The 58034-nt window shown below is 58.7% G+C and overlaps 1 protein-coding gene and 1 long non-coding RNA gene across 2 annotated transcripts; one reads left to right on the top strand and one right to left on the bottom strand.

The window, feature by feature from the left end:
• Window positions 1-13615: 13615 nt before the first annotated feature.
• Foxp4 (forkhead box P4) lies at window positions 13616-40513 on the bottom strand. Its single transcript, XM_013516993.1, has 16 exons — window positions 40276-40513; window positions 30078-30179; window positions 25434-25556; window positions 24936-25022; window positions 23631-23778; window positions 23312-23525; window positions 22977-23081; window positions 22359-22446; window positions 20900-20983; window positions 20605-20773; window positions 20447-20523; window positions 19913-20014; window positions 17146-17267; window positions 16141-16207; window positions 15636-15805; window positions 13616-15137 (listed from the first exon to the last, which is right to left on the bottom strand). The coding sequence occupies exons 1-16, from the start codon at window positions 40495-40497 to the stop codon at window positions 14990-14992; spliced, it is 2028 nt and encodes a 675-aa protein (XP_013372447.1). The 5' UTR covers window positions 40498-40513; the 3' UTR covers window positions 13616-14989.
• On the top strand, window positions 29419-38738 carry LOC102012801. The gene is made up of 4 exons (XR_261867.2): window positions 29419-29839; window positions 33028-33171; window positions 37014-37118; window positions 38308-38738. It is a non-coding gene; the product is annotated as an uncharacterized LOC102012801 (long non-coding RNA).
• Window positions 40514-58034: the final 17521 nt, after the last annotated feature.

Genomic DNA, 58034 nt, shown 5'->3' with positions numbered 1-58034 from the left:
AGGGGCGCCGCTGGGCCCGGGCCCGGCGTGGCCCCCACGGCACGCGCAGCACTGTCGCCCCCGGCGCCCACGTCCCCGACGACCCAGCGAGGAGTCGGTGGCTGCGCCCGGAGGAGGCGGGGCAGGCGGAGAGGAGGGGTCCCGCCCTCCGGGCCGGCTGCGCACCGCGGGGGTCTGGCCTGTGCCCAAGAGCTCGCCCGGGACCAGGCCGAGGTCTGGGGACGCTGGGGGGCCGCGCTCGCACCCCTTCCCGGCCGGGCTGAGTCACCGGGACGCGTCTGCGCGGGCTTGGCGGCCGCCGCGTTCTCACCTGGGCCGGGGCAGGGCCTCTCGCCTCCGAGGGCGGGTTCTCTCCGTCCTCCCCGGCAAAGAGAGCCCTCGCTGGGTCACAGACCTCGGCTCCGCGCCCTCTCCCCTTAGCTTCTTAGTCTCACTTCGGGGCCCCTAAATTTACCGTCCCAAGTCGCCCCTGGAATCTCAAAAGCCCTCGGATCCAGTCCAGGAGTAAAGCCTGCTTGGTTGGCAACGTAAACAGGGCTTTCAGTTTAACTCCGGGTTACGTAGGTGCGCCCGTTTGTAAGGAGTCAGCTGCCAAACTACTAAGGTGTGTGCACGTTTTGGGGTACTGTCATACTCAGGTGAAAGTGTTTTTAAAACCAGCACTTTAAGTTAGAGTCCATATCTCAGGACAGGCACAGTAGGGCCGTGGTCCCTTGCGTGGAACCCGAGTCTGTGCTTCTTTGAAGAAGTCCCTGCTGCCTCAGCCTCAGGAGGGATGAGCACTGGGGCGCTCAGTGTGTACCCCAAAGGGTTCATTGAAGCACTTGACTGTATGATCACTCTAGAGGGTGCCCAGGTACATATTATTTTAAGACAAATTTTTTTTTTGAGGATTGAACCCAGGACCTCACACATGCTAGGCAAGTACTGTACCACTGAGCTACGTCCTTAGCCCTTGTTACTTACCACCATGCCCGGCTGGCGTGGAATTTGAAATCCTCCTACTTCAGCCTCCCAAGGAGCTGGCATTACAGGTGTGTGTCCCTGCACCTGGCTTAAGGCATTATTTTGAGAACCAAGTAAGCAAACTAGTTCTGTGGGCCAGCTGCCTGTTTTGTAAATAAAGTTTTATTTGGTGGCCAGGCATGGTGTCGCAGGCCTGTAATCCTAGCATTCGGGAGGCTGAGGCAGGAGGATCACCATGAGTTTGAGGCCAACCTGGGCTGCATAGTGAATTCAAAGCCAGCCTGGACTACATAGCGAGACCCTGTGTCAGTATGCCTCAAATAAATACATAAACTGCTGGTATTTTGTTTCTCATGCATTTTTTGGCATGAATTTTGATTTTAAATAGACTGCAGGGAAAATTCTTTTGTTTTTTTTTGGAGTGGGGAGGTTTCCGGTACTGGGAATTGAACTCAGGACCTTGCGCTTGCCAGGTAGGTGCTGTGCCGCTGAGCTAAATCCCCAGCCCCCCAAAATTGTTTTCTTAATGACTAAGGTTCCTGATGTTCCTTTGGAGTTTTGCAGCTAGGTCAAGGGCCTCACTCCTGTGCCTGGCTGCTGCTGGGTGAGGGGACATCCAGGGTGCAGCCCCGCCCCAGCACCAGGTGAGGAAGCTCCGCCCAGCTCCCTGGGTCCATGGCTCTGATCAGAGCTGAAGGGAGCTCCCAGTGATGTCAGCCTCCTGTGCCAGGCTCCATTGCCACGGGTCCCCTGCTTCATCCTTCCCACCCAGCCAGCTTCCTCCTTAGTATTATTTTTAACGTATCAATTGTGTTCTCACTTCAGGGCCTTTGCACTTGCTCTTCCTCTGCCCGGGGTGTGCTTCTAGAGTCCCCTCCCTCATTTCCTCTGCTGTGTCACCATCTGACTGAGGCCACGAGGGACCCTCGGGCTCCGCTCCACACCACTTTGTTGCTCTTTAGAGACCTTTCCACTTTCTGGCCTCCGTATCTGCCTGTTAACTGCTCCAGTGCATTGATGGGCCAGAACCGTGTCTGCACGGGGAATGCAGTGCATATTTCCGGGTTTCAGGCGGGGAAACACAGGCCGGAGACAGGGAGCAGCTAACATGGGTTGTGCAATGAGCAAGCGACAAATCCACCTGGACCCCATGTCCAGACCCCAGCTCAGAGCTGCCCCCTCCCCAGGGCTGGTTCCCCACGCCCTGCCCCAGCGCCCTCTGGGCAGCCAAGGTGACAGGACCCCCTTGCACAGGCTCCGCCCTGCATGCCGTGGTCCCCCAGTCACCCTGCACCCAATGTGCTCACAAGCCCAGCTCTGCTCCAGAGGATGCCTGGGACACCCTGGCTGCTGCCCCCACTGCGAACAGATCTCCCTCTCTTCCTGTCCCGGGCAGAGCCCAGCGGCTGGGCTGGGTGCCGCAGCTGGGCGGGTGTGATCACCCTGCAGAGGAGGGCAGCACGCTGTCTGGGAGGCAGAGTCCCTCCCTACGAGGAGTGTGAAAAGCAGCTGGGTTTTGTTTTGTGTTGGGTTTGTTTTCCTGAGACAGGGTCTCACTCCAGTGTCTAGGCTGGCCTCGAACTCTCACACTCTTTTTTTGTTTTTTTTTTTTTTTTTTTGGTTTTGGTTTTTCTCCGGTACCAGGAACCGAACTCACGACCTTGTGCTTGCCAGGCAGGCGCTTTGCTGCTGAGCTAAATCCCCAGCCCCGAACTCTCACACTCTTATCAGTTCTCCTGCCTCAGCCTCCTGCGTAGCTGGGACTACAGGCAAGTGCACAGGGCCAGGCGAGGGGATGGTTTGTGTGTGGCAGGGATTGGGAGTCACCCTCCTCCATTCCTAGGCCCCTCCCTGATGGCAGGAAGTGTGTTGCTGAGGAAGGAATTTGGGATGGGGAGGGGGCTCAGGGCCGGCACATGCCTGTAATCCTAGCACTCCGGAGGCTGAGGCAGGAGAACGGACAGGAGGATTGCCTCTAGTACAAAGTCAGCCTGGGATACATAGTGAGACCTTCTCTCAAACAAAACAAAAGGAGAAAAACATGTCACAAAGGTAAGCATAAATGCCTGCAATCTAAATAGCCCAAGTAAATAGAGACAGGAGTTTCTCCCTGCACTCCCTGTGGACATGATGACGTACTGCTCAGCCCGAGAAAGTTACAGCTTTTTCTGGATCCCATATTTCTCCGACAGTCTGCTAAAACTATGGGCCCCCTCTCCAACCCCCCACCCAAGGACACAGTGTTTCCAGTACGAATTTCCCGCAAGTGTTTCCAGGTTCCAGAAAGCCCTGCTTGGGTCCATTGCCTAATCAGAAGGACTGCCTAGGGCACAGTCTCCTATCTATGTGGCATTTGTGGCTAGAAGAGGGAACTGGATCCACATCTGCGATGCGTTCCCAAGTACGGGTCGGTTTTTAAAGCCATGTGAAGTTATGGATGAGGTTAAGCAAAGCAGAGCCGACAGGAAGTGAGGAAGGTGGGTTGAGCCCAGTGGTGAGAGAGCAGCTCCTTGTAGCCAAGCGAAGAGGACAGGGCTGGGGGTGCGGGGGGGGGGGCAGCTCTGCATCTGGGCTCGGAAGTTGCCTGTGGGCTCTTGTGGGGATGACAGACGTTCTGGGTGGTGGATGTTAGGTTCTCGCTAAGGGGGGAATCACTGACCATTTGGGTTGGGGGTTTCCTTTCTGCTTTGACCCTTGCTGTAATAAAGAGCAAAGCATTTTTATAGCTATCAGCTCCTTTATTGGCTTCTGTGTCCATTAACGCCCAGCTAGGACAGCAGGCACCAGCCTCAGTAACCCACAGGGAAGCTGCTTGCTGCAGGGAGTTGGTCGCAAGTGTTCTGGGAGGAAAAGGGAGTGAGAGGGAGCCGCATCGGACCCCCAGCCCCTGGAGAGCAGCTGGAGACGCTGCCGCCACTTCTGTTGCTGCTTCTGGGCCTGGACGTGGGCTACGGGGACACAAGCAAGGGGCCTGCACCCCGGCTGCCACCTCCAAACACCCGCCCCGGTGCCTCCGCTGCTGAGGGGCTTTAGAAGTCATCCCAGAAGCAGAGAACCCTGCTTCTCTTCCCTCACCCATCGCCCCGGGGCCTCCCATTGCAGAACCTAACCCGAGCGTGGGAAATGCAGTTTGGCGGCTTCTAGCCCCTGAGGACACAGAGGGAAAACAGACCACCCCAGGCCACACAGACTGGGCAGGTCCGGGTCTCTTTCTCTCCCTGCCCCCACTGTCCTGTTGGATGTGCCTGCTTCCCAGACTCGCTAGAAAGAATCCATTATCGGGGCTGGGGATTTAGCTCAGCGGCACAGCGCCTGTCTGGCAAGCATGAGGTCGTGAGTTCAATTCCTGGTACCGGAAAAAAAAAACAAAACGAAACAAACAAACAAAAAAATAGAAGGAATCCATTATTTCCAAGTGTGATTGTTTGGTGTGCCCTCACCTGAACACAGCCTCCGTGAGGACTGTCTGTGGCCACCACGCTTTCTCCTGTCCCTAGAATAGGTGCCTGAGTCAGCAGCCAGCGATAGTATCCCCCTCATTACTGATCCCCTCTCCAAAAGAGAGGGTGAGCACTCTCCACCTTCAACACCCAAAAATCCCAAGGTCCAGAGAGCTGCCACCCTGTGCCCGCCACGCCATCCTCGGGAGACTCTGGGCCAGGACAGGGCGCACTTGGCACTGTGTTCCCTGCCCCACCTCCCCCGCACCTCCCCAGCCAGTGCCATGGCTCTGAGCCACGACGAGGATGCCGCTGTCGTGTTTCCGTGAGCTCCGGGAGCCGAGGCCAAGAAGGGCTGACGCAACGGTGACCTCCGCGGGGCTGGCGACTTCCTGCTGCTCCAGCAAACCCGAGCATCCTGGTGGCTCGGCCGAAAGGACTGCGAAGAGCCTAGCAAGAGGCCAGGACGGGGAGACGGGGTGCGACACCGGGGGGCCCTGCCTCGTCTGTGTGAGTGTCCCTTATGAGGGACACGGAGCGAGCAGTGGACGTCCGCACGCAGCAAACACGCTTGGGACAGGCGAGATAGGGCTCCGCTAGGACCTGGCCCGTGAGCTTGTCCCAGATGCGGAGGAATGTGCCGCCTTACTCAGCAAGAAGGCCTTGGAGGTGTCATTAAGGGCAGGAGGGTTCAGGTGGAGACTGCTGCCCAGGTCTCAGGCACTCACAGGCGGCTTGTGGAGGAGGATGGGCCGTGGGGCCCACTGCTGACTCACTGTTCAGACGGCCTGGGGCGTGGGCAGCTCGCTGGGGGCGTGGCCTGGAAGGGTGGATTCCAAGCTGCTGGCGGCTGCCTCTGCTTCCTGTTCACCAGGCGGAGAGCAGCTTTCCTCCGCGCCGGCGCTTCTGCCAGGCTGCTTCTGATAAAACCCTTGGACTGAAATTCCTCCACTGTGAGCTACAACAAGCCTTTCTAGCTAGCCGCGGTGGCACGCACCTGCAACCCAGCATCTGCGAGGCTGAGGCAAGAGGATCACCACGAATTCGAGGCCAGCCTGGGCTCCATCATGAGTTCAAGGCCAGCATGACTACACAGGGAGACCCTGCCTCAAAAAAACAAAAACAAAAACAAAAACAAAACAAACAAACAAACAAAAAAACCCAACAACAAAGCAGACAAACAAAACCCAGAGGAAACCTCTCCTTTAAGTTGCAGACGTCAGGTATTTTGTCCCAGCAACAAGGAAAGCCACTAAGACAGCCTTGAAATGGGAAGGTTATGCTGCACTTTCCAGCTGGGCCAGTGTAATGGCATGAATTCGAAAAGCAGGGAGCCTAAGGCAGATGTGGTAGCGTATGTCAATAATTTTAGCGTTCTGAGAGGCTGAGGCAGGAGGATTGCAAGTTTGAGCCCAGTGTGGGCAACTCAGTGACTTACCAAGACCCTGTCTTAAAAATAATAACATAAAATAACAGGCTGGGGATGTAGGTGAGTATAAAGAGCCGTGTTCAACCCCCCAGTACTGGGGGGAAAAGTCCTTCCTTGCCACGGTCAGAGTCCCAACAAGGAGGCAGAGGGCAGAGCCACGGTCTCGAGAGGCGGACCCCACCGCAGAGGTGCACCGCCGGGCCCACCCCTGCAGGGGAGCCCCGTGCGGGCCCTGCGAGGTCCACGCTCGCACCACCGGAAGCCCCGACGCAGTGGTAATCACAGCGCAGAGGAGGCGCGCAGGTGTGGACAAGCCCGGGCGGGAAGGGGCAACGGAGTCCCCAAGCAGGAATCGCCACTCCCTGCTGCCGTGAGTCAGCAGCCCCGGGGGGTTCTGCCGTTTCTCAGGCCACCTTCTCTACGGGCACTGCCGGGCTGTCAGACCCGGCCCTTTCACCCCACACCACTCCGCCTACCCCTCCTGCAGTACAGAGGCTGAGGCATCTGTCCTGCCCAGGGCAACAGTTCCTCAGGGGTGCAGTCTCACACAACCAAAGCTTTAGTGTGGAGTGTTTGCAGTGTTGGGGCCCCCAGAACGGCTCTTGTAGATTTACCGGTAGATTTACTGGCTGGGGAGCCGCAGTATCCTGCTGTCACGCATTCGTTCATACATCTGTTCATTCTTTCTTTCATTCACCCACTCAGCATCTAGCAAGCACCAGTTACAGAGCCCTGGCTCTCAAGAAGCTCAAACTCGCTGTGTGTGGTGTTGCATACTCCCAGTACTCTGGGAGGCTGAGGCAGGAGGATCACAAACTCAACCCCAGCCCAGGCAATTTATCGACTTAGTGAGATCCTGTCTCAAAATAAAAAATAAAAAGGGCTGGATTGTAGCTCGGTGTAAAGACCCTGGGTTCAATCTGAAGTACTGCAAACAAAACAAAACGAAACAAGACAAAACTAAACAAAAGTTGAGGCCAGGTGTTGTGGTGCACACCTGGCATTCCAGCCCTCAGGAGGCTGAGGCAGGAGGGTTGCTAAGAGTTTGAGGCCCGTTTGGACTACATAGTGAGACCCTGTCTCAAAAAAACAAAAACAAAATTAAACTAAACTAAACTAAACTAAACTCAGACTTGCAGGTCATGGTAGTGAATGCCTAAAATCACGGCACCCCAGAGGCTGGACTCTGTGGAGAGAGTTCAGGGTGTGTAGGCGTGAGCATGACCCAGGCAGGCCAGGAACCGGGCCTTCATAAGCAAGTCCTGGTTGTTTGGTGGGGGAGGAAGTCTGAGCTGGGGAATCCAGGGAGGCTTCCTGGAAGTGGTGTCTGAATTGGGCCTAAGTACAGGCAAGCTCCCCTCGTAGGGGTGATACATCCGCCTTCCAGGCTGGACAAAGGGCCTTTCGCAGGCTGGGGAGAGGCAGCTGAGCAGGTGTCTCCTCACCAAGGCATCTCCCTGTGTGGGTCCTCTCATTACCTCACTCTGTGGAAGAGGTCCCGAGGGCCGAGCTGCTGGCTGCCCTGGCCGGGAGCACAGCACCCTGTGAGCAGGGCTGCCTCCTCCTCTTTGCCTTGTCTGCTGGGAAGGCCTGACAGGGTGCAGCCCTGGGGAGCCAGCTCTGTGCTGGGGGCCCCAAAGTGATCCAGGAGCTCTGGCCTGTGGGAGGAGGCTATGTGGGTGGTGACACGTCGCCCCAGAGATGGGGGCAGAGGGAGGGTGGGTGCTGGGCAACTCCTCCCAGTGTGAGAAGGTGGCCTGGCCAGGTCGGTGAGAGAGACCAGGCGCGCTGGGGGTGTCTGGGAGCCAGGCGTTGGGCAGGGAGGTGGAAGCAGCCTAGGGTCCCCAACACTTGCGGGGCCAGAGACTCCACGTGCACGGCTGCCTCTACATCAAATCCTGGGGCGTCTGATTCCGGCCTCAGATCCCAACCCCACCTACCCTCTCCACCTGCAAACAGCTGCCCGGTCTGACCGCCCAGGGGCCTGGGCAGGCCCTGCAGGTTGCTCAAAACAAACCAGGAGCCCCAAGAAGCTGTGGGAGGTAAAGACTTTTTGTTACCTTGACTGCGGTGGTAGTGTCCTGGGTACGGATTTACATCCAACCCATCAGACTGTACACACAAAATATGCAGTTCTTTTTTGTCTTTTTGAGACAGGGTCTCACTATGCAGTTCAAGCTGACCTTGAGCTCACTTTGTAGCCCAGACTGGTCTCGAACTCAAAATGATCCTCCTGCCTCAGCCTCCCGAATGCTGGGATTACAGGCGTGCACCACCACGCCTGGCTGCACAGTTTTTAAAATATCATGAGGAACAGAAGAAAAAGGAGAGAGATTCGTGGCTGTCAGGGCTGAGAGAGCAGAGGGGTGAGAAGGGAACCCTAAGGGGTACAGATTTCTTTGGGGGCTGTAAAAATGATCTCAGATGGATTATCACAGTGGTTGCACAACTGTGACTGTATTAAAATCCACTGAATTGCACAGTTTAAACGGGTGGATTGTAGGCTGTGTGGAGTGTATCTCAAGAAGCTGTTTCTAAAAAAAGCTCCATCTGTCTGGTCACATAAAAACTGCCACACCAGGAGGGCCTGGGGGTGTGGCCCAGAGGGAGAGCCCTCGCCCAGGATGTGTGAGGCCCTGAATTGATGCCCAGCCCCAACAAAAAAGAATAACGGCAACAAAGATAGGCCGGGCCTGGCGGCACGCATCTGTAACCCCAGCACTCTGGGAGGCTGAGGCAGGAGGACTGCAAATTTCAGCCCAGACTGGGCAACACAGCAACTAAATGAGACCCTCAAGACAAAGAGTAAAAGGGCTGAGGGGGCAGCTCAGTGTGAAGGTCCTGGCGTCCCTCTCCAAGGAGGCCATGTGGAGCAGGGTGCGTCCCCGCGGGTCCGAGAGGGTGGCTGGGCACAGTGGGCGGCAGGCGCAGGCCGCGGAGGCGGAGGAGGGTGGAGGGTGCCAGGCACAGAGGCTCTTTGAGGCCTTTGGCAGGAGAGGAAATGGGCAGAGGGAAGGAGCGCCGGGAAGGGAGAGGGAGTGTTTCTGCTTGTTTGTGTTTAGAAGGCAGGCGACAGAAGTTTTTAGTCTGAGGGAAAAAGAGACTGAAGAAGCAGGAAAGAAAAAAAAAAAGGGGAATGAAGCGAACGTATGACCTCAAAGAAGTTTTCTGTGTGTGTTTCTTAGTTTTCTGAGACAGGGTCTCACTATGTAATGCAGGCTGGCCTTGAACTTACTATGTAGCCAGAGGCTGGCCTTGAACTCACAGCCATCCTCCTGCCTCAGCCTCCTGAGTGCCGCGATTACAGGCACGCACCACACCTGGCCTTAAAACACTGTATTTTAAAGGTCTGTGGCTGCAGCCCAGTCGCAGAGCGCTTGTCTAGCATGCGTGAAAGCAGGCAGTGGCAGGTGGTGGGGTGCCGAGGGTGCAGGTGGGACCCCCAGGTGAACGCGGGGTGGCGGGGGGGCTGACGGCCGCCTCTCTCCTGCTGTGCACGTGGAGGAGCAGGTCCAGCCTCCCCCACTCCAGGTCATTCTCAGCTCTCCTAATTCCCTGCCAGCACAGTCCTTGTGGCTCCCCGGCCTCCTCGAGGGGCCTGCCCTCCCTCTGGGTCAAGGCTGGGGAGTCGTGAGGGGGACGGAGGGGAGGGAGGGCCGCTCCTGAGAACCTCATAACCCACCCTGTTCGGGACATTCCTCCTCCTGCTCTGCCCTTTGCCGCTAAGCTCACAGGACAAGGAGTGACACCCACCCTCCTCTGCCTAGATCTCTGGACATTGTTCTGTCCTGGGGGCCCGAATCCCCCAGCCGCACAGGCCCAGGCCCCGAGAGTTCCCAGCATTCCATGCTCTGTCCCTGCCTGGCCTGGGGACCACACAGTCTCCTGGTTCTCTACCTCCGTCTCTTATCACGGCCACACCTGTGCCTCATAACCAGCTGTGGGCCCAGATGTGCTCCTGCAGTGTCCAGGTCTCACCACCCCTGCAGGCCCCATCTAACAGTGTGCGTCCTTGTCCCAGCCGCCCCCAGGGAAGCCCCCGCCAGCCCCCCTGGATGCCAGCTCCTTGGTGACCTGGGCCAGGCCCGTCAGTCATTAACAGATCCTCCTGCCTCAGCCTCCCCTCCTGGGTGTGATCCTGTGGGCCAACTTCCTGTCTCTCCCCTGGCCTCCTGGGCAGTCAGAAATCCTCACTGCTACTCCCGCCCCAGACTGTAGATGTGGCTTGCAGACAAGGATGGAGAGCAGGTTGTAGTGGCTGTGATCACTGCCCCGGCCTGGCAGCCGGCTTGCCTGTATCTGTTCAGCTGGTTCTTTGTGGTACCAGGGTTCAAACCCAGGGTCTCCACCTTGACTTAAATTCCCAGCCTTTTTTTTTTTTTTGGCTTACTCCAAGGCTTTTCTTTGGAGTCTCCTGGTCACTTGGGCCTGTCTGTGGGACTTGCGCCCCCCTGTGGTGATGCACAGACTCACTCCTCTCTCTGTCCCTCCACCCCACAGCCCTGTCCTGTACCCGCGGTGACCCCACCCTGCCGCTTCTGATGCTCTGCAGCCCGAATTCCAGGTCCCCCGCCTGGCTGGCCACTCCCGGCTGTGATAGGTGGCCTTTCCACCCTGCTGCCACCAGGCCACTGTGTCGGGAACAGCTGTTTGTCTAAACTTTTGATCCCAAGATGACGCAGACCATGTGCGGGTGCGGGGCACCCGGGCCTGTGCGTCACTGTGACCCCAGTGAGGGTGGCCATGGGCAATAAAGCTGAAGGGGCGTCCTGGTGCGAAGGGGTAGCGGGCTGTGGGAATGTAGGGGTCCCGTGATCCCCACAGACAAGGGCCTCTTTGTCTCTACCGCCACCCAAAGTCCCAGGCCCTCAGCCGCTCCACATGATTATTTCCGTAGGCTTTTCCAAACCTTTCTCTTTTTGTGACAAGGTCTAGCTGTGTACCCCGGATGCCTTGAATTTGCAGCAATCCTCCTGCCTCAGCCTCCCTAGTGCTGGCATTACAGGATTGCAGGCCTGTGCCACCACAGCCGGATGGGTGTTCCAGGCTTTTCTGGGGTTCACTGTCCTGTTGCGGCTGTCCTGAGCCCCAGACCACTTCATCCTACCCAGAAGACAAGGCTGAGGCCAGTTCCTAAATCTCAGCTTGGGGCCGGGGATGTAGCTCAGCAGCTCGGTGCCTGTCTGGCAAGCGTGAGGGCCTGAGTTTGATTCCTGGTACCAAAATAAATACATAAGCCAGAAGAGGTGGCACACGCCTGTAATCCCAGCACTCAGGAGGCTGAGGCAGGAGGATCATTGGGAGTTTGAGGCCTGTCTGGGCTACAAAGTGAGCTCAAGTCCAGCCTGAACTGCTTAGTGAGACCCTGTCTCAAAAAAGACATAAATAAATAAATACATAAATAAGTAATCCCAACTTGGAGGCCCTCTGTACCTCAGTTTCCTTTCAGGAGCTGCCGAAGGAGCAGCAGGAGAGGGGAAAATGCCAGAGTGAGCAGTGTCACCAGGAAGCAGGGGTTACAGAGCACCTGCCTCTGTTCTCTGCCGCCAACCTCCGTTTCCTCACCTGTGACATGGGGTGTTGACAGAGGCCAAACCGGACTTGTGTGAGGAGTGAGTGGGATGTAGTTTCCGGGAGAACGGGGCATACATAATAAGAGCTCCTTAAATGCTATTAGTTATCATTACTATTTAAAATAGGCGAAGCCAGGAGCTATGGTACAGGCCCGTCATCCCAGCACTCTGGGAGGCTGATGCAGGAGGATCAAGAGTCTGAACCCGTGATTTAGCAAGACTCTGTAAAAAAAAATAGAAAAAGGTCCCGGATGTAGCTCAGTGTGGACGCCCTGATTTAATAACTGCGGACCGAGGGAGGGAGGCAGGGAGACCAAAGTTGAGCCCCTCATGGCTCCTGGCGCACCGGGCTCCAGCTCTCCTTCCTGCTTCTCTCTCACCTTCTCCTGTTTCTGCTTAAGATCTTTCGTAGCTGAGACAGGAGGACGAAAAAGTTCCAGAAGTCTGAGCAGCTTAGTGAGAAGTTGTCTCAAAAAATAAAAAGGGCTGGGGCTCAGTGGTAGAGCGCCCTGAGTTCAACAAAAGAAAAAGAAAAAACCCATCTCACAGATCCCAAGTCGGAAGGGCCTGGGCAGCCCGAACAGCATGTGATCCTGCTGCTCTGGCTAGGGCTGGGCCTGGGTCCGCCTGGTCTAAGGCGCCCTCTGCCGGCCATCGACGAAAGGCCTCACGCCAGGGTGGCAGGCAGCGGGAAGAGAGGGTGCTTCTGCCCCTGCAGGCAGGGCCCAGAGCCACCACAGCGCAATGCATTTCTCTTTCTGCCAGTCTGAGAACAGATTCCAAAGATAGCCCCCCCCAACAGGGAAGAAACACTAAATAATGACGCACTGGGTGGAGGCAGTGAACCTAAAAGCTCATTGTACAGCTGGGCATGGTGGCTCACGCCTGTAATTCCGGCACTTGGGAGGCCGAGGCAGGAGAATCGCAAGTTCAAGGCCATCCTGAACTACATAGCTGGACCCTGTCTCAAAAAAACCAAAATAAATAAAAGCTCATGGCATACAGGCAGTGGCGGTCCACGGCAGCCTCTGCTTCTATTTTGCAAGGGCCTCTGCCCGGGCATTGCCCAAGGGAGATCTTTGCCTCGCCCTCCAGGAAACTGAGTTGGCATTCGGAGTGGCCCACGGAGACGGGAGACGCTGCAGCAGGACTGCAGGAAGGACCAGGAAGGACCATGCTGCTGTCTTGAGCCGGCCGAGGGCGCCCCTGGGGCCGGCTTAAGAACAGACCCTCTTCTGCCAGGGGTAGGCCAAGGACCTGGCACCTGGCAGCCACCTCTAGGGTCCTGGATGGGAGGGGAGGAGGGGAGACGGAAGTGGGTACAGCATGACTGGAGGTGCTGTCGCCCAGCCAGGGTCTGCATGGGGCACAGGATCACAACACGGGTTCCTCACCGTGTCTGGGTGTTGAGACTCCAGGCAGAACATCTTCTTCCCCGCCCACCTGAGGAGGCGGTGGGGGCTCTGCAGGCCTGCAGCAGGCTGGGCAGAGGGCTGGGGGTACCGGGGGCCCAGACAGGAGTAGTTGTGGTGGCAGGGAAGGCAAGCACAGGCCAGGCACGAGAGCACACAAGACGGGACAGCGCCGCGTCCATCCCAACCCCCACCCGGCTTCCCGAGGGGTCTGGCTGCCCGGGAGACCCCTGGGCGGGGGGCGTGGTCCCGGGGCGGAGTTTCCCTCACCCCCGCCTGGGCGCTGCAGCCCTGGGGAAGGGTTGTCCGGAAGGTGAACAAGAGACCTGGTGGCCAGGACAGCAGGGCGGGGAGCCCGATCTGAGGGATCTGATGTGGGGGGCCAGGCCCTGCCTAATAGCTTAGCTTTCTCTTCTTCCCCCTCCAACTGTCGGGGTCTCCTGCATGGGTGTGAAGAGCCCTTCACACAACCCCAAGCCACCAGCATGGCGGCCGCCACATATATATTCTGGGGGTGTGCGAATGTTCGCAAAATGGCCTGCCGTGAGGGCTAGGATGCCACCCCAGGCGTGTGCTTGGGCACACACACAACTGCCAGTGTCCCCCCAAGACAGGGGTAACCAAATCCTGCAGCTGCCTGCCTCCCTGGTGGGAACGCTGGGTTTCAAACTTGGGAAGGAACAGGGCGACGGGGAGGCAGGAGCGGGAGAAGCAGAGTGCCTGGGACGCCCCGCAGAGCCAGGGTCCCACCCACCCCCTGCCCACAGCCACTCTTCCCTGGGTGACACACACGGGGCCGGTGAGTAGAGGACGTTTAATATTTCTGTGCTGGTCAAACGGACACAGGTGGGGGTACATGGGGAGCCCCGCCTCTGAGGGGCAGCTTGTGAAGGGGCATACGTGGGGTTCTCAGGAGATATCCAAGGGGTCTTCTCAGCAATGGGGCCTAGCAGGGTGCTCTGAGCATTTGCACCCCGTCCTTGGCCTCGGGTTGGGGTCCCCCATAGGGGGTCTTCAGAGTCTCACTTTTCCAGCTCTGCCGCCGGAATCCAGGAATCCACACTCCCAGCGTGCCAGGGACTTGGTCCTACAGAGGGGCTGGGGAGCCCCCAGGGCAGCCGGGCCTGGGGACCGTGGCTCCCGTGTGCCCACCTCCTCGTCCCCAGGCAAGGCCAGTCCCAGGGTCCTCGGGCAGAAAAGGGGTAGAGGGAGAGGGTCTTGCCACCAACAGACACTGTAAACTTTGGTTTAAAACAATAACTTAAGTGGAGGGGGGCTTCCAGCCTGGGGTTTGGGGCAGCTGGGAGTTCAGGAGGCGACAAAGGAAAAAGCCAACGAAAAGTTTTGGTTTTTGCTTCCGGCATAAGAAAGGTCTTTGGTCATCCGTTAAACTGGGGACGCGGGAACGGGGAGGGTGGGAGGACTTCAGTGGCCGGGGGTCGTGAGGAGGCCGGTTTCCAGCCTTGCCTCGCTCTTCTTCCGGCAGGTGGCATGGTCCCTCCCGCAGAGGGCTGTGTGGGTGGCGGGTACCAGCCTCATCCCGTGCTCTGTTGGGGACCCAGGAGGCCCCCGCCCCCCGCTCAGTTCAGCCTGGGCCCTGCTTGCGGGGACCCCCACAGGGCACAAAATGCTGTGTCCCACTTGTGACAGTGGAGGTGGTGGCAGCCGGCCGGCCTACCTCCATCCTACCTCCATCCCTGCCGCTGGCCGGGCCCGGCAGGGGAGGGCAGGGAAAGGGGCTAGGGCGGAGAGTACCTGCTTCACAGTACAGAAAAGGCGGGTCAGGATGTACAAATCGGGGCCGGGCATAGGCCCTGGGAGGGGGCGCCCCCCTCATGGGTCTCCATCCAAAGACGAGGGCCCTGTCTGCGGGAGAGCGGTGGGGGGCCTGCTGCTGGTGGTCGGGAGTCGGCGTTCGGATGAAGGGGCTCTGGGAGGGGTCTGGGCCCTCCGTGTCCTCTGCTGGTCCCAGACCAGGGGTTCCGTGTCCCCTCGGGGACGGGGACCGTGCCTGCCCCCGAGTGTGTGTCAGTCCGTGGTAGGGGAGCTGCCGGCCCAGGCCGCCCCACTCGAGTCCGGGAAGTGCCTTGAGGTTCACAGGGCTGGAGTGGGGGGTGGGGAGGCCTGGTTTGGGCCAGGGGGTCTCACCCCGCCCTCTTCCCAGGGCCCTTAGGACAGCTCCTCCCCGGGCAGCTCCTCCTCCAGCTCCCTGTCCTCTGGAGGCCCCACAGTGCCGGGGTTGGGGGGGCCCAGGGGGGCTCCTGGCCGCCGATCTTCTTCCGCCTCCGCAGGCTCCTCCTTCACCTGCACCTGGTGGCTGCGGCAGAAGGGATGATGTGGGCATCAGGGGGCTCTGCAGCCCCTGCCCCAGACTCCACACCGCGGGGAGCCCAGAGGCTCCTCCTCAGGACCCCATTATCCTGAGCTCTGACCTCCCCTGAGGCCTTCTGCAGAGGAGAGGATCTGGGAACAGAGTGCAGAGGGAAGGGAGGAGGAGAAAGGGATGGAGAGGGAAGGGAGAGGAAGCAGAGGAGGAGGAAGAACAAGCGTAGAAGCCCGGCATGGTGGTACATGCGCCTCTAATCCCAGCACTCTGGGAGGCTGAGGCAGGAGGGTGGCAAGTTAGAGTCCAGCCTGGGCAACCTAGGGAGACCCTGTCAAAATAAATTTAAAAGGGGATGCAGCTCAGAGTCAAGGCTCAGGCTTCAAGCCCCAGTATTACAGAGAAGAGGAACAGGAAGAGAAGAGGGGGGCACCAAGGACAGGGGCTGCTGTTCGGGGGATGTGTGGTGGGCTGGGGTGCACCTGTGCTCACCTGTACTGGGGTGGGGACAGCCGAGGGGGGCTGCTGCTGCCGTTACTGGGCAGGGGTTCCCCAGGGGCCCCCATGTCCTCGTGGCTGAGGGGCAGGAGGCTGCTGGCCGAGCCGGGGTTCAGCATGCCCGGGCTGTTGAGGAGGGGAAAGCTGCTCTCGGCCAGAGCGGCCTGGAGCACAGGTGTGGAGCCAGTCAGTGGGAGCCAGGTCTGTCCCCGCCCGGCACCTCTGCGCCCTGCTCAGTCCCTCTTGCAGGGGCAGGCCCAGACTCAGCACAAAAACCCGGGCCTAGGCCCCTGCCTGGCTTTCCATCCCCCAGCTTTCCTGGGAGCCCAGGCCTGGCTGAGCCTCTCCCCAGGGGACCCAGGGGATGCGGCCAGTTATACTGGGCCCCTTGCTCCCTGCCCACCCCACAAGCCACAAGCCAGCTGTGAAACCCAGGTGGAGGCCAGCCTGAGGTGGGCAGGCCTGGGTGCGGGCAGGATGGGCTTGGGTCACCGGTCACCTGGTAGCTGGCGTTAAGTGCTCCATAACTGAGACCCGAGATCATGTTCTTCACCAGGGTGGGGCTCCTGGGGGCAGAAGCAGGGGTTGGTTCACCACTTACTTCCTCCTGAGCCCCGGCAGGGGCCTGTGTGGAACCAGGCCCCATCCCCTTTGCCATCCTAGATGACAGGGCAGGGCCGGCCACCTGTGTGCAGCAGGCCCGTTCAGCCCCTGCGGGGCCCCTCCCACGTCCATCTGCACACCAGGCCACCCCAGGCTCTTCCCTCTCTGGTCTGGGTTATATGTTGTTTGGCAAAGCCCAAGCTCTAGCCTGGATAGCTCCACGTCTGCCAGGCCTGTGCTTTCATGCCACCCTGAATTGGGGGACATGTGATTAGCCCTGAGCTCAGCCAGCCTGTCCCCAGGTGTCCCAGACTAAAGGCTTTTCTGTAGCCAAAGGTGTTAGGGAGAGCCACAGCCCAGGGTTGTCTCTACCTCAGGGATGGTCCCTGGCCAGAGCCTCTCATAGAGGAGGACAAGGACCAGACCTGAGGCCATGTAGCTGGGGAAAAGCAGAGGTGCAAACTGAACTGAGTTGGCATGGAGCCTGGCACCCAGAGCTTGTCTTCCATTCCCTGACCCCTGCCCTGCCATGCTGTGCCCTGCCCTTCCCCTTGCCCTCTCTGGCCTGCTCCCCTGGACATGAATTGGGGGCCCAGGGACCTTAGGGGGCTGCTCCTCCTATCAGGAAGCAGGAGAGCACGGGTCCAGGGCCAGGCGCAGTGCCACGTACCCCATCATAAGCAGAGGTGCAAACTGAACTGAGTTGGCATGGAGCCTGGCACCCAGAGCTTGTCCTCCATTCCCTGACCCCTGCCCTGCCATGCTGTGCCCTGCCCTTCCCCTTGCCCTCTCTGGCCTGCTCCCCTGGACATGAATTGGGGGCCCAGGGACCTTAGGGGGCTGCTCCTCCTATCAGGAAGCAGGAGAGCACGGGTCCAGGGCCAGGCGCAGTGCCACGTACCCCGTCATCTTTGGCGGCCTGCGCTTCTGATACTCCCGCTCGTCCACCGTCCACACCGCGCCCTTGACGTTCTCCACACGCACGAAGCACTTGTGCAGGCTGAGGTTGTGGCGCACGGCATTCTGGGGGTGCGGAATGAGGGGCTCAAGGAACAGGCACGGCAGTGCCCTCGTCCTGTCCCATGTCCCCAGGCCAGAGTCGGCAGGGAGCCAGGGCCCCTTCCCTGCTGGTCTCCCCATATAATGGTAGCCCTGGGTAGGGATCACACGCTTCCTGCTGGCTCTGGTCAAAGATGCAGGGAGCTTCCTCCTGGACTCTGGGCAGCAAGAGGTTGGATCTGGGCCCGGGTACCTTATCTTGGGCGCACACAGAATGTCCCCCAGCTGCCTTGAGTGCTGGGGACAAATAAAGTACCCTCACTGCTCCTTCCCCGGCCCCTGGGAACCTAGGCCCGGAGCAGATGGCTTCTGCACAGAGGCACGAGGGATGCAGCAGGGCTCTAACACACACTCGTGGAAATCAACCGTGGAAGGGGATGTAACGGTACAGCCGTAAGGCAGGCAGGCAGGAGGCTAAGTCACCTTGTCACTCTCTCCTCCACCTGGCAGGGTAACTCAGGAGCTGGGGTCACCTGGTTTGCAGGACACACGGGTGATAGCCTTCACCCACCCATGACCCTTTTCATGTCCCTCTGTCCTGCCCTTTACTCTGCTCTGTTTTTCTGTTCCCTGCCCGCCCGCGTGTGTCCCTGTCCCCGTTACCTGTCCTCCCTCGGCCTGCCCGATCCTTGTCTCCTCTTTACATTTCTAAACGGGGAAGGAAGCAGGCAGGGCGGGCGGCCTGTGCCCCTGGGGACCCCCTCTCCCTCTCTGCCTTCCAACTCTTGCCACTTGCAACTGGCCCGATTTCATTACCAATTTTAATTTGCCTCTAATTAAATCCTGTGTATTTTTCCGACTCGCCTGCTAATCCACGAGGGAGGCGGGCGGCTGGAGTGGAATCTCTCGGAGCGATAATTACAAAGGGCCTAATCACGCCGGGGCTCCTGCCTCGGAATAAATTTGCCCGCATTACGGGGCTCCGATCCTCCGCTTTGCAAATGAGAATGACCCCAATTTCCGAGGATGGCCTCACCGGGGCTTTTCTCCCTCATTTCGAAGCCTGATTCGTGATGAGAGACTAATTCGTTACGCTGAAACATTACCGGCAATTTGAGGGGTCTGACGGGGCCTGCGTAAACAAAGGACGGGCCCAGGGAGGGGACGGACGCGAGCAGGCCAGTGAGGACCTGCAGCTCGGCAGATGGCCACTCTGTCCCCCCTGAACAGCAGCTGGCCTGGCCCACACCAAACCTCGGTCCAAAGGACAGAGCATCTCAGGGTGGGGCCCAGAAGGGGCGAAGGAAACGAGAAAGAAGGCAGCCAACATAATTTAGCGGAAGAGGAGGAAGATAAATGGGTAGAGGCCGCCAGCGCCAGGGGCTTCTCACTGTGAGAAAGAAGGAACAGGACACTGCAGTGGGGGTGCAGGGGCGACAGGAGGAACGCAGGGCAGGTGGGCGGGTGCTCAGCCTCCAAGCGGAGGCTATCTCACGGAAACGGGGCTCCCCGCTGCTACCCCTGGGGCCAAGGATAAACGCACAATATTAGAGCGAAGAGCGGACAGTCATTGCAACGATCCCCTACATCTGTATTGGACTCCCCGTTTCTAACACCTGGTATCTGGCCTGGCCTGGAGGCTGCAGACCGGCGCAGGCGGCCCCACGAAGGCCATGCTGGCTCGGGAGGAGGGCAGGATTGTGGTTGGCAGGAAATGACATCACTCACAGCCAAACATGGCAGGCGCCTCGGCCTCACAGCCTGTCTCCAGGTGCTGGGAGTTAGGCTCAGCAACGTGGAGGTCATGGGCAGTCCCTCCCGGGCGGCCAGAGCACACCCAGGGCGGAGAAGGCCAGTCCCGGAAGTTCCTGGCAGTCCAGGGTGGCAGGCCTCGGGGACACTTGTTGAAACCAGGTGGCACCGGGGGCGGGGCCTGTCTAGCTGCAGTTTCTACTCTGGCCAGCAGGGGGACTCAAGACCCAGGGATCCACCTCCCCTACAGGACCAGCCTCCTTCCTCCTCCTCCCTCGTGGCCTGGCATGGTTTAGATGCCACCTTCCCACCCCAGGAGAGTGTGGCATACACACACACACACACACACACACACACACACACACACACACACACAGACAGGCTATGGAAAAATAAACGGCTCAGTGCCCTGGCCCACATCTCCATGTCCTATTTTTCGAGGGTCCCCCCTCTCCCCTTCCTTTGGTCCCCCAGGAAAACGCTGTGAAATGACTAATTGCACGAGACAATTATCTTCCTACCCCTGGGGAGACGTGAGTGCCTTGTACCCCAGCACGTGGGCCATGGCTTCAGGGCACTCGTGTCCAAGCCCACGCGCCTCCTCACAGGCCTTGAGCCCAGGCCTTCCTACCAAGCGTGGGCCTGGCCGCCTCCTGAGGCCCTGCCTCGGGGAGCGGGAGCCTTTGAGGCGCATGGGAGAGCACCCCAGAAAGAAGATCTCTTCCCCTGCAGGAGCAGCACAGGGCTGCACGCAGGAGTGACGAAAGGCAATTACGGGGCCAGCATGGGGCACACGCCTGTCCCCCCGCACTCCGGGAGCTGGGCCCAATGGGGACTGACTGACGGTCAGGCAGCCCTGGCCTCCAGGGGAGGTGGAGGTGCCCAGGGTGTGCAGGCCCTGGGCACACGCGGCTCACCTTCCAGGTGGCGGTGTTCCTGCGAAAGTAGGCGAACATCCTGGTGAACCAATTGTAGATCTCATTCAGGGTCAGCTGCCGGTCGGGGGTTTCCAGGATGGCCTGGGGTGAAGACGGGGTAAAGGGACCCTCAGGCTGGGCCTCCCAGGGTCCCCACCTGTGGACTTGGTCTCCACCAGGCCCCACCTCACCCACGAGCAGAGGAGACCGCTGCTGCCCCCCACAGCAATTCGTGGATAAGGGGTGGGTGGATAGGGGGTCCTCAACAGGATTAGGAGGGGAGGATTAAGGGCACCAGGGAGCAGATGGGCGTGGGGCGCAGGGAGGACCGTGTGCTCGGTTGCCGGTCAAGGCGTACATACAGGCAAGGGGCACACGTGTATGAGTGCAACGGCGAGCGGGAGCCCCGGCACACCCCTGTGAGTGGCAGGCCCACCAGGTCACAGTCCGGGGGCACAGCACACCAAGAAGGGCGAAGTCAAGGGATGTCACCTTCCAGGAGAGGGCACCGAGCAGCTGTGTCCCCCAGCTCACCTGGCGGATGAGGGAGGCGTAGGTGAAAGGGGGCCGGACGTCTGCGTTCTTGTAGAACTCGTGGTTCTGGGCCAGCTCTGTGGGGAGGGGTGGCGGGTGAGGCGGCCTGGGGCGTGACCTGGGACAAGGCCTCTGTGGTGGCCCCGGCCCCACCTCACCTGAGGAGATGGGGGAGCAGAATTTGTCACTGCTTCTCCGTCGGGCAGGGCCCCCACCGTGCAGCGACGCAGAGCCCAGGCCAGGGGGCCGCAGGGGGGTGACAGGGGCAGCGGCCGAGGTCGGGGGGTGCACAAGGCCATCGGGAAACGGGTCTGCAGAGACGGTCACCTTGGGGAAGGAGCAGGGGCCGGGCCCGGGTTCCGCTGTGAGCCATGGCGGAGGTGCTGGGGCCGGCACCTCGGGACCCCAGGGCCCGGCGGCGGGGGAGAGGCGGCAGGGCTGGGTGTCACTCACAGGCTGGCTGAAGGGCTTGGGCTCCGAGGGCCGCATGTGCAGGTGGGCCATCATGGCCTGCAGCCGCTCACTCTCCTTGGCCAGCTGCAGGGGCGGGCGGAGATGAGCTGGGCAGGGGCTCTATCAGGCTTGGCAGGCTGCCCTCCCCCAGACTCCCCACGAGCCCCCAGCCCCGCCAGGTCCCCTCTCCTTGCTGCCCTCACTGGAGCTCACCCCCAACCACCCCTACACGCAGGATCAGGGGCTGTGACTACCCCGGGGGCACTGGTGAGGGCTGGCCCCGGGGGATGATGAGTCGCGCGTCCACTCACCAACTCAAGGGATCTTTCGTGACCACCCCTGCGTGCAGGGCACGCTGCGAGGAGCCCGAGGGAAATGGGCAAATATCGACTGGCTGAGGGATGGACTCGCCTGAGTCGCCTCCAAAGCTCTGCACGCTTCTGATCCCAGCTCTGCCACTTGCCAGCTGAGTGGCCGCCAGCAGGTCACCGGGGCAGGCTGTGCCTCCGTAAAGCGGGGCTGTGGCAGCACCTGGCTCCCAGGGGCACTGAGAGGCCTCCTCGAGCTATTCAGGTAAAGGCAGGCACTCCAAGTGCTACCTGCCCATGTGTTTTGGCTTGTTTTTGCTTTTGCATTGCTGGGGATTGAACCCAGGGCCCTCGGACTGAGCTCCATCCCCAGAACTTTATTTTTTTCTTTTGAGACAGGGTCTTTCTAAGTGGCTAAGTGGTCCAGGTTGGTCTATAATTTTTCCTTCCTTCCTTCTTTCTTTCTCACTTTTCTTTTCTTTTTTTTTTTTTTTTTTTGAGACAGGGTCTTGCTATGCAGTTCAGGCTGGCCTTGAGCTCACTTTGTAGCCCAGGCTGGTCTCAAACTTGCAACGATCCTCCTGCCTCAGCTTCCTGAGTGCTGGGATTACAGGCATGTGCCATCAGGCCCGGCTCTCTCGCTCGCTCGCTTCCTTCCTATTTTTTTTTTTTTTAGCAGTGGCTACATTTATTAGTAAAAGTGAACAGCTGCAGAGAAACTGGCTCTGCAGAGTGAGCTTGGTTGAGTAAAAGAGGAAAAAGGAAGATAAAAGAACACCCTGGAGAAAGCAGGGCAGGCTGTCATGAGGAAAAGCCATGATAGTTGGTCTGTGACTTTTTCTTTTTTTGCGGTACCGGGGATCGAACTGACGACCTTGCACTTGCCAGGCAGGCGCTTATGCCACTGAGCTATATCCCCAGCCCTGGTCTGTGACTTCTGATGCCCCTGCCTCAGCCTTCCAGCGGGCTGGGGTGACAGGCCTGTGCCACCACGCCTGGTTTATTTTTGTTTTTCAGTAGCATGAGGCTCTTCTGCGGCTACCAGCAGAGATGCCCCAACACGGGTGCACCCCTCAGAGGCCCAGCCTTCCTCACCTACCACAGGGTCATCAGGACCCTCCCACGGGGCAGCCCATCCCTGCCCCGTGCACCTGAATCTCCAGCTGCTGGACCACCTGCATCTGCACCCGGCACTGCGCCGTGCTGCGGTCATCCAGGGCGTGCTCTGTGTTGAGGTGCCTGCGAAGCAGACAGACCAGAGATGCAAAGGGGAGAAAGGGGTGGAAAGGGGGCAAGGGAAGGCACCTCCTCTCGGCAGCCTCCTTTGATGTCTTTGCTAAAACCCCTTCTACGGAGAGATCTAATTGCAAATGAACTAATTAAGTAAACCTCTGACGAAGCGTGAAAACAATTTGTTTGACCCCTGATGCTGCCCGGGTCTGGGAGACAGCGGAGTTAATCAGTCAGTGACAGAGCCTGGTATGGCGGTGGCAGCCGGCCGCCTGCTGCCAGCCGCCCAGCCGCCTCCTGTCCTGCCTGTCCACTGGCTCAGGCTGTCACACTCCAGGCTGCGGAGGACATGCTGTGCCTCACACCCCTCCTCATGCTGAAAGGGGGCAGTGGGGTGCAAGCCTGGGAATGTGGGGTAGGGGTGACCAGGGTGCTGAGGGGGCAGAGGTGCAACTCAGTCTCCCTGGAGCAAGGAGCCAGGACTGCTGGTGACCACAGGCCACAGAAAGGGTGAGCTGGGGGCAGGGAGTGGCACCTACTTGATGAACTGGCCCAGGTCTTCACACAGGGTCTCGCAGCCCGGCCACTTGCACTCTCCATGTCCATACAGGGGGTGGGAGCCGGGGGTCTCCTCATGGGAGGAGCTGGGAAGGCAGGGATTGGTCAGAGACCTCCGAGGGCCCCAGCAGCCCAGGCCCAGCCTGGCGGCTTTGCTGCTTCTGGCTTCCCGAGGCCTAGCACCACGCTATATGGCTGCAGCCCAGAGCCCCCCCTGCCGCTCTGCCACGGTGCCATGCACAGGCATCCGGGTCAGCCCCGCACGTTTCTGCTGCTTCCAAGCCCGCCACGACGGCCCGCCCGCCCGCCACTGTACCTGTCTCTGCGAGCTGTGTGCACAGTGGGCTGTCCGTTGGGCAGGGGGTGGTGGGACAGTGGGGGGGAGACCTTCGGGGGGGCGGCGAACGAGGTAGCGGTGGCGGCCGTGCCGGTGAGGTCCAGCCCCTCCTGCTTGACGCTGTCCTCAGCAGGCTGCCCGGGGGCACCCTCACCCTTCCACAGCTGGGGCAGGTCCGTGGGGCACACGGCCGCTAGGGGAAGACGGGAGGCTGGCTGGGCTGGGCTGAGGGTCTGCGAGGCCTGTCTCTCGCCTCCCGGGCCTCGGGGCATAGGGAACACGGTGGGGCGGAGCTCACCTTGGGGGAGGGTCTGCAGGGGCCCCGAGGCCTGGCTGGGCTGCAGGCTGACCAGCCCCTGCCGCTGCAGGCTGAGCAGGTGCTGCTGCTGCAATTGTTGCATCTGCAGGAGCTGCTGCTGGAAGGCCAGCTGCTTGTTCCCCAGAGCCTGTGGGGTGGCCCGAGGGGGCGGGCAGAGAGGGGCGCCGTCGGCCTCAGGCGTGCCATCTGGCCCCCACCCCGCAGCCACCCCCTCCCAGGCCCTGTCAGCGCCGGGAGCTGTCGTGGCGGCGTCCGCGGCTGCAGCCTCTCTGCTCCCGGCCCAGCTTCCATAGGGCTGCATGCCTCCTCGCAGTAAACACACGCATGCACGCACGCGCGCGCGTACAAACACACGCAGCCAGACCCAGACGCGCAGCACGACGCCAGCCCTCCCCCCTCCGCCGCGCCGGCTCCCGCAAGGAAGCTGTGCGCTTGGGGGGCCTCTCGTCACCGTGATCGATGAGCCTGTCAGAGCTGGGGGCCACCCCCCTACAGGGTACCTTTCCCACATGCCTGGGGGCCCCGCTGCCCCGGGGGAGGAGGCGCTTTCTCCCTCCTCCCAGATCCTGCACGCTGCTTTCTAGACAGAGAACCAATGGGTGGGACGGGAGCAGGGCAGGGAAGGGGGACTGCAGGCTGCTCGGCGGCACCCTGCCTCGCCTCCCGCCTGCCCCTCAGCTCCTCACACAGGCACTGACAAGCCGGCTGTCAGCAGGGCTCTGAGCGGGGAACCAAGCCTGTCCACGGAATGGGGGAGGCAGTGCCCCCCGCCTGCAGGAGGTGGTGGGGGCGGGGCTGCTGGCTACTCAGTGCAGAGACCAGAGGACTGAGGGCTGGGTTAGAACGCCCGGAGGTGCTCAGGGCGGCCCCTGGAAGAGGTCACTTAGAACAGGGACTTTGGTTTAGCCAGCAGGAGGGAGGCACACGGCTGTGGTGTGGGGGCGGGGCACGCTGGGGATGGACGGCTGAGGGGCTGCGTCCCTGACAGCCACAGAGGCAGGGGGACGGCACAACCGTGAGGCAGCTGGACCCGACATCCCCGTGCCAGTGATGGGCACAGGGTTGAGACGCCACCACTGGGGCGAGGAGGGAAGGACTCCTCCACAGCCCCCTTGGCCCTGGCGCCCAACTCTGCCCTGTGTTTTCCTGTTCCCATGGGGCAGTTCTCTCCCCAGCACTTCCAGGCTGATGGCCCCTGGCCAGGGGAAGGCTGGCGCTGCAGGTGTTGGGGTGGGGTCCCAGGGGACATCCGGTGCCTCGGGCCAGGCCGCTGCAGCCTCTTACCTCTGTGGGCTGCTGTTTCCCAGCCTGCTGCTGGGTGAGGAGCTGCAGGTGCAGCTGTTCTTGTTGTTTCTTGTAATACTCCTGAAGCTGTGGGGGGATAAGGTGGGGGACAGTTAGCAGGCAGGGGTGGCCGCCTCCAGCTCCAGCTGTGTCCAGCTGGGGCGCCCACCAGCCTGAGCAGGACCTGGAGGTGGGTAGCGAGGAGGGGAGCACGCCCCACAGCCCTGACCCTCCTGCCTTTGGAGGAGCTCCTACGCACGGCCCAGGGATGGGGTCAGGTGTCCCAGTACTTTGCCCTACCCTGGAGTTCCAGAGATGGAAGTGGGGCCAGCGCAGGGGAATATGGGGACTGGGGGCTGCCGAGCAGGACCTTTGGCCTCCCAGCAGCCCTGCAGGAATGCAGATCGGCCGGGCCTGAGCCGTTGCACTGGTTTCTGCCACAGCCCTGTGGTAAACAGGGAGGGAGGTGGGGACACCACCGCCGGAGGCCAGACCCACCTGCTGCAGCATGAGAGCCTGCTGCTGCTGGAGCAGGGCCTGCAGCTGGGACGGCGACAGGATCTGCTGCATCTGCTGCGGGGTGAGCATCTGCGGTGACATCATGGCCACGGACACTGGCACCTGCGGGGTTTGCCCCGTTAGCGAGGGGCAGTGCCCTGGGCCCGCCACAGTATGATCGAGCGGCTCTGAGTGGGGCTGCCAGGGCACTGCTGCCTCCTGGCTGTGTCTTTTTAGACAAGGGACAGATCCCTATTCTGTTTTTCTTGTCTGTAAACGAGAACAGCAGCCGGGCATCGTGGTGCACATTTGCAATCCCAGCACGCAGGAGGCTGAGGCAGGAGGACTGCCCCAAGTTTGAGGCCAGCCTGGACTTCATAGTGAGTTTCAGGCCTGCCTGGACTAGAGAATGAGACCCAAATGAATCGGTTCATGGGAACAGCAATGGTGCCTGCCCCGTAAGGCGCAGCGAGGCTTGGGAAGGTGACTCCGGGACAGAGCCGCCAGCAGCAAGTGCTTATAAGGTTGGCTATTACTGGCATGCAGTACTGGCAGGGCGGAAATCAGACCCGAGTGACAGGGACTGGAACCTGGGAACGGACGGGTCTCCCCCAGTAACCAGGAGGGGCAGAGCTTCAGGCCATTCCCAGCTCTCGCTCGGCCAGAGACTGCCGGCTGAAGGCATCCGCGGCGACGGGCAGGGCTGAGAAGTGGCCCACCTGGCGTGGGGACTGGAGTCTGGCCCCGCTCACACGCAAGTCACACCGTCCCCCACCGGGGTCTGGCGCACACAGTGGCCCAGACCGGAGGCCCAGGGGTCCTGCAGGCACTGTCCTGATGAGTGTGCAGAAGTGTTGCTGTGTCTTCAGTGGGGTAGGAGGGACAGTGGGCAGGGAGTTAGGACAGCAGGCTTCTCCTAGCTCTGCATACAGCTTGCTGTGCAACCTTGACCAAGTCGCTTGCCCTCTCTGGGCTGTCACATTGCTCAACATAAAGTACAGTGTTGGACCAACCGGAGCATTCTGGATTCTCAAAGCAGAGTGGCTCCCTGTCTCCTACAGGGCTGGGCCTCTCTGGAATGCCCAGAGGGTCCAGCTACCAGGAAAAGGCCCAGTGAAAAGCAGTGGCATCGTCTTTCCCAGCCCCACCTTCCCAGCACCCCCAGGCCTGTGCAGTCCTGAGCAGGCAGGGCCCAGCCGTCTCTTAGCAGGAAGGGTGCTCAGTGGGGCCCAAGTCTCTCCCTCCGCTCCACAGAGGGCTGGGTGCACCTTAGGCGCTGTTAGCTGACACAGCTGTGGCCTTCCCAGCAAGCAGAGCCCCGCTGCAGGCCCTGGGTGGGGAGAGGTGTCCTGCAGGGACTTGTCCCTCCCCTCGTCCCAGCCGCAGCCCTACCCGTGGGGCAGGACTCAGCGTGGAGGGCTGTGAGCCTTGGATTAGGAAATCCCCGGGATAGGCGGAAGCAGGGAGGAGCAGGGATGCGGGGAAGTCCCAGAGCGCCGGGTCTGCTGGCACCCCGGCACTGGTGGCTGAGCCCCGCTTCTGGCTCTCCTTCTGCTTGCCAGCGGTCTCCGTGCCAGCGTCCCCAGGAGGGGTGGTGACTGAGCTTCCTAGGCGTGGACATGCCATGCGAGTGAAGGCTCCCAGGGACCCCCAAGGCCCGTGGCAATGGGACACAACACAGCCAGCTCCTGTGTCGGCAGCTGGGGTGGCCGCTCAGGGGACCTGGGTTAGCAAAACCCCTGGCTGGGAGCCCCCAGCGCTGAGCCTAACTGCCCTTCCCGCCCTCCTCCTGTAGGAGCACCAAGCAAGGCGGACATCACCGTACTGGTGGCCAGGGGGTGTCTTGGTAATCACCGGGCCTCAGTTTCCCCGTCTGCTGACCGGGCTGAGGGACACCGGCCCTCTCGGCTCCCCATGCACACACACTGGAGGAGGCCGGAGATTGAGCAGGTGCTGGGCACTCGAGGGTCTCATCCCAGGGGTCCACATCCCCGCCTCACCCCCAAAAGCACAAGAGGCGGACGGGGACGAAGGGCACAGCATGGCCAGGGCCACTCGGGCGCAGGGCACGGGCACGCGTTCTCCCCCCAGAGCTGGGTTAGCAGGGCAGCACGTCCCACAGCAGGAGACGGAGCTGACACCCGAGTCACGGACAGCGGCCCGCAGGGAAGGACACGGTCTCCCCTACCTGGAGGCAAGAGGGTGGGGGTGACCGTGGGTGGCCTCTGTGGCCCTGGGCTCCCTGCCCCGCCCCACGTGCACTTGTCCAAGGTGGCTGAGGCCATCATCCCCCCACCACGCCCCCTGGGGTGCTGCGGGCCGAGGTGACTCCCCTGGTCTCCCCGTGGCCTGGATCCACAGCAGGCTGGGCTGTACCAGCCAGGCCTGGGATCCCCACGGGGACAGCAGCAGGGGCTGGGCTGGAGGGTCAGGGACAGTGTCAGACGCAGAGGAAGCTTGTTTGAAGATGGCATGGATGTGATGTGGCACCACAGGACTCAAACTGCAGCCCTTAGGTACGGGGCCTGGGATCCCTGGGGGCGTGGGGAGCAGACGGGGCAATGAGGCTGCAGCTTTGCATTAATCCCCTGTCCAGGGACCAGGAGAGCCTCAGACTGAGTCTGCGCTAAACTCAAAACAGGCAAGAGAGTGGCGGGACATCAAGAACTTCTGGGCAGCAGGCACACGCACGGGGCCAGGCCCAGCTACCTGCGCTGCCTTCTGCCACCGAGCTGCCCTGCCCAGGCCCAGGTGTGGCCACAGCAGACCATCTCGCGAGCCTCCCGACTCCCCTTCACCACCTCGGGCCAGCCCAGCCCTCGCTCTGCACTCTCCCCTCTGCCCCACGGCCTGGAGCTCTCGGCAAAGCTGTTTCCAGGCTCTGGATCTAACCTGGGCAGAGACCCCACCTCCTCGGAGACCCAGAACTTCTCGGGGAAGGGAAGCATGGAAGGGACACGAGGCAGGAAGAGAAAGTGGCCAACAGCCAAGCCCCAGGCTCCAGGGACGCAGGGCACGGGCAGGCCTGACCGCCGTGTGGACCTGACAGGGATTCCTAAGCCACTTGCTCGGGTTCAGGTCTGGGCTCTGCCCCTTATCTGTAGGGTGACTCACTCAACCCCAGCTTCCGCATCTGCAAGATGGGCCGAAGCCTAGCACCCGTCCCACGGGATGCAGGATAGAACAGAGGCCTGACTGTGACCGGCCGGGGGCCTGCCGCACGGCAAGCTGTCCGTCAACTTGCCAGTCAACGTCAGCTGTGGCCAGGCAGAGCTCCGAATCTGCTGCCGGATGGACAGATGACAGGGAGGTCAGGAGGTAAGGAGAGAGAGGCGCTGGGACAAGGGCCACTTCTGTCTTTCTGACCCCAAACTTCGAGAGTGCTCTCATTCCGGAGGGGCTTTTCCGCATGCCCAGCTGGGAGGTCCTCTCTCATGCCTGCCCGGGGCACTGAAGCTCTGTGAGCTCCTTTTCCATGGCTGTGGGTCAGGGACACCAGAGTCAGAAGCCTAGCACCTCGGTTTGTGCAGCATGGGGTCCCCGACTCGGAGGCCCAGTCCTGACTGCCCTGGGCAGGCCTCCTCCTCCCGCTGCCGGCTACGCCCCTTTGCTAGCTCCCCCTCTGGGGCCTCACTGGGCTCCAGGTTGCTCAAAGGCTACTGACAGTTGGGGCCCCACAGCTGCCCGGCACCTTGAACCGTTTCAAAGCGCTTTCCAAACATGTGCGTGTTTTTTATAAAACCCAGATACTCTGTCGGAGCGCTGGAATCTCCCCAGGAGAACCCCGTGCAGGTCTCCCCCCACTTCCCTCGCCCCTCCCCGGCCCCCGGAGCCCCCAGACTCCACAGCAGGCCAGCTCAGGATCAGCTCTGCTAGATAAACTTCCTTTCAAAGCCCCCTTAATCCTCTCCCCGTCCCCAGCCACCCCTGCCGCTGGAGGTGGGGGCGGGGAGGGCTCGGCCCGGCAAGGAGGGGGGAGGGGAGGGAGGGAGGGGGCGCCGCTGCCCCAGTTGTGACCCAGGCAGGACTCAGACTGCAATTCTCCCAAGTTCTTTGTGACACAAAAGGTAAACAGAAGGCCCGGCTTCTCCCCACCTCCCACTGATCCCCCTCCCCCAGCCAGCCAGATGGGCCAGGAGCTGGGGGGAGGCAGGAGGCGGAAAAAAGGGCAGATTGTGCAAAGGAAAACAAAAGAGACCTAGAGACACCCAGAGACAGGAAACCAGGAGAGACGTGAGAGGAGATGGAGAGACTTGTGGGGGAGGCGGGGGAGGGGACAGCTGGGGACCCCTCCGCCCTGGGGGCCGCCGCCTCTCCCAGGCCTTGGGAACAGGGGGACGATGACAGAGTGACCCGCAGGGACGAGGCCCAGAAACCTGAGAGGTGACCGCGGGAGACCCTCACAGGTAGGAGCCAGGGCTGCAGGCGGACGCTGCGTTTGAGTGACAGAGACAGAGGCGGAGCCAGAGCTCGGCCTGGCAGATGGGGAGACGGAGAAAGTGGAAGTTTCTAGCCGCACCCTGCTTCCTGCTGGACGGGCGCCCGCTCTTGGGGGTGGGGGCACACTGGGAGCGGCAGACGGGGTTCTCCCCAGGGTCCCCGACCTCCCTGTGGGCCAGCTCCCCTCAGCCCCGCCATCCTCACCTGCACGGCCGAGGCAGAGGCGGTCTGCTTGCTGTCATTGTTCCCGGGGGAGCTCAGGCCCGAGGCCTGCTGCAGCAGGAACTGGCGGGCCACCTGGAGAGCCTGCAAGACACGAGCTGAGTCAGTGTGGCCAGCGGCGGGCGGCCCTGGCCCTGGGCGAGGAGGGTTTCAGCAGTAACAGAGGAGTGCAGTGGAAGGCAGGGTGAGGAGCGAGGCAGGAGTCACTGTGGGATTGCCACCTGGAGAACCACCCTTGGGCCAGTGAGACTCTGGATTCTGTGGGGGGAGCAAATGGTGAGCTCAGGGTCCAAGAGCATTCCAGGCCAACTTAGCAGGAGCCTGACTCAAAGTAAAACATTTTTAAAAAGGGGTTGACGATGTAGTTCAGCATAAAGGCCTTGGGCCTCAATCTATCATACTCACACACAAAAAAGTATTTCTTAATTGAGCATCTGTCAGGCACTTGAGGGGCAAGATCTCCATCTTCCCTGAACAGCTATGAGGTAGGGATGTACCAGCCCGATTTTACAGATGAATAAACTAAGTCTCTGGGTTAGTAACTTGTTCAGGATCAACAGCGAGGATTTGAGCCCAGAACGCCTCGCTCCTAGGTCTTTCTGCTTCACCGGGGGTTCAGTGTGCGGGAGGGGAGTACGCAGGAAGGATCCACCGGGGACCTCAGGGTCTGAGGAGCACCTGGCTGTCCAAGCTCAAGGAGTGTGGGTTCAAGGTCTCCTGGCCCTGGGAGAACCAGATTGGAAAAGTAGATCAGGACCTGCAGGCTAATCTGAATCCATCTCCAGGGATTCCTGGGCTGTGGTGGGGGCTGGGGGCTCTGAGGCAGGGGCTCCTAGCACTGGGAAGTGTGTGGGATTGGTGTGGGACTGGGCGTGTGAGCTGGGTTGCCAGGCGGTGAGACTGTAACACCCCTCTGCCTCTAGGGTCCTCAAAGACTCCCGGGGAGCCCCAGACATATGGCCTGGCATGAGGCAGGCCCGGGCTGGGGTCGCTGGCGACAGCCTCCCAGCTGTGACCTTGGGTAGGACGCTGTCTCTCCGCACTGTCTTGACCCTACAACTAGGTGTTCAAGGCCCAGTGCCCGGCACCTCCCCTTGTCACACTGCCTCTTCTCCCCAAAGCCCTACTCACACAGCTTGAGTGACATCTGCCACCTGTAGCTCCTCCTGAGTCTGTCCCCGCCCTTACATGAGCTCACCTCAAACGCTTTCAGTGAGAAGCCCTTCCAGGGGGGTCTGCAGACCCAAAGCTCCTGCCCATCCCCCAGACCCCACGCAGGGATGGGTCCTGGGCTCCCAGAGGGATGTGGGTGCTACTGCCCTCAAGGGTCACTTGGGAAAGCAGGAAGCCAACCTTTCCGAGTCTCAGGGCTGGGCAGAGGCTGGGAGTGGCCGGGTGGTCACAGGAGGGAGCCTAGCCTCCGTGCCTCCATGGCATGGCTTTTCCTGACTTCTTCCAGGTCTAAGGACAAATACTCGGTATTCCCCCCAAGGTGAGGACAGCGAGGAGGAGCACAGGGCTCGGTGAGAGCCCAGGGGCGAGGCTGAGGTGGAGGTGGGGAGAGGATGTCACCCAAGGCGGACGGGCAGATGAAGGACCCTGGATCCTGGCAGGCAGAAGGGACGAGGTCCTGGGGTGGCTGGGGCCTGGGTAGCCAGGGGGCTGTATTCTCTTACTTTTCGGTCCCCTGGAGCATGAAATTACAAGATTTACAGGGAAAACGACAGGGCCTTGCAATCTCATTCTGGGAAGATGGTGACAGGCCCTCTGCAGGCCCCAGTCCCCTCCTGCCCTCCTGAGCTACCTGCCTGGGGCCTGCCCTGACTACCCATAACCCTCTCCTCCCTGGGGCACACTGCCCTGCAGGTACTGGGATGCAGGGACGGAGGGTGATGCCTGCGTCCTCTCTGCTGGGGAGGTCCCGGCGGGCTTCTCAGAGGGACGGCGGTAGGAGGGGCCTGGAAGCTGGAAGGTCGTCTCAGCCCAGCCCTGACCCGCAGGACCGCAGCTCATGCTCTGCGGTGTGTGCCACCGGCCGGGACACTGGTGGATCCTGGGATCCGGACGCCACCCCAGCCCGGTGCCGGGAGCCCGGGGTCCCTGTGGGCCACGATGCCCCCCCCAGTGTGCCGCCTGGAGGCCAGGTAGGCCTCAGGCCTCTCGTAGCCAGTCTGAGCCCATCCATCACTCTAATGCACCAGGTGTCAGTGTCCACACTGCCTGCTGGTGCTGGGATTTGATAAATCACAAGACCGCCCGCCTCCTCAAGCGCTGAAGAGCAGCCCTACCCTTGCACACCTTCTTGGCTGATGCCAAGCAGATTGGAGCCTCCTTCAAAAACACTGACTTTTCAGAGGTCACTGTGAGCCCCCACTCACCACCAACAAGGCAAACCCAACACAGCTCCTCGCAAAATCTGCTTCCATCCGGCCGAGCGTGGGAGGCGGCACAGGCTGACCTGAGCAGGAGTAAGCATTTGTACTATGCTTTGCAGTTTTCTTTTTGTTTGTTTGTTTTTGTTTTTGAGACAGAGTCTTGCTATATAGTTCAGACTGGCATTGAACTCACTGTGTAGCCCAGGCTGGCCTCAAACTTTCCGAGATCCTCCTGCCTCAGCCTCCTGAGTGCTGAGATTACAGGTGTGTGCAGCCATGCCCGGCATGCTTTATAGATTTTCAGAGCATGTGAACAAACATTTAATTGCAGCTTCATAACACTGAGCTGGGCAGAGCTAAGAATCAGAGCCTTGGTCGGTCAGCCTGTTCTGGTCCCCCACACAGGTCCCCAAACCCCGTAAGCCATGGTGCCCACTTCCCCAAGTTGACAAGCCATTAGGGACAAACCCTGAAGACAGCTTGTGGCGAGAAGGAAGAGAGAACAGAGTGGAAACTAGAAGCCACTCAGCTTTTAAACCTCATTTTCCCCTCCACAGCATGGACTGGAAACCGACGCCCAGCTCTGCGGCTCGGATGAGGTTGTGCCCCCCTGGAGGGCAGCCGGGGCTGTCTGCTCTGTGTAACCCTGGCCAGAGAGCTGGACTCAAGTCCCAACTCCGCTGCATGCTAAGTGACCACAGGTAAATACGTCAGCTCTTAGGCCCCAGCTCCTCCTCTGCAAAGCTGGACAGACCCCTGGTCACAACCCAGCACCCCTGGATCCTGTCAAATGTCACTACTGTCGCTGTTACGGCCGTCCGGCTCTACCCAGAAGGCCCTGTAAACTGAGTCCCTTCCAGCGGCTCCCCCTCAGCCCGGGAGCTCGGCCTCCTTAATGAAGCCGAGCTCCGCTGCCCCACCCGCCGTCCAGTCATTAGCGGGATCTCCACAATTAGGAACAAATGGCTCCTGACAGATGGATGGCGTCCAGGGCAGCGCTGGGGAGGAGGGACAGGAGCTGTTACTGTGTGGGCCACGGGGCGCTACTCTGAAGAGAAACAGAAGTCTGCCTTGCATGCCACGCCACCATTTCTGCTGCCCACAATTCGGCGAGGGGTCCTCACTCTTAAGGAAGCCAGGTGCAGGCCTGGAGGAGTCTGGGTCTCAGCTGGGCGCTCTACGTGTGTGCGTGCGTGCGTGTGCGTGTGTGTGTGTGTGTGTGTGTGTGTGTTAGGGGGCGCTGCTGACTGAATCCCGGATCTTTGCATTGAGCTACATCCCCGACCCTTGTTATTTACTATGTTGAGACAGGGTCTTGCCGAGTTACTAAATTACCCTCCTGCCTCAGCCTCCCAGAGAAGGGGGATGGCAGGTATGCTGTGACACCTGGCCCCAGCCTTCCCCTGCGTGTGTCTGGGTTGCAGGCCTGTACTGATCAGGGGACTAAGATGTGGAGGCCCACGGCCCTGGTGAGCTGCAAGGGTCACTGGGTATGTTCAAATGACTGACCACGACCCCTTTTGGGTCAAAAAATCTGAGTGTTATGTACACATGTATTTATATTTATATGGATCTACCTCACTTTATGAAGGAGAACATGGGAGCCAGCGTGGTGGTGCGTGCCTCTAATCCCAGCATCCTGGGAGGCTGAGACAGGAAGATGGCAAATTTTGGCCCAGCCTAGATGACTTAGCCATTTAGCGAGACCCCATTTTAAAATGGAAAAAGAACAGGGATGTAGCTCTACACAGATAAGTGAGAAGCCCTGGTTCAACTCCTAGTACCAGGGTAAAAATCACCACTGTGTGTGCTGGGGGATAGAATCAAAAAAACCCAACAGCTGGGAATACAGCTCAGCAGCACAAGCCCCTGCCTGGCAAGTGCAAGGTCCCGAGTTCGAATTCCGACACCAAAAAACCAACCAAACAAAAACCCCCAAACCTTTTTTGTCTGCGAGTTCTCACTGGGGGGCAGGGCCAATTGAGGAGGAGGGGAGAAAGGGAGTCTGAGGGGTACCCTCACCCCAGCAGCGGCCTGAAAGACTTTCTGGGAAAGGGAGACTCCTCAGCAGCATCCCCAAGCCCACCGACCTCCTGGCCACCCTGTCCATCCCCACCACCTGAGAGGCCGTATCCAGTCCCAGGAGCACCTCCCAGCAGAGACACAGGCAGGCTCTGCAGCCATGTGTGCTCCAGGCTGCCCAGTGTGTGTGCCAGGGCAGTAATCTGAGGAGAAAGCAGTACAGTGGAGTCATCAAGGAGAGCAAAGAGATGTGCAAAGGTCCTGAGGTAGAAAAAGGGAAAAAAAATCCAGAGTGGCCGGACGTGAAGTTCCCAGGTCTGCCGAGGTCAGAGGCCATGGAGCAGTGATTTTTTTTTTTTTTTCCTTTCTATTTCATTCTGCACTCAAGGAATAAGCACTGCAGGATTTTAAGCAGAAAACCATAGATTCTTTGGTACCCCGCCCAAGGTCAGCAGGTGCCTAATAAGTGCTCCTTGATTTGAATTCAACACCTATCCTGCACAATGCAACTCCTCAGGGATGAGGGGGTGGAGGGAGGAGGGGCAGGGGAAGGGGTCAGAAGTCAGAGGTCAACGGTCACGGCCATACAGCAAACTCAACTGGGGAGCCACAAGTTCTCGACCAGCCAGGCTTTGTCCTCTAGCGAAGGGACATAAAAGTGAAATTACACAGAGAAGGGGGGAAAAAAGGGTGGGGGAGAAGAGACCATAAAACCCCCCGAAGTGATTCTACACTTTTTTTTCCTTGGGAAAAAAAAAAAAGCTTTTTGGCAAAGGCTGTAAATTTTTTTTACACCAACCTCATAAAAATGACATCGGCACATTCTCAAATTAGAACCATTAAAATGAAAACCAGGACTGCAGACACAGGCAGTCCCACGTGGGTGGGAGCCCCACGCCCTGGAGGTGGCGGTGGTGGCCGGGGCACCGCTGTCCACCCCCTGACCACAGTGTACCCTCATGTGGGCACTTGGGGCAGTCTCCTCCAGCGCCCACCTGCCTGCCTCGCCGCTCCTGCAGGGCCCCCAGAGAAAAACCAGCTCACCCTTGGGGTTCCTGGCCCAGCCCGGCCCTGACAGGACCCCGACCTCACCCCTCACACTGTGACCCTTGCCCTCAGAGGAAGAAACAGTCCCCTAGCGGCCCCAGTGTCTACCCCGAGGACACCCTCGCGTGTGAGTAGCGACAAGCACTTGGCCATAAAAGGGGAGAGAAGCAGGAGTCCGGCACCCCCGAAGGAGGCTCCCTGCGGGACGTGGGCTGCAGACCCCTCCCACAGGCCCCGGGCCCTCTCCTCTCCCCGCGTGCAGCTTCCTCCTGGGAGAACTGGAGGGTACCCGGAGGGGGTACAAGAAAAGGGTGGTGACAGCCCTGTCCCCAGCACATCACCCACGCCCCCGCACATTTCCGCCCCACGCCTGCTGAGCTTGTGCCCGGTGTGGGGCCTCCAAGCACCCCCCACATGAACAGCAGGACGCGGCTGGGCGCCCCTGGGAGAAACAGGCCGGACACACAGATCAACTGCTGGCAGTGGGCGCAGAGGCATTGGGGTGCTGACCCCCCTTCCCACCCGGTCCCCGCAGTGGCCGGGCAGAGCGCGGCCAGATGGGAGAGGGAAGGACAGAAGTCCCGTCCATTCTTCTGCTCCCCTCCCCCAAGCCCGACACCTCCCATCTCTCAGAGGGGGCCGAGCTAAAAAGCCCATGAATGCAGGGAGCCCCCGACCCTTTTGAGTCTCCTCACAGGATGTGAACGGGGTGGGATTTGGCCCAGTTGTCATGGTAACTATGGTGGGAGTTCCTAGACGCTAGGCAACCCTTCCGTGACCCTCCCTGACCTGTCACCCCCCTGCAACCCGTGCACAATGGGAATGTTCGGGCTGCGGAGGCCCAGGCCCCCTTTCAGCCAAGCCTGCGCCACCGCCCCCCGCCCGCTAAGTCCGGCTCTCCTCACCCAGCCCTAGGCCCCCCGCCTCCCAAGTCTGGCGCAGACCCTTCCAGCCCTCGTCATCAAAGAGCCCAGAGGGTATTTGTGGGATCCCTGGGGAAGCCCCACACACACTGGGGACATTTTTTATATAGGTGATCAGTTTCAGACAGCGCTTAAAGAGCTGGGCATGGTGGTTACTCCTGCACTCACATCACTGGGGAGGCTGAGGCAGGAGGATCAAAAGTTCGAGGCCAGCATGGGCAACTCAGTGAGACTCTGTCCTCAAAACACCCCCCAAAACAAACATACTACCAACAACCAAAATCAACAATAAAAAGGAAAGATAAGACAAAAGGGCGACTTCTGAAGAAAAATGCCATCCTAAGGGGTGAAAATACAGAAGAGAGGGACACAGGGCCAGGAGCTGCGGCCATGGTGGGGGAAGGGATGATAGGCCCTGTGCGCTGCTGGTCTAGGGCTCTCTGTGAGGGCAGCAGGAGGTCACCAGCTCCAGCCTTGGGCCTGGCATGTGTACCCTTCTGGGGGGGTGGCGTCTCTGATGACAGCCCTGGAGGGAGTGCTCCCACCCATAGGGGCCGGGACCCTCTCTTGCACCAGCCTTGGCCAGGCTGCCCAACGCCCCGGCTTCTGTTTGAACAAGCCCCGGACGTGCTGGGCGCATGGAAACCGCATGACAGGTATGCTGTTTGCCTCTCCAAGTCGGCCGGGCCTGACTTCTGATCGCCCTCTCTCCTTCTGTCAGCTCACTACTCCAAAGGCCAGGGCTGCATTTCCAGTGCTTGTTTACCCACAGCAGAGGGACAGGGACCGACGGACAGGCGTGGAAGAACTGGCCTGGAGACCCAGGGGGCGGGGGTTGGGAGCAAGAGCAGGAGGAGGAGGAGGACAGGGCCTGGGGTCACCCACAGTCCACATCTCGGCCCCTGCCTCTGGCGTTTGCAGCAGCACTAGAGGGACCAGAGCTGCTTTTGTATTGTTCTGAGACCCAGGCTGACCTCAAACCCGTGATCCTCCCGCCTCAGGTTCTGCACTGTGTCATCAAGCCCGGTTGTTTTGTGTTTGTTTGTTTTGTTTTGTTTTTTGTTTTTGGCACTGAGAATTGAACTTAAGACCTTTGCACTGAGATACACCCCCAGGCCTTTAAAAAAATTTTTTTAGTAGGGTGTGGTGGTACACACCTGTAATCCCAGCACTTGGGAAGCTGAGGCAGGAGGATCACTGTGAATTTGAGGCCATCCTGGGCTACACAGTAAGTTCCCGGCTAGACTGAACTACATTTCGAGACCCTGTCTCAAAAAAAAATTTTTTTTTAAACATTTGAGACAGGGTTTCACTAAGTTGATAAAATGCCCACACTGGGCACAAACTTATAATCATCCTGCCTCTGCCTCCCAAAGTACCAGGGCAACAGGTAGGTACCACCTTACCCGCTGTTTTGTTTTGTTTTGTTTGAAAGAAACCCTTTAGGGCCGAACGGGATGGCACAAACTTGTTATTCCAGCATATGAGGAGGCTGAGGCAGGAAGACCATTAAGTTGGAGGTCAGCCTGGGCAACTGAGGAAGAGTGTCCCCACATGAAGCTTGAATAGGAGTCAGGGACACGCAGCTCAGTGCAGGGCCCTGGAGTCATTCCCCGTTACCACCGCTTGCACACTAAAGACCTTCGGAGGAAGGGAGTGCCCTCCCTCCTCAACCCAGTATGCAGCCCCTGGCGCAGGCTGAGGACTCGCTCAGCTCCTGTTTCCCGCAGGGCACTGGGCTGCTGGAAGGGCGGGTGGGCGGGTGGTGGGGACGGGGAGGGTGTGCCCGGCCCTGGACTAGGAACCGGGGCACCAAGCCTAGCAGTCACTTTTACATTTTTACAGCAACTGCCCAGCGCAGTGCCTCCCTCTGGTTGCCTCATCTTTGAAGTGGAAATAAAAATATCAGAACTCCGATTCCGGGACGGAGAGGCGATTTCGTGACTCGGCGTAAATGAAGTTGTTCTCGAAGGACTTCCTGGCAGGGGCTGGGCGGGAGGGAAAATCAAGGCCAGGCCCTCCGTCTCTCCCACCCTGTGTACCTCTCGTGCTGCTGGGGGACCACAGGCGTTACCATGGAGCCCCCCTAAAGCCTCATTCACATCTACGGGGGTGGTGGAGGGGTGCCCCCCCCCGACTGTTTCATTTTAATTGGAAATCTTGTAATTTTAATTTTGCAGGGTTCTTTTCAGAGTTCGGAGCCAACAAAACTTTTTTTTTTTTTTTAAAGTCTCAAATATTTTCCTTGGCCCCGGGCACTGCGCCCACAGAGAGCCCGAATGGATAAAACAGCCCCGCGCCCGCCTCCAGGTCCCCACCCACCCCAGTTTATTTGTGAAACCGATATAGGATTTTCCAGGACTTTGGGATATTCCCCAAAACAAACAGGAATAACTGGAATGTGCAGGGCGGATGGCGGGGCTCAGCTCGTGTACAGTGTGGGACCCAGAAACCTGATCGGTACAGACAGTCCCGCTGCTCCCCGCCCGAACATCGCCCGCTTCTCCAGACCTGCGTTCCTGCTTCGCTTTCAGTCATTTCTGAAAAGAAACTCTCCAGGCTGGGCCTCTTCTCCCCTCCACCTCCTGCCACACTTGGAATTTTTCAGAGCTGCTTGCACAGAGGTGTGGGGGGTGCTGGCCGTTCCCAGGGTGGACTCGGGGATTCCCGGCGGGGTGCGTTTTGCTGTTATTTTGATACAGGTGAGGATTTAGCCCTCTGACCTGTCCCCAGCAGCGGGCACAGCCTCTGGGTCTCTTCCCCAGAGAACCTACCCAGGGAGGTTTGGGAGAGGCCACCAAACTCCCTCCCGAGGAGACAGGCCTTCCTGCTCCTGGTGGGCTGGGGGAGGAGACTGTTAGAGGCCCGGATTCCTTGCACGTCCACATCCACACGGGCAAGCCGGCCTGAGAGGGGCTCACGCCCAGGCTGCCTCTGATCCTCACAGCCCTGCCACTTCCGGGCCCAAGTCAGCCCGGGTGCAGGGAGGCCCACAGCTCGGCCAAGGTCACACTGCTGTGGGGTGAGGGCCATCTGGGAGCTAACCCAGGTTCCTCCCATTCCTGCTTCAGAGCCCAGGGAGCAGCTGTCCGACCTCTGGCTCTGGGGAGTGTTAAAGGCTATGGGCCTGGGTGATGGGTGGGGGCCCAGAAGCAGGGTCCTGGTTTCTGTCCCCCACCCCCAGAAGGGGTCTCTCACTGTGTTCGCCAGGCTGGCCTTAAAACTCTGGGCAATCCTCCTGCCTCAGCCTCAGGAGTAGCTGGGACTGCACTGTGGGTGACACCTGAGGCTGGGGTAGGGTGGGGGGTGGGGAGGGACAGGCAGAACCCCACTTTCCCAGGGTCCCGGCAGAGCCTCCAAGGGTCAGTGCCACCAGCAATGATTTCTAGGAGCAGAGCATGAAACCATCTTCGCCTCCAGACCTGGCCTTTGCCTTGGTGCCGGGAAATTTAATCAAGTGGATTCGCTGCACGGCTTGGAGCGGGACCCACGCTGACCCGGGGGCGGCAAAGTTTTTGGAGACAAAGTGAAGACTCCCCTGGGCACATGCACCCTTGGCCCTGTTAATCTACCCTTTCCCAGCCAGCACCAGGGTGGAGAGGCGCCTGTCTGTCCTCATGACATTTCTGGGCCTTCTCCAAGCTCCTGAACTCAAGGCCCCAGGCCTGCTAATCTCTCTCTTACTGCCCCAGGCTCAGGGCCTCTCGGCAGGCACAGAGGGAGGGAAGCCCTGGGGGCCCGAAGGCTCAGGGCTGGGGTCAGCAATGATTGATCCGGAGCTGTGGGCTGAGGCAGGAAGATGCCCGTGCCTACCTGCTGCTGCTGGAAGTGTAGAAGCTCCGCGGGGCTCATCTCACCGTTGCTGTCTGCGCCGGCCACCACCTCCCTACCGCCGCTGTCTCTGCCCGGGCCGCCTGTGGCTGTGCCTGCAGCCCCAGCCCCGCCACCGCCATCCGCCTGCCCAGAGAGGCTGCCCACGCCGTTCTGCCCAGATGGAGCCGACCTGATTGTCTCCGAGGCAGATTCCACCATCATGTCGCTCCAGCGGGACCTGGAGGAGGAGACAAGAGGAGGGGCTGAGACCTGCGGTGCTTCCTCCCCCTCAACTTCCTGGGACCCCTCGTGCGGGTGTGGCCCCCAGGGTCCTCACCCCCCAGGGCTGGGTAAGGGGCAGTTCCCCTCCTGCCACACCCTCAGCCTCCTGACCCTGTCTGGCCTCCGGCTCCTGGCCAGAGTGCTCTGGGGATGGGAGGGGACATCGGCAGGACCCTGTGTCTGTTCTCGGCTAGACAGGGGCTTCCCTCGGGGCAGGGCCGGGTCTCCAGGACACAGAAGGTCTCAGTCCACCTGACTCGACAGGGGCCGTGGCTGCCCGTGGCCTGGCCCTCGGGGCGGCAGACAAGGAGGGCGCGTGCACTCCACCTGCCTCTCTGCAGCCCTCAGCCCTGCCCCTGGCCCAAACGTGATCCTGTCCTCTCCCAGCCTACAGGCCCTGGGCTCCTCCTGGCAGAGTCGTGGGCAGCAGTGCCTGCCCGGTGTGAACAGATGGGGCGGAACAGGGTGAGGAGTGAGACTCAGACGCAGAGCGCTAAGCATCCCACCCTGGGTTCCAACCCAGCACCAAAGAAATAAACAAGTAGAACTGAGTGAAGCCTGAACCCCGGGCCCAGACAGGGCCTTCCAACTTCCCAGAGAGGCCAGGATGACCGCAAGGGTCCAGGGCACTGGCGAGCGCCCCGCTGTGCGTGAAGATGCGAGGCTTCCTTATGCAAAGCTGTCCAAATCCTGCCCCCAGCATCCCCGGGGCCTCCTGGACCCTAGTTTCCTGGTCCCTCGGTGCACTGACTCCCAGGCTCCTAGGGTGCTTTAGGGTGGCACTGAAAGAGCACCCGTGAGGCCCCCGGCAAGAGCAGTGTGATACAGCCGTCACTCTCCAGCTCCAGGACCAGGGTGCAGGCCCCAGGCTCCCAGGTCCCTGACCTGGCCCACATGGCGCATGGATTGAGCGTAAAAAGCCAGGCGAGCACGCAGCAGAGCGGGCGGGAGCCAGGCACTGCCCTCCCTCTGGGGGTCTCAGCGGAGGGGGCTGCAGGAACAAGCCAGGCTCCCTCCCTGCGGCCCCACCTGGTCTCCTCCTTGCCCCACTGGGCCCCTGGCTGGAAGCAGAGGGGATGGCGCAAGGGGGGGGGCACGGGCAGTGGACCCAGCGCTGCTAAGGGTCTTTGGGGGCCACTGTTCTGGGGTGATGTTGGTGATGCTAATGTCCCTGTCCCAGTGGGTCTGGGTGGCCTCCTGGTGCCTCACACTGCTGAATTTCTGTGTTCCCGGGCTTCCTCCCCTGCCCTTCGCTGCTCCTCCACCCCTGGGTCCTGGGGAGGTGAGCGCAGGACGTGGGTGACGGTTCGGAAGAGATTGAGCACTTGGTCTCTGGGGCCTTAATGGCCGCGTCAGCCTGGGGCCTGGTGGCTTCAAATGATGGATGTACAGGCGCCATGCTCCACCCGCCACAGCACAGGGCTCAGCCGTCTCCCCCGAAGCCACCCACCCCGCTGCCTGCAGGAGCAGCCCCCCCCCCCCCACCGCCTGACCTGGGCTGCGGGACGGCAGGAGGATGGGAGCACGGCGGTCACTCTGCTCATTCTCCCCAGCCCTGGCCCTGCTGGGGGTGGAGAACAGCTGTCTGCCCGAATCCCAGAGTAGCTGCTTGGAGATCTGAGGACTCCCGGGCCCCAGGGGACAAAGGCCGGAGCCCTGGGGTGTAAGTGCACTCGGGAGAAAGCAAAGAAAATTCAGCGGCTACTTCCGGGGGTAAGGTAACATCCCCTTCCAATACTTATAGAAACACGGTAAAGTTGTAGATCAGACAAGAAGTTTGGGAAAAGGAGCAAAAAAGGAAGGAGGAGGCACACAGAGGTGTCCCTTTCTTCCCCATCTTCCATGGGGGGGGCACAGAGCGACACCCAGGGAACAACATAATTGCTGCAATGTGGCGTGTAATAATAGCTATTCAAGGGCCGATCATTCATATTAAACAGGGTGAAGCAAGCCTCTCATTTGCATGCTTGAGATTATATGCATTTGAAAAGTCATTTCCGCAGGGTGTATGAATGGCATTAATTCCCATGTGGCATGCTCTGCTCCTTCCCGGGGCCTGGCCCTCGCCCTGGCCCTGGTGACACACACCCAGCACCTCCTGCCCACCCACAAACACCCCCCCCCCGCCCGAAAACCGGGCCTGGCAGCCACTCCCTGGCCACCTCCAACTCCTCCTGCCTCTGCCCTGGGACACCTGCCTGGCAGGGCTGAGCCTGCCAGCAGCCTGTCACTTCCTGTCACCTTGCCACAGGGCGTGCAATGGGACTTGGGTGTTTCCCGCACTGTGGGTGAGCAGATTAAGGGTACCAGGCAGGGATGACTTGGGGCTCCGGGGCACAGCCTCCCATCCTCCCAGGATGCAGACAGGAGCCACTGAGGGCCCGAGTCACTCCACCCAGTGTGCATGGCCCGAGTGCCCCTCTGCCTTCTCCACCCATCCCCACCTGCACAAGGAAAGGCAGGAGCAGCGTGTGAGACCTCTGCTCCGTTCCAGGCGCACGGGAGCTGGTCTTTCCGTCTCTACGCAGGAGCGGGGCCAGAGCTCTTTGTAGGACTGACTAGGACTAGCCTTTCGACATCACACCCGCCCTGCCCAGTTCCCTCTCCTACCGCGTGGGGGCAGAGCTATTTTGGGGTGGGGACTCCTGTGGGCAGAGTTCCCCTTGGGGGACTCAGGGCACCCCGGAGACCTGGCCAGGCCCTCAGGCTCCCACAGACGACGTGGAAAGGAAGGAAGCTGGGTCAAAGCCGCAGCCGCCTCTTCCGCTCTGGGGGACTCTGCGGCCACAGGGTGCTCGCTCCTCCCTGAGGCCGGAGCACGCATGAGTGACCCTCGGAAGGCGCCCGGGGCCCGGTCCCTCTCTCACAGCCGGAAGGGCCAGTTCCACCTTCCTGGGCGTGCTTGGGGAAAGAGGAAAAAAGATGGGAGCCCCACACGTGGAGAAATCTTTTGTGCCTCTCCGCGGGCCCATATGGCGTCAGGGGTATTAATTACCATGGCTTTTTAATTAACAGTCGCTTAATCTGAGCAGTAACATTGGCCACTGCGCCCCGCGCCTCGCCTGGAACCCGCGCCGCCCGCCCTGCCAACTCATCAATTAATTTTTATTGACGTTTTCTTCCCCAAACAGGCACAATACCAGGGTTTTCCAATTAACACCTCTGCGATCTCTAATTAGTACAATTAACAGACTGATGGATGCCCGGAGTTTACCCGCCAGGGAGGGAGGGGGCGGGGCCGTCGCCACGTGCTGCGCTGGGGGGTGCGCACGTGCACAGCGGGTAGAGGACAAGCCCGTAGCTCCTAAGCTCTTGAGGAGCACTTGGAGGGACCAGGGCGTGACCATGGGTAACCTGTACCACAACCAGCCCTTGGGAAATTTACAATCTAATCTGGGAGCTAGCAGAACGTGGCCGCGCTGAGAACCTGGCGCTACAAGTTGGGAAATTAGGTTGCAACTTTTCTCTGCCTAATGGGCAGGACCGGACTAGATGTAGCTATAAGCCGAGTTTAGTGCCACAGGCTTATAATTCCAGCACTCTGGGAGGCTGAGGCAGGAGGTTAGCAAAATTGAGCCCAGCCTGGGCAACTTAGTGAGATGCCCCCACCCCCATCTTAAAATAAAAATGAGATGGGGATTGGTTCAATTTCTAATGCCACCAAATAAATAAATAAATAAATAAAAAGGAAAAGAAGAAAGATGAGCAAGCAGATTGCAAGAAATAAAAGACAGTTAAAGCCTCTTGCAATACTGTGGAATAGGAGGGAGAAAAATGGATCAGATTCTTAAGCCAGAGGACCACAAACCTGAAAACACTAGAATCCTTTGGAGAGCTGGTTACTGGGAACTCCTCCCTCCCCCAGTTTCTAATTCAACAGGTCTGCAGGGGGCCTAAGAATTTGCATTTCTCAAAAGTCTCCTGGTGCTGGCGAGCTGTTTGTCCTGCGTAGCTGGGCTCTAATGCTGAATGCTGACTTTGGTTTTTTGGTTTTGTTTTCTTTGAGACAAGGTCTCACTATGTAGTTCAGGCTCGCCTTAAACTCATTATGTAGCTTAGGCTGGCCTCGAACTTGCAGGGATCTTCCTGCCTCAGCCTCCTAATGCTGGGATTATAGGGATGTGCCATTATGCCTGGTTTTGAACGCTGACTCTGATTATCAGCTTCGTAGTGGCCACAAGTAGCTGACTGATACCCAAAGCCCATTCATTCTCTCAACAGGACTTGGGCATGATTAAGCTAGGCACCAAAGCTCAACCTGCAGGAAAGTGACACATGGTCCTGCACAGCTCCTCAGGAGCTGTGGCAGAAAACTTGGCCAGGGAAACGAGTCATAAGGAAAGTCCTAGCCTCTGTCTTGCTTTCAGGGTGAATCTAACGGCTGTCTCTGAGAAAGTGTATCTACCAGTGGGGGTCTGGTCAGGAATATAGTCATTTTCCTTTAATGGTTGGCCGGGAACACAATTCCCCAGCAATGACCCTTCATCCATTCATGGATTAAATAAGTATTTAAGAATCTACAGTGTATCAGGCTCTACCTACGCTGGTCTTAACAGGACAGGACATGGCCCCTGCCCCTGGAGCTCGAGTTCCTATGAAGGGAAGCAAAGTATAAAAAGGATACGAATAAATAGCTACATTCCAGCTGGGCATGGTAGCACAAACCTGTAATCTGCATACACTGGGAGGCTGAGGCATGATGAGTGTAATTTTGAGCCCTTAATGGGCATCTTAATGAGACCTTTTGTGTCAAAGTAAAAAATAAAAAAGCTCTTCCCGGAAAGCGCAAGGTCCTGAGTTTGATGCCTGGTACCAAAAAATAATAAAAATAAAATAAATAAAAAAGCTGCAAGGATGACACACAAATTCATGAAGCGTCCCATATTAAAAAAAGAAAAAAACTAAAAAACAGCACTTGTAAGGCTAAGGCAGGAGGATCACTGCAAGTTTGAGACCAGCCTGGGCTCCAAAGTGAGCTCCAGGCCAGCCTAAACTGCACAGGGAGACCTTGTCTCAAAAAGGCCAAAAAAAGGGGGTGGGCTGGGGACATAGCTTAGTGCAAAGGCCCTGGGATAGAGCCTTAGTACTGCAAAATGACAAAACAAAAAACCTAAGCTCAAATTTGATACATCCTATAAATTCTATCCACGGTGACTCCAGAGAATAAATAAGAATCTAGAATCTATCTTATATAGCTGGAGGTGGGGCTGGGCTTCTCTTCTGAGTAAAGAGCATTTAGGATGGAGGTCTGGTGACAGCACGTGCAAAAGCCTTCATGTTACAAAGGGAGAGGCCGCTCCAGTTCCAGGTTTGTCCCGACCAGGTCTCTGAATGACACATTTCTAGAGACCAGGTCTCTGAATGACAGATTATCTACGACGACCCATGAGTAGGTGCCACACAGGACAGTGAGAAGCACCTTCATTTCCTTCTCTTTGCCCCCTCCCTTTTTAGCTGCCCCGATATCAAGAATGGATATCAGCTGCCTCAACTGTCCCCACCGCAAGCGACTCTGACCCTGGCCCCTAGTGGCTTCCGTGGCCTGGTGAGGAAAGGGCAGGGCTGCAGCAGCCACACGGGGGCCTGGCCTTACTTCCCCAGCCACTCACTGCCACCCCCTGCTGACCCCTCCCTGGCCTCTGAGGACCTTTGTCACACAGAGCAGTGAGGTCACCAGCCTGAGTCCTGCAACACGGGGCCACTGCCGATGACCCTTTCCTCCTCGTGGGCCGCACCACCAAACCAGACACACAGTGAAAATGATGACCAGGAAGGCTCTGACCGTCACTGCAGGGCCAGAAAGCCCTGCTGCACCCCAACTCTTGGGTGGGTTCGGATGCATCCCCCCCCCCCCCCCCTTTACCCTGGTGAAGCAAGATACTGGGGCAGCACTCACGTAGCACGCATGAGGCCCTACTAGATTCCCCCACAGGAAAAAGAAAGAAAAAAAGCCATTGCAGCTCCAAAATGGGACCTGAAACCAGAGCTGGCTGATGTGAGTCACTCGATGATGATGACTAAGTGGCTTTCTGATCAGGCCGGGTTTCTCTCCCAGTCACAATGGGCTCTGGATTCCAGAAGCCCAACCCTCCTGGGGCAGGGGATATGGCTCTGGGGTGGATACTTGCTGAGCAAAAGCTCTGGAGATCACCAGTACCAAAACCCAAACCAGACAAACAAAAGCCCCTAAAATTGGCCACCAATGGTGGTGCATACTTATAATCCCAGCATTCAGGAGGCTGAGGCAGGAGCATTGTCATGAGTTCAAGGCCAGCTTGGGCTCCATAGTGAGCTCAAGGCCAGCCTAAACTACATAGCAAGACCCTGTCTCAAAACACACAAAGAAAAAAAAACCCTGAAAGCAAACAACTGTCACCCACCCTCAAGCCCTTGCCCTCTCTGAGCCCTAGGACTCCCTAGTGTGGGTCAGAGATGGCACCCTGGGCTTTTTCTCCAGCAGCTTCTTTCTAAATGAAATGAGACATCCTAAGAATTCCCTACTCCCCCTGTAGGGGCCACTCAAGGCCTCCTCTCACCACTCCACATCAGGACTAGAGAGGCCAAGCCCAAACGGCAGCCAAGATTTGCCTTTGAACTGCGCTCCTGCCACCTGTTCCAGGTTCCTTCCCAGGTCTCCACTTTATTATCTAACCCTAAAAGTAAAGGACATCTTAGCTGGGACTGGTGGCACCTGCCTACGATACTAGCACTCCGGGAGGCTGAGGCAGGAAGCTCAGAATTTCAAGCCCAGTCTGGACAATTTACCAACTTCCAGTGGTGAGACCGTCTCAAACTACAAAATAAAAAGGAAGAGGATGTACCCAGTGCTCTGGATTCAATCCCCAAAGACACACATGCACTCACACACGCACACACAAAGTGAGACATCTTGGTAGAACTCTTTGTGGAAAAAAAAATAATAAAGAGTACCCATAATCATACCACCCAGAGGGTTCGCCTTTTGAGATATCACCTTCCAATCTACTTTCTTCATTCTCTTTCGGCATACAAATTTTTTTCCCCTTTGGTGTGGTACTGGGGATGGAATCCAGAGCCTTGCACATGGTACGCAAGTGCTCTACCACTGATCTACACCTCTGGCCCTTTAAAAAACTTTTATTTTGGGGCCAGGGATATAGCTCAGTGGCACAAGTGCCTGCCTGGCAAGCACGAAGTACTGAGTTTGATTCCTGGTACCAAGATAAAAACTTTTATTTTGAGATAGGACCTACCTCACTAGGCTACCCAAACTGGCCTCACATTTGTGATCCTCCTGCCTCAGTCTCCCATGTAGTTGAGATTACAGATGTGTGCCACCAACCCTGGCTAGTATATAAACTTAAAAAGTGAAACTGGTACTTTCAGGAAGATGGTGACAGAGTTGTGAGCAGTAGAGAAAGAGCCTGTCTGAGGTCTGGTGTCTGGACACTGTATTTCTGGTGTCTGAAATAGAGCAACACGGGGAAGAGAAGGAGGAGGGAAGTGGGTCCTTGGGACCCAGGAAAGATCCAAAGCGAGAAATGAAGCCCATGGGGAGAGCAAAGAAAGAGCCTTCAGTGAAGAAGGAGGAGCAGGATGTGGCAGGTGGTATTTTCTCCCTGAGCCTGGACTCACTGTATGGGAGGATCAGCTTCAACCTGCAGACACACGGTGACTACTGGTGACCCCAGAGGCCTCCACGGGGAAACACACCAATAGAACAGAGCGGTGGACACAGCAGACTGCAGTGGCTACTGAGTTATTTGGGTTCAGATGTCCCTCAGGAGAGGGTAGTTGGCCGGTAGCTATGTTGGAGAGGGGCCAACTGAGCCCAGAACTTAGAGCAGCTGCAGGTTGGCTCCATCTAGCGGCTCCCAGGGCCAGGGTGAGGCTGCCAGTTCAACTGGGCAGGAGGTCAGGGAGCCAAGTTCAAGCTGGCAGGAGGCACATAGGGTGTTACAGGCTGAACAAATCAGGTTCCAGCCTCATGGCCAGACACCAGCCTACCAGGCTTGCTGGGATTATCCACTACACTAGTGTAAGGCTATGGCTGGCTTGCTGGGATTATCCACTACCCCAGTGTAAGGCTATGGCTGGCTTGCTGGGATTAATCAACTCGGATCTGGACCCTGTTTGCCCACATCATCCACCAGTGACAGCAGAAACATGCCTTGAAGTGGACATTTAAAAAAATCTTTTTCTTTTTTTCTTTTGTTTTCGTTTTTCTTGTGATTGTTTGTTCCTGTTTTTACATGAATGTGAACACCGTTTCTAGTTCTTGTGCTGCTGTTACTCTGTTCTGTTCTCGTTTTTTATTTCTTCCTTCTCTTTCCCTCCTCTCTTCTTCACCAGTTTCCCAAAGTTTGCATAATCTTCTTTTGTCCTCCAGCCTTGCTTCTGAATCTCTTCCTCTTCTTCTATTTCTCTATTTTTAATTTTTTTTTTTTTTTTTTTTTTTTGTCTTTTTGGGACAGGATCTCACTATGCAGTTCAGGCTGGCCTTGAGGTCACTTTGTAACCCAGGCTGGTCTTGAACTTGCAACAATCCTCCTGCCTCAGCCTCCTCAGTGCTGGGATTACAGACGTGCACCACCACACCCCGCCTATTTCTCTATTTTTAGAAAGTGAAATTGGGGTTATAATTTCTACATGGTTTGAATTTTCTTGTTCTTCTACTCACTGCTTACTGTCATAAGCATTTCCCATTGCATCAAACATCTGAAGAAACCATTGTTATGTAGCTGCTTGGCTGGCTACATGTTCCAAAATTCCTGGAGTTCATGTGTGCCACTACCCATTTTCACTATGACCCTGCAGCCCACAAATTGTTTTGAGAACAGGACATGCCACATTTGTCCCTGTTTGGCTGGGATACATGTTTACAAACTGGAACTTAATCTGTCATTTTGCTATGTAGCCAGGTTGGCTGTAGACTCATAATACTCCTGCCTCAGCATCCTAAGTGCTGGGTATGTACCACAACAGCCAAACCGCAAATTTTTAAGCCTCTCCCAACCCCTTTTAAAGTTTTTGGAAACAGGGTCTTGCTGTGTAATTCAGGCTGGTCTTAAATTCACAATATAGCTGGTGTGGTGGCGCACGCCTTGAATCCCAGCACTCAGAAGGCTGAGGCAGGAGGCTACAAAGTGAGCTCAAGGCCAGTGCGAACTGCATAGTGAGACCCTGTCTCAAAAGGACAAAACAACAACAACAACAACAAAACCCTCCCCAAAGCCCAAAACAACTCATAATGTAGTCCAGGTTGGCACTGAACTTGTGGCAATCCTCCTGGTTGGGTCCCCCAAATGCTGGGATTACAGACATACACCACTACACCCGTCAAGCCTCTTGATTTAACTGATGTCCACAAAATTTGTACCAATTTTGCCTTCCCTTTGGCAGTAAGCCTACGTCTCAGAAGATGTGCCTTTTCGATGATTTCCCTCCACTGTCGTCCACTTCTTCATATTTTTGTAGGCCATAAAAACCCAACACTAAGCCAGGTATGCCAGTGCACTCCAGGAGTCCCAGCACTCGGGAGGCTGGGGCAGGGAGGTTGCCTTGATTTTCAGGCCAGCCTGCGATACACAGTGAGTTCAAGCCCAGCCTAAACTACATACTAAGACCCTGGCTCAAAGATAAAAAGGGCTGGGGATGTAACTCAGTGTGAAGGCCCTGGATTCAGTCCTCAGTACTGCCAGAATAAACGAGAGAGACACAGAGAAAAAAAAGAACAGAAAAGCCAACGCTCCAGAGCCTGTGACATTCTTGTGAGCTCACTGCACACGGCTGGTAGGGGCCTTCACCTGCCACCCCTGGGCACAGTGAGTACTAAGGTCTGCACAAACGGAGGTGAATAAAACACAACTCTTGCTTTTGAAGACTTATATATTGGCAGAGGAGCAGACAGAGACAGTGCTGGGAAAGCCAGCTTTCTAATGCATCGCCGCACTGGGGGCCTTAGACACAAACTTCACAGCTGCAGGCCAGGTCTGGGCAGTTATAGTCACAGGAGGGGCCCAAAGTTTTTCCAAGAACTTGGGACTCCATGTGCAGCCAGGATTGGGGGCCTCTGTCCCATGAAACACACACACACACACACACACACACACACACACACACACAATTTTATACACATTGTGTTGGAGGCCATCAGTGCCCATAGGCATGGGGGCCATGTAGGTAGGCTACCTGGAGGAGGTGGCTTCTGAGCTTGGTCACAAAGCAGTAACGGCTTGGCGGTGTCCAATTTATGGCAACCTCTTTCAGCTCCCAGAAAGCCCTGCCCCATCCCCGTCCCATTTCTGTCCCTCCTCTCCGTCTTCAAAGATGCCGAGTGACTTGACAAGGTTGCCTGGATCTTCCAGTCCCACCTGACTAAGGACAAGACTCAGGGTGCAGTCTCTGCGGTTGATGAGGAATCTGAGCCTCTCCTCACACCATGGCTCCCACAGCCCTAAATGTTCCCTCAGGCCAGGCATGGACGCCTCCCGGTACTCAATCTACAGCCAGGGCAAAAGGAGGAGCCAGAGAGAGAGAGAGAGAGAGAGAGAGAGAGAGAGAGAAAGCAAAGACCCCACTCCATCTCATTAAGAAAGTAAACATAAGAGCCATCTAAGTGTCTAATTAAGCTTCTAATTAGTCCCTGCTTGTTACTAATGCAAATTAGATTACTCCGCTTAACTACAGCATGTCCACAACACCCTTGTTAATTGCGGCCTTTTGAAATTAAATTACTCCCTAATTAGCATATCAAAGCCATTGATTCGGCGCTGGGAAGGGTGAGGGCAAGAGGAGCCGAATGCCAAGTTTGGTTAATCAGAGATGGCTAATTAAATAGTGACGTCGTGCGTGGGGGGCCGCCGCGCTCAGGGCCTGAATGGACATCTGGAGCCTGCTTCCGGCAGTGCCCCCTGCACACCATCGGAGGGGGCTGCAGCAAGCTTGCGACAGACCAAGGGCCTGGCCATCCCTGGTCCCCTCCCGTCTGCTCCCCAGCTGATCTCTAGATGCATCGTTCACAGGGATCTTAGCTACCAATTCAGGAGAATCCAAAGCACAACCACATTCTCGAATGCAAGGACTCAGCGGCCCTCCATCCTCCTGGGTCAGGATGGGTTCCAGACAGTGCCCCTAGTGGGCTGCTTCCACCTGTGGTTCCACTCTTCACCCTCCGGCAAGATGAGTATTACAGGATGGAGGAGGAGACCTTGACTTTCACAGAGGGGCTCCCCTGGGCAGGGGTGGGCTGGTGCCAGCTTGGAACAGGCTCCTGGAGACTCGAGGTCTTCTGAGTTCCTCATCCCTCTGGGAGAGAGGAAGGAAAAAGAATCCTCCACCCCATCAATTCCTAAGCAGCACCATGGGATTTCGATTTGGGTCACAATGTTCTTCCAGGGGCTCCCTGAGCCCTTGCGGGATAGGCCCTATGGTCCTTCAGACCCAAACCCTCCTTAAAGAGTATGGAGGGCAGCTGGATCTCACGTCAGAGCTGCCAACCAGGATGCCCTCAGACCAGCTGGCCACCTGCAAGAAGGCCAGGCAAGGAGCCCCCAGCTCTCACCCCAGCCCACCCACAGGAGTACAGTTCAGGCCTGAGTGAGTAGCCCCAGCAGGGATTCTGATGTGAAATTCACCACGGAAATGAACAAAATCGTGCAGTGGGGAAATCAGGCCACGTGTGACCCCGGCCTTTCAGGCCAGCATTCTCCCGGTGACCCCAGCTCTTCTCCTGGCCTGGGTCCTTCACCTGCCAAACATGAATAATTCTAGGGACCTGAGGAATCCCTCGGGGCTTCTGTGAGGACTGGAACAAGGAACAGCAAAGCACAATTCCTCAGCCTGTGTCTGGAGATCATCTAATTCTACCTGCCACAATCCCCTCCCAGGTTTCTTCTGGAACATTCTCCCCTGCTCTTACCTGCAAGGGGCGGAGCCAGGGCTTGTGAGTGTCCTGCAGGGTGTTGAGGGCTACTTCCCGCAGATGCAGAACCTGGCTGCAGGAGCTGCAAGGGACCATAACTGTGTTCTCTGACCTCCAGTTTTTCAGCCAGGGCCTCAAGATGTAGTTCAGGCTGGCCTTCAACTATGTAGCCTAGGCTGGCCTTGAACATGCAGGTGATTCTCCTGCCTCAGCCTCCTGAATGATCTGCTCTCTCTCTAACAGACCAGCCTTGGCAGGACAGCAGCTCCTTTATGATACCTAAAATAGATAAAGATGCCCAAGGGGTCCCTAACTCATCCTTATGCTGTCCTGAGGCCTCTCTCCTCCGGTTCCTCCAAGTTTCTCACTGGAAGTCCCCAGAGCACACTGGTCAGGGATAAATTCCCAAAGGGTAAAGTTTTGTTTATCCAAGGAGAGCGGAGCAGGGCCTAGCAACCAGAAGACCCCTGCTACCCCCCCAGCTTGGAAACGGTGAACCCCAGCCAGGACCCAGCACCAGGTAATCATCCAGGCCACACTGGCAAAGGGGCCCAGGGCGGCTTTATTTTTGAAAACATATGAAATTAAAACCAAAGCAGAAAAAGAGACCTGGGGGAGGGGACTGCGGCGCACAAGGGCCAGGCTGCTGCCCGCCTCGCCTGGCGGAGCTCTCTCTCCCAACGAGATTCAATTAATTGATAACAAGAGGCATCAAATTAATTTCTGGAGGAGGTGAGATTCTGATGAAGGGAAATCTCGTCGATGGGGATCGGATGGGAGGGGGCGGACAGCGCCCCTTTTAATCAGGCTGGGCTGCCTAATTGGCAAGGAGGAGACCTGTGTGGGTCACAGGGACCCCCGGCCCGGGCTCCACAGCACCCCTTTGGGAAGGCCTGGTGGTTGCAGGAATCAAGAGTAGACAGGGGATGCACCGTAGGAAGCAGGGAGGCCAGGGCGTGGGAATCAGGACGGCCACAGCCCTGCTCCCCACAGTGTACCTGTGTGCAGGAGTCAGGACCCTGTTTAGAAGCAGACCTAGAGCACAGGCCTCTGGGCTACAGAAAAAGGCCACGCTGCGGGAGCTGCCCCTGACCCCCAGACCTCTGTCAGAGCTGGACAGCAGTGCAGACATTTTCTCCGTGCTCTGGCGAGGGCCAGAAACATCCCTAAGCTGGGATCTCAGGCATCAAGGAGCTGTCAGCAACCTGTGCAGATGGGAGGCGGCAGGTAGCCCCGGCTCTCTGGGGAAATCCTGCGGCTTCGTGAAGGAAGCTTTTCTGCCAGTGGAAACACAGCCCCACTCCGGAGGCCTCCGGCTCCAAGCCAAAGATGGGGAGGTCTGGAGAAGCCCTGGTCTGGGCTCTGCAGGCTTCTCCAAGCTTAGAGTGGCTGCACCTGTCTGATCTCTCACCGTCTTGATCTTCTGCCCCGCAAGTTCTCCACAGCCATCCCTTTGCCTTCCAGGAACCCTGGGCACCCCGGAGGGGCGGGAGGAAAGGCACCACTTCCCTCTTTCACAGATTTGCTCTAGGCAGGTGGGCTCCTAGAAGCCTTCTAGAAATGGGGATCCCTCTTTCCAAAGTGCAACCGAGCCACCTCTTACCTGACCTCCCCTGGGCCCCTCCAGCTGTCCCTGCACACAGGAGGTGCTCCGGAGAAGGAGCAGATACAAACAGGAGTCCCCAGCACCTTCCTCCACGCCACCCTCCCCTCAAATGGACATCGTTTCACCCTCCCCTGCCAGTCCAGGCCATTGCCAGTCCAGGCCACTGAGGTCTTACTCTGCATCTCTATCTGGTAGCCCAGGTCCAGCTCCATCAGATCCAAGTCCAGTGGGAAACACCCCTTCCCTCTATCTGGCACTGCCCAGGGACCCAGTTTTGGAGGAGGGGGCCCGGAAGTGGGCACAGCCATCTGGGATTGGCTGGAAAGAAGGCACAGGGCTTCCATGGAGGAGGAGAGTACAGAAAAGATGCTGGGGGTGGGGGGACCAGGGACCAAGGCAAGGGGAGGCCCAGGCCAGCTCAGGTAACACTGCAGAGGCTCCAACCTCTTGGGTCCCACCACCTCGTGACCCTCTGCAGCCTGCACCTTGTGTGCAGAGCTCTGCTTCCGAGCGCTGCCCATGTGCCCGGGTCCAGGCTGCTGGGGGACCAGGAACAGCATCGCCCAAGATCCCTATAGACACGGCTGCGGAGGACGGGAGCACCTTCCAGCTGAGAGCCTGCTGGGAGGGGCTGGGGAAGCGGGAGGTGGGCAAAGGTGTGCATTTCCACGGAGACTCCCGGGAGGAAGGCAATGCTGAAGAGAACCCACAACTCACTTCATTCAGTGGCAGGTCCCAAGCTGGAACACTAGAACGCTCCCTGTCTGCAGAGGAGGTTCCAGCCGTTTATCTTTCTCTGCATTCCAATACATTCTTACTTGTTTCCAGGAGCACCTTAGGAGTTCCCGGAGGACACTGAGGGTACATGCAGGAGAGAGGAATGAGAGGAGGCGGGGAAGCGATACTCCTCACCCAAACTTCCTCTCTCCCTCCCACAGGAGAGGGGTGTCGGGATCAGGAGCTCCGTATTTCAGTCCCAGCTCTGCTCCTCTGCAGCTGTGGGACCGTAGACAAGTCCCCTCTTCTCTCTGGGCCTGGTTTTCCAGCTCATAGAACAAAGGTTACTGCTACTGTACTCAGCCCAGGAAGTGGCCTGACAGCGCTGGTCACCTACTACTAATTTTAAAAAGCCATCCCTGGACTGAAGCTCTACCTCCCGCTCAACTCCCAAGCTGATGCTCTACGCCGGGTGTTACTGACCTACTTTACAACCTGAGAAAATTGAGGTTCGAGAAGCTTAATTAAGTTCCCCCGAGACACCCATCTCTACTGCCAAGTTCCAAAGCCTTTTCCACTCTGATTGGTGTTCTGCCCTGGGGAGGCCCAGCTTCCTTGCCCTGGGTTCCAGAGTTTTAGAACCAAGTCTGAGGAAGTCATGTCAGCCAGCGTTGAGCCACGGTATCCTGACAAAAACCATCCCTGGCCTGGCGATGGAGAGCCCTTCAGATGGGAGAAATTAGTCTTTTCATGTTGTTCAGGTTATGAGAAAGGTACAGCTATGGTGCCCGCTTGACATGAGGCCATAAAGACAAGGCACCACCCAGAAAATTGCCAAGGCAGTGGGGCAGCAAAAGCTCCAGACACAGGAGGGAGGGCAGCTTTGGAGCAGAAGACCCCTGGGGAGATGTCCCTCCTCTCCCCCGGCACCTTACACCCTGGCCTGTAAAATGCTCTGCGTCTATCCATGTTTCTCCTGCCCCAGCTTTTATCACTCAGGAACCCCAGAAGCCAGCCTGGAACCTGCCCAGGCAGAGCTGGGACTCAGTATGCACGTGGGGGAATTACTGGGTCAGAGGAAAGCCCCCCCACCCCATTGTCCTGCTTCTCTCTCCCCAGGAAGAAATGAGCTTGGTGGAGTCCAGCAGGGTATGCACATTCCTGGCGAGAAGGAGCCTACCTGCCTCCAGCCAGGCACAGGGACAGGGTGGGGGCGTCAGGTGTGAGGAGTTCTCCACCCAAAGAACTGGGCAGGTCCCTTACAAGTTGGGCTCAGTCAGCCCTGGCCCCGGTATTTTTGCTACAGGTGTCAGGCCTTTCCCTCCTCGGGGTTCAGGGGCTCCCCAACACCAGAATTCTGGGAAACCTGCCCAGGATAGAAAACTCCACCTAGGAACCAATGCTTAAGAGCCAGAACTAGTTCTGGTGGTGTCCCCCAGCTTAGGACCAGGGCTGCTCCCCGCCAAAGTTAGGGGCCTGAGCGTATGGAGATTCTGATCTCCCTAAGGGCCTGGGAGAGTGGGGGAGCAGCGCCAGACGCCCAGCCCCCAACGCACAATCTTTAGAGACACCCAGACCTAAGGGCTCCGTGAGAGTCAGGGAGCCGCCTAGGTATCCACAGTCACACAGCGCTCCGCAGGTTACAAAGAGCTCCAGAACCCCGAGGCCAAACTAAGTTTCTCAAGTTGAAAAAAAAAAAAAAAAAAAAAAGCGCCTGCCGTTTTCCTGCAGGGGTTTGGGTTTCCACCCGGGGAAGGCCAGGTTTCCCGGGCCAAAGGCTCCCCTCGGTCTCAAAATGCCTGGGCCAACAGGGCAGGGAAGCCAGAAGGCCTATCAGTTTGGGTTCTCCGGGGACAGGCGGGCCGGCAGGGCGCACCGATCCTCCCGCAGCCATCAGCCGCAGGGACCGCGGGGCTGCTCCTCCTTCCTTCGAGGGACAAAGGGGCACTCGGTGGAACACGGCAACTGCGTCTCCAGCAGTGCCTCAAGCCCCAGTTCCCGTCTCCACACACTCAGGCTGGGACGAATCCAGGCAGACGCTCTGAACAGGGCGGGTACTGAACTTCGGGTAAAAATCCCGCATTGGCCAAAACGCTCCTGGACTCTTTCGGGAACCCGCGGAAAGGTGGCTTGCGACTCCCGCTTGCTCCTCCGGCCCCTCAGCTCATCCTTAGACCCCAGCTCAGGGCACCCAGATCGACCTGCGAGGACACCGGGGGGGGGGGTTCCCCAGACACCTGGAATACCAGGTGCCCAGCGAGCAAGGGGACCCGCCGCGCTGGTCCGGTACGAGAGCGGCCAGGGGCGCACAGGAGGGCGAACTCGGACCTCGGGTACTCCCTGCCCTCTTCCTCCCCACCTGGAGTCAGCGGTGAGTCCCCGAGGTCGCACCAGCTGGGACAGAGAGGGAATCTGCCGGCGTCAGGGCCGGGCCTCGGCTTCAGAATCCGCATCCCGCGAAAAAAACACGATCCTTTCCCGGGGCGCCCCTCATTCCAGCGCCGCGGCTCGGCCGGGGCACAGCGCGAAGTTTGTTCAGCTTCGGAACCGAGCGCGAGCGGCCCGGGCCGCGCGGGTGGTGGTGGTGGTGGCCGCGCGCGGGTCCGAAGCGTATTGGGGGGAAAGAGACACAGAGTCCTCAGTCCCAGAAGCGAGGGTCCTGCTGGAGCCCCCGGGAACCCCTTCTCGGACGAGATCAGGTCCCCTGCTGCCCTCTGTGCCCCCCGCTACGTGGTGGGGCGCGAGGTTTCCCCAGATGGGGCGCGCAGAGCCGCCTGGGTCGGTCCCCACCCTCGCGCCCGAGCGAACGAAAACCACTGGGCCGTTTCCAGGCGCTCCAAGTCCCCAAGAAGTTTTCCGCTCCGTGTCGGCTCTGAGCGCGGGGCGAGAGCAGAGGCTGAACGCTCTCCGCGCGGCCGGGCTCGATCTCAACCCCAGTTCTCTTCTCACCCGGCGACAAGCGGGTGGCACTGCGGTTCCGCCCCCCCTCCCCCGTCCCCGTCCCCGGCGTGTCTCGGGGAGTCCCGCAAATCGGAGCGGGGCGCCCACTTCCTCACTTCCCTTCCCGGCTCGGGAAAGTCCGGGCTGGGACGCACTCTTTGTCTGACTCGGGGCGGGGGGGGGGTCGCGCCCCCTACACCCCGTTCCCGGTGGCCAGGCCGGGAGGGGCGGAGCCCGAGTCCCGGCGAGGGCGGGCTCGGGTGGCCTCTCCAGCACCCCCGACCTCGCGCTGCCCCCCCGCGGCCCCCACCT

Source organism: Chinchilla lanigera, unplaced genomic scaffold (genome assembly GCF_000276665.1).
Source record: "Chinchilla lanigera isolate Chin_1 unplaced genomic scaffold, ChiLan1.0 scaffold00036, whole genome shotgun sequence".
NCBI classification, from domain to species: domain Eukaryota; kingdom Metazoa; phylum Chordata; class Mammalia; order Rodentia; family Chinchillidae; genus Chinchilla; species Chinchilla lanigera.
The sequence above is the reverse complement of the archived record's forward strand: the minus strand, read 5'-3'. Positions and strand labels throughout refer to the sequence as shown.

Coding starts and splice junctions, on each gene's coding strand:
- Foxp4 (XM_013516993.1), bottom strand. CDS start 40,497: ATGATGGTGGAATCTGCCTCGGAGACAATCAGGTCGGCTCCATCTGGG. Junction 20,015..20,446: donor ACGCCTCCCTCATCCGCCAG/GTGAGCTGGGGG, acceptor TCTTCACCCCAG/GCCATCCTGGAAACCCCCGA. Junction 16,208..17,145: donor AGGCCGCCAAAGATGACGGG/GTACGTGGCACT, acceptor TTCTGCCCCCAG/GAGCCCCACCCTGGTGAAGA.